This window comes from Populus trichocarpa, chromosome 3 (assembly GCF_000002775.5).
Source record: "Populus trichocarpa isolate Nisqually-1 chromosome 3, P.trichocarpa_v4.1, whole genome shotgun sequence".
In the NCBI taxonomy this organism is placed as follows: Eukaryota; Viridiplantae; Streptophyta; class Magnoliopsida; order Malpighiales; family Salicaceae; genus Populus; species Populus trichocarpa.
The window spans coordinates 12,223,616-12,280,500 of record NC_037287.2 but is presented as its reverse complement, the minus strand read 5'-3'; the positions used below and the strand labels follow the sequence as shown (position 1 = coordinate 12,280,500).

Here is a 56,885-nt window from a genome sequence, read left to right as displayed (position 1 = left end):
GACCTATTTAGAGGTATTATAAACCTCTAGTGAGACAAACTTTATTAGTTTTATTTTTAGATAAAAATTTGAAGTTACAGGAAATCTTTAAAACAACTAAAAATTCAAAAAAAAATCTAAATTAAACAATAAATTAAAAAAAAACCTAGAAAAAATAACAAAATTAACTTAAACAGTAATTTTTTGGTCTAATTTCGAGAGATCCAACATTAACATAATAGCTCCTCATAATATTTTTTTTTATGTTTTCATATTATTTTGATGTGCTGATGTCAAAAATAATTTTTAAAAAATAAAAAATATATATTATTTTAATGTATTTTGAAATGAAAAGCACTTTAAAAAGCAATTACTACCACACTCCCAAACACACTGAGAGGAACCGTTTGGATGTGCCAAAGACAGAAATAGGATCCACAGCAAAAAAAAAAATGCTGGAAAACACTGCGGCATGTCAATTCCGGTATTGCTATTAGGTTTGTTTGAGAACTAAATAGGTGGCCGGTTTAAAAAAAAAATTGATATAAAAAATATTATTCAAGCGACATCAATAATTTCAAATAAGTATGAAAAATATAAGATTTAGATAATTAATTGGGTTAATATACTCAATTAATTTAATGATATAATTTTAAAAATATATTGATAATAAATAAAACGATAAAAAACACAATAATTAACTATAAAAAATGAGACAACAATATTATCTTTGTGGAGAAAAAAAAAATAGCTCATAGACTCACTGTCTCTCCACCATGGACACCGCCATGCAACTAAAATAACTTACTAAGATAATTTTAATACCATTATAAAAGGCTATACAATAACTCTAAAAGAAATCGCACGAGTCATCAAAATCAAGAACTAGAAAGTAAACCAAATAAAATGTTATGAAGTAATCATTTTATGCTTATATTTAATCAAATAATATAATTTAATTCAAAAATATAATTTTTTTAAAAATACTAAATTTAAAAAAGAATAAAAAATAACAAAACCCAAGATAATTCAAGTCATTTTTAAAATCAATAAATAATCCTACAGAATGCAAATAAAAAAATAATGAAGCACAATTTATAATTAAATAAATATTAAAATGATGAAAATTAAAGAGATTTTGCTTTTAAATATAATTTAATCATTTTACTGTTTTTTAAAAAGCAAAAATACAAAAAAAAAGAACTCTTATTTGTTTAGTTCAAAATAATTTAAATAATTTGATAAAATCTGTCTTTAAAATAATTTAGTTATTTCAAATACCAATTCTCTGATTAACATAATAATGATAAATAAATACTATAGAAAAAACCATATTATCTCCAATAAGAAGTTAGTTGATTTTACTTGAGAACAGCAAAATAATCATATTACATCCTATTGCTATTCACTAATCCTTTTATTTTTTTAAAAAATAAAAATTAAAGGGGAACCCGTCTAGTACAAGAGAATATTTTATCTTGAGATTCGGGAGTATTGTTGCAATTTTGTAATAAAATCATACCTTCATGGTTACCTTGGATAAGAATTGAGAATGGGGAAACCTGTGGTGTACAACAAGTGCAGTTTGGTAATAAAATAATTCTTCCATGGTTATTTTCCCGTCGTGAATATTAACTGTAATTTCAATTTTCGATTCCAAAATTTACTGTGCTTCCAAGATCAGACACACAGACATGCAAGCTCTTGCTTCGTTTGGTCCACGTTTGTTGTAATGTCTCTTTGCTGTTCTCTGCTGAGCAAAATATAAAGTAGTGCCATTGACTGAACCAGCCTAAAGTACCGAGTAAAGCAAGCGCAGAATGGCATACGACTTCATCATGACTAGCTTGCAAATGATGAATTCCGCATGAATGTCATCTCATCAAATGTGAATACCTCGAGAAGTCGAGGAAACCAAAGGAGATTTCAACCCATGCGCCTCTGCAAGGGGCAAACTCAGAAATGTTCAACCCTCCTACACACTTTCATTTGGCCATTCTTGTTGAAAGAAGTTGCAGGTTTTATTTACTTGCTGATGGAGTTCATTGAAGGAATTCCTGCTCGCACAGCTCCCCTTTCCTCTATGCATAACCAACAGTTAAGGAGGCATATCGTGCTTTGATACTCAGCTAACACCAACCAACCAACAAGTTCATTGTCCCTCTTCTTTTCATGGGACTCTCAATTAGACAAGACTAGACGATTTCAAATAGGCAAGCAACAGCCTTAAAGTTTATTAACCAAGCTGTTCAAGATTTAGACAGTTTCTTCTAACACTTGCTTCTCTTGAGAAGTAGCTTCTAACCACCAATTAATAGACAAACGCTCAATGAAGCCTCAGGAACTCCACAGGTCAAACAATCCAAAAGTTTATTAACCAAGCTGGGGCATGATCATCAATACAGGACACATAAGTAGCAGAGTCAACTCACAGACAATTCCATCACTAATAAATAAGGCAACTAAGAAATAACCTAACAGTTTCAAGATAACTAAGACCTACAACTCTTGACAGGATATTCACTTCATGTCGACACATTCTACCAACAAGCATCAAACAAACTTCACCTCAGTTTCCAACAAACAGAAGCATTAAGGCGTTTTGGTCTCTCAAAGCCCAGCTGAGCCTTCTGCAGTTGGTTTAGACACAGGTACCTCACCCTTAGATGGCAACTGCATGGACCCAGAAAAGCTGTGTCAGGACAGTAAATTTTGACAAACAGCAGATTTTGGAAGAAAGATAGATCCAGCAAATAGGTATAACCAAAATTTATTTTCTGTATGAATTGCCAATATAATATTGCATGGCGAGGATAGCTTCTCATCCACATTCTTCTTCTTTAGTTTTTTAATCTACCTTCTGAGCTTCCACATTTTTTTTCTGCCATGAAATGGTACTGCAGACACTGGTCAGTATTATACACTTGGTATGCAACCTAAGGCAGTTTAAGTTACTGATTGAAGATGAAAGCAATTCTGTTTCACAACCCAAAACACAGCAACATAGAGAAACTGAAGATGAAGTATATAAACAGTGCTATACTCGTCATAGCAGTCTGTTTCAAAAAGACATGTAGGGGAAGAATAGCTTATAAAAAGACTTAGGTTCATGAACTCTGGTATGTTCCAATAATACCAAAACCACATTCAGACCATAAAACTAAAATTCTTACAGAAGCAGCAAAATCTAGACATTCCTATAACTAAAAAAAGAAAAGTGGCATTGGGACAAAATAAATAAAGGGAGTGGAATCAGTCTGTTGTATGTTCATCGGTTACAAAAGTACAATGAACCTATTGATGAATAAACTGCATCAATATAAATTCTATATTTTAGTGGTAAATAGTTATTAGGAGCACTCTTCAAATATATGCCCCTGGACAAACTATTAACGAATTTTCAGACAAGCAAGTTAAGGTGCACCCAAAATCATAACACTAGAAGACTACCACTGGATGTCCCAATTTAAGGCATAACACAAATCATAATATACCTTGCATTGAAGACTTGTAATTGTTGACTTCAGTAAAGCATCCCCAACAATCAACCTCAACTTCTTGACAAAATCCTCCCTGTTTACCTTCTTCTCCTGATAAAATAAACAAAAGGGTGATCAAATATATCATGAGAAACATTTGAATTAGAATGAAAGATAATAAAAGATCTTGCCATTTTACATACCCTGAACAGTTCATAATTGTTAGTTATGAGTTCCATGTCTTTGCTAGGAACTTTATTTGAAATTGCAGCAAACAACATAGGAAAAGGCATCCATGGAGATTTCGGAGCTCTGGTACTGCTTGAACTCAGACTTGGTGATTTTCCAAGAGATCTCCCAGAACCCAAAACTGGTTGAATTTTGCTTCCCTTGAAGATAACAAATGCTAACAGTTTAGTAGCTCAGGCACAGTTACGAACATCAGAAGCTAAACGAAACTAGTCAACAATACAAAATAGGCAATCTTGTCAAATGAGACATAATGACTTCCAGGCAACCATAACCATAAGCATATGCTCTAGGCACATGCCAGTGAAAGGAACTGTTCAATTGTCTTTTAATGTTTAAACAATCCATCTATTATTCTAGCTTGTACAGTTCAAAAGCAATGCTTGGCAACAGATGCTGTTTGTTTCAAAACTTTTCATTCTGCGGGCAGATCTATCTTTTAGACAGAATAAGACTCGTGAGTAATAAATCCAACAATTCAACTTTCATTTCATATTTTGTGCTTTCTTAAAGCACAAGTTGTCTTCAGTCTAAAAGGGACCATACTTCGCAGGCAAATGAAGAAACATGCATCTCCCCAAACAGTACAAGCAAAACCAACATTAATTTTTTCACCCGCTATATATTGCATGACAAACAACACACATAGCACAAGTAAAACCAACATTAAATTTTTCACCTGCTATATATTGCAGCACAAGCAAAACCAAACTTAAATTCTACATCCTGCTATATATTGCATAACAAACAATGGATAACAATCCTGACAAATATACAGAGAGAAAAATAGTTGCCATACCATATCAGCAGTTGGGGACTCATTAAGATCAACTGCAGAGGACTCAACTGGTAAGTTCAAATCAACTGCAGAGGACTCGACTGGTAAACGTCCCTGACCTCCATGAGAAGTGGTCACCCCTGAAACGGTATGCTTACTCTCACTAGCAACCAGAAACCCTGCAGAAAGAAAACAAAATACTACAGCAAAGTACAAAAGAAGTTCCAAAAAGAAAATTAGAGGTACTCATACAGCATCTGCAGAAGACACCGCTGACAAAGTCATTGAATCAATGGTTGAGGTGCTGATTGATCTCTTGAATGTAATAGAACACAACCAAAAGGAGATTTCCCCATCATGGATGAAACTTTTATCTTAAAACTACCATCCTTATAAATTTCAGCATCCAAGGAGGTTGGACTTTTGAATTGATACCTGTGCCCAACCATCAGAATTCATTGGCCGTGCTCCATCCAACAAATCACTAATGATCGAGGAGCACAAATCCAACACGAGCAAAGATTTCATTCCAATCCTAAAAGACAAATTCATACATGCACATATGTGTATATATATACATATATGTATGTGTGTATATATACATATATGTATGTGTATATATATATATGTCATACATGCATTTGTGTGCATGTTTAAATAATTCATGCCAAAACTAACACCTCTAGAAGAAGTAACATATCACCTTCAGTGGTGGAAGAAATCTTGAAACTAACAACGAACTCCGGATAAATGTGGGTGTTCATATTCATATTCCAGACTATATACTCTCTTGGACTTTCAAGATCATCCACTCCACTATCAAAATTTTCACTACTAGGATGGAACTGCCGACTCCCAGAGTGAAGAAGCTCCATGTTTCCCATTATTACACGACAAAATACCAGGTGTCGTTCTCCATTTTCGTCAACATCACAATACTTGACACTGTAAACAAACCAAAAGTTGAATCCTCCACAACAGCACAGTATTTAAAGGAAAAAGGAAAAAGAAAAAAGAAGAAAAACAAAGTTAAAACCAGTTATATAAGAAAACTATCACAGAAAACGCATCATATGCATTTCTGAAGGCAGGTGATCCGTGGCACAGGCAGCAAAACACGGAAAGCTTTTTTCAGTAATTCTTAATACAAAAGGTTGAAAGAAAATTTTCAAGGTTAACAAATCACATTGATCCAGATTAAATTGTTCAAAGACTTGAACTCTTCATTTGAGGATTTTTTAAGAGGACACAAACACAAACCAGGAAATCTCACACTAATATAATAGATGGTAGATATGTGAAAAAAAGAGCTGAAATAGCCGCCACCGTGACAGTGATATGAATAGTAAACAGATTGTTTCTGTGAAATAAATTAAGTTTTTTTAAAATAAATTAAGTTTTTTTAAAATAAAAATATCATGCAGATCTTCATGAGAAGCCTCAAAAGTGTAGCTTATCAGTCAATTGCTCATGTTACCAAATTCAACAGTGAGAATTGATAGGCAGCTCCTGAGAACAGACCTATAAGTAATTTTGCTAAATCTAACAAGACAACCAAATTGAAAATAATAGGATTACACACAACTTCATAGTATTATTAGACAAGCATGGCATAGAAAGATTAGCAATCTCCAAATTAACTTTTCAAAACCAGACTGACAAGAAAAGGGGATTCTTCTTTAAAGACGAGGATGACAATTTTCTAGCCAGTCTAGGGCTACTGTCTTAGAGTAAATGAACATTTTACCTTGAGAAAAACATGATATACTGCAGTTATTGCTAGACTATGACTGACAATTTCCACTTTAGACAAAACAGGAAAAACATCCAACCTGGTGTGACAACAGTTCGCTGCAGAAAGATGAACACCAATGCCATGTTTGGAATTTGTTGTGCATGGACCACAATGTCCAAGTCCATACGACATGATTGTGGAGAGTGCTCCTTTGGAAGAAGCAAGCCAGGCATATCGAACATTTGCATCTCCACGATATTTCTCTGTTAGTGCAATCTGCTTCAGGAAAAGCTCAAATCGAGCTTGCATCGAAGTACTAGAGCAGCGATAAATATCTACAATGTCTGCACCACCAAAAGGTTTCATAACTGTAACAAACAACTTCTTTACAGTATCAGAATCCAACATTTGCTTAAAAGACTCGGTGACTAAATTTGCTTCAATCTGTTGATTTTCCTCCATATCTTCATCAATTTTTTCACCAGGTTTCCTGTTGCAACTATCCTCCACTTCTACATGATAGTGGTCACTCATAGGCTTTTGACCAATTTGGATATGCTTGACAAGAGCATTTGACTCTCCACTATACTCCTTCAATTTTGATTGATTCCCTCCATTTATATCAATTTCAAGCTGCAGCTTGATCTCATGGGGCCCAAGAGGCTCCCTGAAAATGGGCCCTTGATCTTTCACACAATCATGCTGGCAGCAAAGATACGGTTCATCTTCATCAGCATAGCTTTCTGGAAAGAAGCAGCTACCTGCTTCATCAATCCAGGCAATTGGTTGCTGAATACCTGTCTTCATGTCCAGACGCAACATGTGCAAGAAGTCAATCACATAGCAGCGCCCCTCCAACTCAACCTCAACAAATGCCTTCTTCCCTTGAAAATCCTTCCTAATCAAAGCGACAAGATCCTTTGGGAAATCAATCCATTCCCCTTTCTGATAACACATCAGACGCTGTGGCATCCCAGTCCTCATAAAATTTGAATAGGACCGGAGTAAAGATCGTCTAGAATGATGCCCACAGCTCACAGGCTTGCTTTGGCTTCCATCCAATTTCCTGCGCTTCCCTAGCTTATGACTTGAAATCAGAGTGAGCCACTCAGGCAACACCATGCGGGACGCTCGCTTTCTCTTAACTCCAGGCATAACTCTACGACTACTATCCAACACCTTGGTGATCCTAGCTTCCATTTCTACCAACTAGATTAATCCTTATCAAGAAGTCTAAATCTAAAAGTTCAAAACTAAAAAGAAGTAACAAATCTAGCCTTTAACCATTTTCAAAGACACAGTGCCATTGAAGATGACTGGCAAATCCTGGATAACAAACACTTGTCAGGAAATTTGATCACATATAAAATGAATGCATATGGCATCAAAATATACACAAAAGGCTACAGATCAACAAATATATTCAAGCAGAAGGATGCAATCAACCCTGTGTGATACAGATATCAGAAAATGCTATATGTTTTTTTTATAAGCTTGTGGCAAATCATTGTGGTCCTCTTTACCTGAAATTTATATAATGTTGGTTCTTGAAACAGAAATACAGACTTAAAGTACCTCAAAATCATGGTCTAACTACATGGACAACCATAGCGATTGATGATATGAAGAGGAACGCATGGTAGGTTATCTGCCTTCAAAGGTCCAGTTAGCTTTGAGGAGCAATGATCAATTTATAAATATGAGAATGGTCTTCATTCAAGCAACATATGCCTACAAAATACCCCCCCTGCAGTCTCCAAACCAAAAACAATTTTCATTTCAAGAATAACCACAGTGAAGTTGAAATGACCACCCCTGACATGTATACATTAGTCATTTGACATGCGCTCCGCTACAGGTTGTATATTTTTTTCTGGCAAAAAAAATTAGAATTTTTGAAGATATTATTCTTATTCATCTATAATTTTTTTTTTCATGTTTTATATAGATGAAATTTATTTTTAAAAATAAAAAATATTTATTTTTAGATGATATTTCTGACATGTGCAACCTTGCATAATTTTTTTTCCCTTTTATTTTGTTCGCTCAATTTCACATGTGTGTCTATTTTTATTATTATATGATTGAATAAAAAATTATTTAAATAAACAAATTCAGTAAACACTATTTGGGTAAAAATTCCATCTTATATGATTAAATATCTTGATCAACATCCTATTGTTAATGATTTTTTTTTTCAATTTATTTACCTAAATGGTTCTCGATTTTTTTAATTAAATGCTTGCATAACCTTTTCGATTTACACTTGGAATTTTTTATGTTAAAAAACACATCGGAAAAGCCTAAATACAAAATAATTTAATAAAAGCCTCTATTCAAAAAAGACTAAATAATCAAAATAAAAAATCATAGAGGATTGAATTGATTGAAACATAATTAAAAAAACTATTAACAAAAAGAGAACTTAAAAAATATATCAACCAAAATAAAAACCAAAATTAGAATAAAAAAATAAAAATAAGGTAATGATAGTCTAAGTGTCGCAAACGCATTTAAAAGAAATAAGAAAAACAAATGACTCGGGTTATAGCCCCGATCGAGTTTAATAAGTTGGTTTTATTTTAATTAGACTATAAAAAATAGACAACAATTGTAAACGAACAATTTAAAAAAAAATCACGATAACTTGGAAAAATACCTTTGGAAACGCAAAATTAGATAAAAAGGAGAGAAAATAAATCGGCTTGAGTTAACTCAAGAAAGAGTGATAAACATGTAACTTGGATAATAAAAGACAATCCAACTTGGGTTAACTGGCAAAACTCGTGGTTCAAGTCATGAGATTACGATAACCCGAGAGAAAAGAAATTGAATTAAATCACAAAGCCAATCTTTTTAAAAAACAAATACCTAATATCAAACAATGAAATCAGAAAAGAAAATAAGCCGAAAAAAGGATGTTGGTCAAAGTTAAATTTTCAAACTCGTGAAAAGGTCATTAGACAAGAATCACCATACATGGAAAAACCATGAAACCCAATGCCCAACAAATCAAGCAGAAGGATGAGATCGGGGGTAAATCAATTACATAAAAGAATATAAAATAAAAAATGGTAATTGAAAGAATAGGGGTGAAAATTGAAATAAAAAAATAAATTAGAGGTTAAATTGAAAAGAAAAACAACAAAAGAAAAAAAATCAAAAGAATAATGATCAAATCGAAAAAAATAAAACACCATAAAATTGGATTGAAAGATAAAATTGAAAACCAATAAAACTTTTACAAAAAGGCCAAAGAAAAAAATTAAAAAACAAAAGAATAAAGACCAAATTAGAAAAAAATAATACATGACAAATTGAAATTGAAGGACTAAACTGAAAACAAACAATTTTTTTATAAAAAGGACAGGAAAAAAAATTAGAAATAAAAAAAGGATTTAAATTGAAATATCAAAAACAGAGAGGACCAAGCTGTATTTTTTAAGGAAGGAGAGAGAAAAAAAAAGGCTTATCGACGACGAACCACCCAACCGCTGCCGACACATGCCACAACACGGCAAACAAGCATGTTTGTTAGGGGTGAGCAAAAAAACCGATTAAACCGAGAAAACCGGAAAAAACAATAACAGAAAAAACTGAATCGTTAAAAAAACCGATTAGAATTTTTAAAAAACCAACCGGTTCGGTTCGGTTTCAGTTTTATAAGCCTGAAACTGAAAAAACCGAACTGATCCCAAACTAAAAAAAAAAAACAAGCCAAACTGGAAAATAAACCAAGCCAAACGGAGAAAAAACCGAGTCAAACCGAAAAAATCGAGACAAACCGGAAAAAACCGGTTTTTGTTCAGTTTCGGTTTTTTTTAAAAAAAAAAAACCGGTTTGGTTACTTTTTTTTTTATAAAAACCAAAATAAACCGAAAATGATGACCCCTAATGTTTGTCCATCAGGTGGCGCCTGCCGCACGTGAGCAACTTTTTGAATTTTAAAATTAATTAATCATGTTAAAAGGACCAAATCACCCCTGATGGCTATGGAATTAACAAAAAAAAAACCAAAATGAAAAGGCCAAAAGAGCCTTGAACCCATGTTTTAATTTTTTTGGTTCTAAGAGCAAATATGTGTTTTCATTGTATTTTAAAAAATAAAAAGACTTAAACACCCTTGCCTAAAAGCTTAAAAAAACCTAATCAAAAGGGTAGTGAATTCATTTCATTATTCCTAAAAAAATAGAAAAGTCACATATACCCCTGGTCAAATCATTAATGACTAATGGGTCATGCGAAAAGACCAAAATATCCCCAACTTATAGGCCTCTTATTTTTTCTTGGAAGGGCACAAAAGTCATTCCACATGAATAGTAAATTTAGAACGTGCATAGTATCTTCTACTGTATTTCTTACACCTTTTAGTGTTTTTGTTAATATGTAAAAGAAAAGGTAACCCGCCATGATGCCTATAAACAAATAGGATATTCAACATGCAAAGTCTTCTACCTAAAAAATTTCACAAGAAGACTAACCTCATGGAAGTCAAATTAACCATTCACAGTATATATTGAAATATGGATCTGATGTTAACTCGCCTTGACACCTATAACAAATGAATTATCAATTTCAATCACTTTAAAGTTCTATATGACGATACAGCTAGAAGAAAGAAGAATTTTGGATACACTAATTCAATAAGGAATTAGTGCTGGCAACTTTATTCTTTTAGTCAATAACATCAGATATTGTAATTGGTACTACAGAGATGGAGGAAGATAGTGTTTCCAGGAACAGAACAAATACACAGCCACAGGCAGCAAAGAAGTTTTGGTCACGGAACTGAGAGGTTTAATTGAACAGCCAAACAGAGTCTTCTAAAACTGGAAACCTTTGGTTTTCACACTCCCAAATAGTTGACAGAAGCAAGTGAAACTAGGAGGAAAAGGTACATAAGTTTGAGTACAGAGAGTTACCCTTTCTTTATCACGACTCAAATCACATTCATTGATAGCTTTGAAAGTTCACCCTTTCTTTATCACGACTCAAATCACATACATTGATGGCTTTGAAAGTTCACCCTTTCTTCATCACAACAAAAATCACATGTATGACTTTCCATCAACAAAAGGTCCAGACAAAAGAACCAATGAGTTCTAAAAAAATGAGGAGCCAGATGTGTTGCAAATGCTTGAATAGCACAGCTGGTGGAGCAGAGGACTGAAAATGTTAAGAGTAGACTGGTTCTCTAACATTCATTGGTCCAAGGAACAGCATATGTTAATATTTCTGTAAGAAAATGTCACATAAACCTTTCAATTGACAATGCGACTTACTCAATTAGTATTTCCAAGGCCACTATTTTGAACGATGTCAGAATAATTCATTTCCATTCATGGTCAGTAAATGAACCCCTTCCAGCTTTTTCAGGCATCATTATAGATTCTCAATTATATATGCAAAGCTACACGCGAAATGTTTCTATTCAAGAGACATATTGAATGAAGAATAAGCCATAGAAGTACAGAACACAAAGTTCCCTGAAAGCAGCATAACATGCCTGCAGAAGTGCTTACATAATAGAGTAAAAAAAAAAACATGCATAGTAAATACTGTGAGAGCCGAGAACTTTTCCATCCAAATATTGCCACTACTCCAACAAGAAATTTACTTCCAAAAACAAGCTTGTGAAAAAAGAAAAGAAAAGAAAGAGAGAAAGAAAGTTCAATAACAAAGGGTAGACAAAGAACCAAGTGGAGAATTAGATAGACATGAAAAATCAAAAAAGAAAGACATACCTCATGATAGTGCTACTGTTAGCGTTCATTTTGTACATGTTCCCTTTTTTATACAACCGTTACAAAATTACAGACGTAGAGCCACTTGGTTATTTATTTTACAGCCTTGAGTAGCTCCGCTCCTATACAAGGGAAATCACAACACACAAAACCCTTACTTCAAATTCCAATAACTAAATTGATTTCAAAAGGACATACATGCGCACGCCAGATATTTGGAGTATTAATTCAAGCTAAGCAGATAATCATGTATTTAATTCAGTATATTTGCTTGCTCAACCAAAAAATTCACTTTTCCAGTTATTTCAAATCGAAGTCAAACCAATTCTTAGGAACATAATTTCAATTCATCTTCTTGTAACCAAACAAATCAGAACCCCAAATCATTCATATACCTCAACTATAGCTACTATTTTTTTTACAAAATTTTGTCAATTTTACTCTTAATTTTAAGGTTATTATGAATTAAAAACTAAATCAAAAACAAAAGGGGAGAGATTTTTAAAGGATTAATAATTCAATCCTCACTCCTGTCAAACAAACAGATCATAACCCAAAATTATCTCTCTTTTTTTCAAAGATAAAAGTATTGCCATTTTTTAAATATATTGTCCTTAATTTCACCACAATCGCACATTTTTTTCACGAAAAATAAAACACAAAATAAAACTTTGAACCTTCAAATAACCAAACGCGATCTAATGAATTCTCTCACAAAATAAACAGCCATAACAGAAACAAAGGAAAAGGACGAGATAAGGAAAAAAGAAACAACAGTACCTGTAAACGATACATAGAGATTAATTAGTATAATCTAGCGAGGTTTGATTTTCTAAATTTCTATAAGAACAAAAGAAGGAGATCGATGTGCTTATTAGAAAGAGAGAAAACCCTAACTCGCAAGAAGAGGAACAGTGCTAGTATGCGACACCGTTGATAGTTCTAAAAAGATATACCCATCGGCGTTGACGGTGTATTATTATGAAGTCGGCGGTCTTTTTGTTTATGTGTGTCTCTCTCTCTCTAAACTAATAGAATCATCTCATACTCCTCGGCGCGTGTTTTCAATTTTCTTTTGCGAAAAGCAAGAAAGACCAATCAAAATTGCCCACCAACGTTACTTGGAGATAATGTTAGGCTTACGTGGTGTTTGACAGTTGTTGTGTGACGGGTTGTTTCGATTGGGTTTAGTTTGGGGTGTCCTAGGAAAGAGTGAGTCGTGATTGGTAGGTGTGGGGTGTGGAATTATTTTACGGGTGAAAGAGAAGTTAAATTATTGATAGGGGTGGTTCGGGTATTACAAGATAAAGGTAAGGGTAGTGTTGGGATATTAATAAGTACTAAGTGGGTCCCACGGGAGAAGAAGATAATTTTGGTCAAAATTTGTCATGTCAATCACTCTTCACTCTTTTCTTTCTTGATGCGAAAAGAATAATAAATAATAAATGTATCAGAATATTTTATTTCGGTGTTATTTTATTGGTTTCAAGCGAAGCCTGAAAATATATATTTTAAAAAATAGACTCAGTCACCTTCAAATTTCAATGGACAATTTTTGAACAAGTAAACAAATCTTCATCATGATATCTTCAGGGATAAGATTTATGTTTTTGATAATGGTTAATTTTGTAGTTTCGATAATTTAATTTATTTTTTTAGTCAATGTAATTAAAGGTGGGTATTTGATTTCTACAAAAGATACCATTTGGTAAATTTGGTAATTCTTTAATTATTAAATTAGTAATTTTTTGAGAAAAAATACAATAATATTATAGAAAGATATTCTGAAAATAAATAGAGATTTTGAACTTTTTTAATGAGGAAGAATATCTCTGATATATATATATTAATATTGATGGATATGCATAAAAACAGGAAATAAGCAAAAGGAAAAAAAAAACTAAAGGCATCAACCGATAACTAAATAGATAAAAAATTAATATTAATGAACTAAATTAAATAAAAAAATATTAATTAAAAATAAAAAAACATATAGGAAGAAAAAAACTAATGAAGAAAAAGAAAAGAAAAACTAAATTAATTGGGTTAACCAGTCAAACCTGAGATCCGTGACATAAAGTCTGATAACTAAATAGAAAAAAAATATTAACAAACTAAATTAAACAAAAAAATTAATTAAAAAGAAAAAAACAAAGGAAAAAAACTAATAAAGAAAAAAAAACTGAATTAACTGGGTTAACCGTCAAACCAGGTTAACCCGTCAAACCTGAGATCTGTGTCATGAAAGTCTGATAAAAAAAATTAATATTAACAAACTAAATTACAAAAAAAATAATTAAAAATAAAAAAACAAAAGGCATAAAAACGAGAAAATAAAACTAAAGGCATCAACCTTTGCACCGTGGAACCCACTGGGCAATCAACAGTAAAAAGCTGATGCTTTTTAGTTATAGTTAATATTAAAAGATGAAAGTGGAAGAAAAAAACAAATGAAGAAAAAGAAAAAATTCTAAATCAACTGAGTTAATCCGTCATATCATGTTAACTCGTCAAACCTGAGATTCGTGTCTTGAGAGTGAGATAACTAAATAGAAAAAAAATAATATTAATGAACCAAATTAAAAAAAATTAATTAAAAAGAAAAAAAAACCTATAGGAAGAAAAAAACTAATAAAGAAAAAGAAAAAAATATGAACTAATTGGGTTAACCTGTCAAACCAGGGATCCGTGTCATGAAAGTCTGATAACTAGATAGAAAAAAAATTAATATTAACAAACTAAATTTAAAAAAAAAATTAAAAAGAAAAAAAAAAAGACATCAACCTTTTCACAGTGGACTGCACTGTGCAGTCCACAGTGAAATGCATAAAAAGAAAAAGAAAAGGAAAAAGAAACTAAAGACATCAGCTTTTTCACTGTGGACTGCATACAATATTAAAAGATAAAATTGAAAGAAAAAAAATCTGAATCAACTGGTTTAACCTGTCAAACCTGGAATTCGTGTCATGAGAGTGTGATAACAAAAGAGAAAAAAATTAATATTAATGAACTAAATTAAAAAAAAAATTAATTAAAAAGGAAAAAAACAAAGAGAAAAAAACCTACAGAAAGAAAAAAACTAATGAAGAAAAGGTAAAAAATCTAAATCAACTGGGTTAACCCGTCAAACCTGGGATCCGTGTCATGAAAGTTTGATAATTAAATAGAAAAATTTTAATATTAACAAACTAAATTAAAAAAATAATCAAAAACAACAAAGCAAAGAAAAAAGCCAAAAAAACTAAAGACATCAGCTTTTTCATTGTGGATTGCATTGTGCAGTTCACAGTAAAAGGCTTAAAAAGAAATAAATAAAGAAAAAAGAAAAAAACAAAGGCATACGCGGAGGGTTATTGTTATTTTTTTTTTGCATCAAAAATATCAAAAAGGCTAAGATCTAAGAGTGTTAGGTCTTTCTGCAATGATATACCAAAGAGCTTTAGGTCTAGCTGCAACGCTTGATCCAAGAATAATATTATTAATATTAATAATAATAATAATATTAAACTTACATTACTTAAGTTTAAGTGAGTCTGGCTGCAACACCAGACTCAAGAGCCTTGGATGTGAGTCTGGCTGTAAGGTCGTGTCATTAAAGTGTGATAATTAAATAAATTAATTAAAAAGAAAAAAGAAAAAAAAACTAATGAAGAAAAAGAAAAAACATATAAATTAACTGAGTTAACCCATCAAACCTGAGATTCGTGTCATGAAAGTTTGATAACTAAATAGAAAAAAAAAACTTGACAGGTTAACCCAGAATTAACTAGGTTAACCTGTCAAACCTGAGATCCGTGTCATGAAAGTTTGATAACTAAATAAAAATAAATTTAACATTAACAAACTAAATTAAACGAAAAAAATTAATTAAAAAGAAAAAAAACACAATTTTTTTTTATTAACCCATTAAACCAGGTTAACCCGCCAAACCCGGGATCCGTGTCATCAAAGTTTGATAACTAAATATAAAAAAATTAACATTAAAAAATTAAATTAAACAAAAAAATTTCTTAAAAAAAAAAGGAAAAAAAAAACCAAAACACAACAGCCTTTTTATCATGGACTTTACAGTACATAGTGAAAAGCATAAAAAAATATAAAAACTTGCTCAATGTTTCACAGTGAACTACACTGTACAGTCCACGGTAAAACACTAAACCGTCTTAGTTATAATATAGTTAATTGATTGATTGGAGGCCAGACCTCCCATGCCCATATATCCCAGAATGTGAAAGTCGATATGACCCCCCCAACCTTTTTGCATCCTAGTTCTAGGCTGTGTTTGTTTTTCAGAAACTGGTTTTCGGAAAACCACTTTTCAGACTTTTATATGTTTGTTTGCTATTAAAAAAGTTGGTCAATGGAAAACACTTTCGAGTCAAAGAAAAATTTGGCTTGGTTTCCAGGAAAGTGTTTTCCTCTTATTTTGGGCGGAAAACATTTTCCGAAAGTTGTGAAAAATTTAGAAATGTCATATTATTTACTGATTATATCAAATTTGGTCCTCAAACTTTTGATTGTTATATATATTTTGTTTTGAATATTTGTTTTTCAATTTCATCCCTTAGAATTTAATTTTTATATTAATTTTGGTCCTTGTTTTTATAATTTTTATTTGTTTTTCCCTTATCATTTTTTAATTGAAATTTTTTATCTATCAAATTTGATCCTTATTCTTTTGATTGTTACTTATTTTATTTGAAATAATTTAAGAAATATTAATTTTATTATTTTAATTTCTTCATCTTTCAATTTCTTTATTTTTTAAATTTGATCTCTATTATTTTGATTATTATTTATTTTATTTAATATATTTTATAAAATTATATTTTTTTTTAATTTCATTCTCATTCAACCTTTTATTTGTAAGATTTGTTCCTTATTATTTTAATAAACTTGAAAAAAATAAAATATTAATAAATTATTTTTCAATTTATTTTTCATAACATAACCAAAACACTGGAAAATGTTTTTAAACTTATTTTTCATTACACTAGTAAACATCAAAAAATAATTTATTTTTCTAAAATTTATTTTTTAAAAAATATTACTTTCCAACAAACAGGCTAACTATCTTTTTGTTTTTTTTTTAATTGCAGGACCCATCAATCTCTGAGTTTTAAGGCCGTCGTGGAAAATTTGCTGAGGCTTTTATCATACAGAGACAAAAAAGTGGCATGGGTGGTCCGGTGGAGAGAGACTCCGTTTTACCTAGATTACCACGAACATGTTGATATTTGTGCATACACTGATTATGATTGCTGGATTATCTTCATGGCGGAGAAGATAAGCAAGAATGCAGCATAATGATACGGCTTTTCCCAACCATTAGATCTTATTTTAATGACATGTCACCGATCTATCATATTCTGGTAAAATTAAAGGCTTTTTGATACTTGAGGGGAGCCGGACCAAGCTCTATGCGACGGGAGGAAGCTTGGATCAAACAACCAAATAATTACCATGATACCTTTTATTTATTTATTATTATTATTGTTAATTACGCACCTGCCAAACAGAGTATATGAAGGAGCTCCATGCGTGCAAGCCGTAGGAGAGTGGATAAAAAGACTTCTGAGTTTTAGCCCATTGAAATTCAAAATGTCAATCTCCAACCGATCACTGTATTAGACTTCTAGAAATAATATCAGCCCATATGTGCTTGGAGGAGTCCCCGAAAAAGAAGAAGGAAAAGATGCTCTGCTCCCGTCCGCCATATTACGGAGAACGCAGCAAGGATTAGTAGAATTACCCCGTTTAATTTCACTTGTAAAGCTTTTGTTGACAGTCTATCAAGCACAGCGCAAGCCAGGAATGAAGCTGTGTCTTGGAATCATAAGAGAACCCCGAGACAATTCAAACCAGTCTACAAGAGGCCTTTTGGTTCTCAAGAAGCTCCAGTACTCATCATTTACTGGAAAGATTCCATTAGGAGTACTTAGCTTCTGCGTCACCACGTCCTCTTTATCATGATCGGGACGAGCACCATTACTGAGGGGTGATTGGATCATTACCAAGTCTTCTAATCTTCCCGGGGGCGGGGGAGCAACTCCAGTACTTATCATTCAGAATCACAGCTGAAACTTTGGACGGAAAAGGAAGGGTAGCATCTTAGGTATTAATTTCTAGAACTAAAACTCTGAAGGAGAAGACCCAAAGGATGCCAATAAAAAGGTTTCTAGCCATTGCCAATTATAACATGTTGAATCAAACCCCAAGCAACATTCCTGAGGTGCAAAATTTTCCTCTGGCTCCATGAACATTAATCACCTGGAACTTATTCGATTGTCCAAATACTTCTTCCCTTAAGATAGTAGTGATGGATCCGCGACCGAAAGAGAACCAGATTTGAGAAAAAGACCCCAAAGGTTATCTCACGGAAGAGAACCAGTACCCAAAGACTGTTTTCCCTTAGCTTTTGGAGTGTACTTTCTGAGTTCACGAACTTCTAGTTTATTTCTCTTAGGCTCTTGCGTAGGCAAAGACGAGTTCCTCGGTCCTGACCACAATAATGTTAAGTTTCATGTAGTCTACTCGAGCAGCAAATTCTTTAAAAATCTCAGGTTTAATTCCTTGAAAAATACAAGGCAGTACTCAATGCATCAATATACATGTCTAAAAGATGAAGTTTCGGTGAGTCAGTCTTTACAGTTGAGGTTAATGTTTCTTCATCGATGACAGGTTTATCTGTCTATTAATACGCATTAATAAGTTCAAAGATGTTCATCACACGACCAGTGTTGTATAACCAATTAAAAAAATTATTTTTTAATTGCTCTTAATTATTAATTAAGCCAGATTTCAAGTTAATACACCAATAAGGAGGTGGAAAGAAAAATTCTTTTTTAGAAATTCTTTTTCCTGGCATCCTTACTTGCCCTCAAGTTTTTTAAACACGTATGTTTGAAAGATTTTAATCAATAAAAAAGAAAAATACTTATACTATATAGATATTACCTTTATTTTTCTAGGATTGTACGAGAATGTTACCCTAGCTAGATCATCATGAGAGAAGAATGCTTTTAGACAATGCTTGTGGCTTTTATTAATTTCTTCATGTAAATCTTTACTAATGTTTTTGCAAGAAAAAGAAGAAATTGTTTTTTTTGCTTGTGCAGATAAATAGTACAGAAATAAGAAATATGTGTAAAAATAAGGTGGTCTATATATGCATTTAGGATGCATTTTTAGAGGAAAATGTTAATGGTTGATCATAAAGATTGAGAAGGATCACTGATTTTTTTTTTTTGGAGAGAAATGGTCATGGAGACCTAAGAATTTAAATGAAGACTTTGACATAGAGATTTTATAGAGACATAAAGATTTTTATGGAGGCATGGAGAAGCACTGAAAAATTATCTTATCTTAGGCAGCACATCATGAGGATTTTTTTTTTTTTTTCAGGTTACAACCTTCACAAATTGTTGAGGTATCCTATAGAGATCAATTTTTCTATCCCTTTTTTTAGTGCATGAAGCTTTTATATGTCATGCCTATGATAATAGTAAAAGAGATAAAACTTATTGGGGTTTTTTGTGTTTCATTGGAGGTGGTTATTGCACGAAGTCTTTTCCTTTTATAGCAGCCAACACCTCAGCTTGTGTGATAGTGAGAGGTGTGTGTGGTCAGAGTCCAAGGAATATCAAAAGATCATAAATGTGCCCTTTGGTGTTCATTTTTTATGCTTGGGTAGGAGATTGGTGATGTTATGGAGATTCCACCATTTGGAATCGATGGTGATCATGTTTAGTCACACTGACTTTCTCTACTTGAATATGGTTCTTCATCACTTGTTTCATGTTGATAAGTGTTTTGTCATGGAAAATGTATAAGTTCTCATAACAAGTAGTTATAGATTTCATTGATCAGGGCTTGAATATTGATGAGTTCGAGCAAATTCCCAAAGCTTAGCATTTTCTTGTTGAATCTTTTGAGATATGCTTTTGTACTTTTACCTTCTAGTTGTGTGATTGAAAAAAAAAAGTTTAGTTGTGCTCATTTTATTTGGAATAATAGTGCTGAAATGAGAGATGAGTTTCACATAGAGACCATGACGACCTATGATAGAGCTATGATTAAGATTATAATACCAGACCCTAACATAACCATAAAAAGTTGGAGGAAAAATCTTGCACACGACATCACTCTTTGTTATCACTAGTTTGATGTCACCTTTGACATTTTATATATGCTCTATAAGATTTGTAAGATCTTCATAGTCAGGCTGGCCTTCGCATCAAAATCTTTGGAGATATGAGTGTGTGACACTCTATGTTAAAGTAAAGGTGAGTGTGTAATACTTTTTGTTAAAGTAGAGATTCTCCTACAATGTAGGAATGATGTTTAGGAGCTGATGCAATATTATGTTTATCATATCTATGTTTTTTTGTAATAGGAGGCACATGAACGAGATTGAGACTCAAAAGAAGATTGATGGAGATAGCTATGTTTATGGCTAAGGTATGTTGACGAGTGTTGGTTCCTTTATAGAGTTTGAGAATTGTGTTTACTTGACATGTTATTTTGTCTTGTTTATTAATGAAAATGAAGTTGTGTTGGGGAGCTTAATTTTGACTTTCATGTTAATAGAATGATATAATACGAAGAAGTTCTTGTATAGTTAAAACAATATTATTAAGAACTTGTACTTGTTGGGGACTTGGAAGAATTGAAGACTGTATGGTAGGAAAATCAATTAATCTCTTTTGTCCTGAAATTTTGTTAACCATGAACAATATTTCTATGAAAAATAAAAGGGAATGAATTAACTTTTTGTTCTATTTTCCACTTCAAAAACTTCACATATGAATTAGAGTTTTCATGGCTCGGTTGATGACTTATACAAAGAAAAAAATATATAGAAAGAGAACAAATAAAGTGAGGGCTGTATAGTGTATATCTTGCCTGACTTTCAATGGTTTTACCTGACTTTCATGAGCTTTGACTGACTTTCATGAGCTTTGGCTGATTTTTCTTGCTAAAAATTGCTATCGTGTCAATGACGATATTATGGATAGCTCAAATTGTTTTTTTTTTTTTTTTGCATGGGTGACCGACTGAATTCATATATTCAAGCCGTGGATGGAAAAAATTGTGTTATTGCTGAAAAAAATGGTTGGCTAACCATGATAAATTTTGGTTGATGTAATATGCCATCATTATTGTATCACACATGCTATTAATAAAACTTATTAGTCATGATCTGCCACTATCGTAGAAAAAGATATTTGCTTTGCATTGCGTGTTTGGATTGGACTTCAGCTAGAAAATTTCCAGCCGCGTGGGCATGGCCCAGGCGGCTTGGAAACAAATATATATATAGAAATTTTTTTTTCTTGCATCGTGAAACGGGTTTTGAATGAATGAATGAAAGAAAAGATTGTGTACATGCACAGAACGAATACGCGTGTCAAGGTCCCAGCTAGGTTTTGTAAAGGGATAAAATTTAAAATACTTTACTAGTTTTACTTCCTTGCACTCTGTTCACCAATTTCTCTACTTGTGATGACACAATGAACAGGAAGTTGCTTGCTGCAACAACGGCTACTGAAAAAATTCCTTAAAAAAATTGTGTGAAGAGAACTTGGTAATTACCAGCCATGAAATGGTGCCAAAAAGATTGGCATTCAACAATCCTCTCACTCTACAACATCGGATCTGCCACATACTAGGAGATCGATTCAGCTTCATTTGATGGATCCCAACCAGGAGGCTTGATGTTTGGCCAATCCCCACGACATCCTAGCCTTATATAAAGGCTCTTCTTACCTTCCAAACACATAGCATCAAGAATTATCAATGAGAGAATAGCTAAACTTCTCCACTTAAATTTGATTAAATAACTGAAATGCGATGAATGATAAATCTAAAGCATTAATCTAGGCCTATACATCAATGGATGACAACGTGATAATTCGGCATTCCCGCCTCCACCTTTTCAGGTCATCTCAGGTCATCAATGGATGCTCTTCTAAATCCCACTAAACAAGCTCTCATCATTTCTTATCAAGCAGCAAGTGGCTTTGGTGGCCAAGGTAAAGCATTTCTTTTTTGCTATCATTGATAGATAAACATCCTGTCCAATCTTTAATTTAGACTCCAATGAGCTCAAACATCAACTAGAATTACATGAATGATGCTCTGAAAATTTATAACTATCAAATAAAATGACTGTTCAGGTCTTCTGGTGAATTGTTAATGCAGGTTTTCCGTTTTACTTTCCATAAATATTGTCAGGTCATATAAAGTTCAAACTTCACATAACTTCTTCATCCTATTTCAGGTCTCTCTCTTTTTTTTCAAACAATTTTTAGAAACCATAAGCTCATTCATTTTCTGATTAGAAATGAAAAAAACAAGCTGCAGTTACAAAAAGTGGTTGACGAGCACCTGGAAGTTTCTTGTCAGACAGAATCAACTGCTTGAGAGCACTCAAGGATGCCTGAGCAACACTTTTGGCATGATCAGAATCCCAACCCTGGAGCTTGACAACCACATCAGCATTTGAGTATGCTACACTGCGATCTTTAACATTCTTTCTAGCCTCCTCTTTAGCTGAATCCTCATCTGTGTTGAATGTGAGCAGACTTTGCAAGTTACTCAAATTTATTTAGGAAGACGCAGGCAAAACTGGTGACTATGGAGTTGTAATTCCCTACCTCTCATCCTTGTCATTGTAGCAATTCTAAAAATAATAGAAGTAGTAAAATACTGGTGTCTCAAAGATGTATGACATACAGTAAGATTTTGATTTGACCAAGATGTATGACTTTAGGTATATTTACACACCAAGACATATTGCTTGAGGTGACTCTAGTCATAAAAACTGACTAGAGGTTTAGAACTTTGTAAGAATGTGATGTGTTATGTAGTGCGATCCACATCAATATGACTTTCCAATCCAAAATCTAGCAACGAGCAGAATATCAAGAAAAGGATACCTAAGGCTTCGGTCTGTGACAACCAGACAGTGAACCCTGCATAAAGATGCTGCCATTTATAAGCCTTTCCAGCAGCTCCCTGCTTCCCTCCTAATGTTGAAACAACAGCACGTACATGACTGCAAGACCAACCAAACCAAGAATAGGGTTTTAACTATCCTAGAAAAAAAGAAGAAGTTAAAAAATTAATTACTCCAGATACCGTACCTACTTAAGCTTTCTAATATAGCACATTCTGCTTCAGCTACAGAGTCAGAGCCTTCAGCAAGCACCCCTGGAATTGATTACATTCGTTAATGCACTGCAAGATGGGTAATATAAGTCATTTCAAGTAAGGATACTGCAGTCTAGAAAGTCATTTGATCACATTAACTCAACAGTATGAAGTACATTGTAGCGCTGAAAAATGTTTGCTTTGCAAAGTGTAGTGTGTAGCTTAGAAAGATTATTCACAAGGAAACCACAGAAACAAATGATAGCAAACTATCAAGTAACGGATGTGAAAAAGCTCTGTCAGAAGAGTTTTTTTTTTGTAAGTTATAAAGATCTCATTCGCAATAGAAGCAACTGCAACAATGTGGTTGACAATTATGCCATCCTTTTCAATGTCTATGTTAAGCTAAATATCTGAATATCTACACAAAGCAATTCAGCGATACTGTAAATGTTTAGTCACTATCAGCTCCTGGGATAGGGAGGTAGAGAGCTATTTTACGCTGTATACATGTGTATGTGTTGATCTTTAGACACGAGAACTAGAGAGATAGCTCTGAAGGCTATCAACCAGTTCCAGTAGCAAGAGAACTAAATTAATAACTATACTCACATGAATCAATTGTTTGCTTAGCAAATGTTTCTAGCAACTCCTGTGTATCAAGTAGCGTGTACCTGAAACATATTAAATCAATAAACTTTACAACAGAGAGAAAGTGTGGAACTCAAAGAGTTCTACAAGACATATGAGAGCTAGCTTTCCTTGATTATTGATTAGGAATGGAATTTGGTCCAATGTAATATCATTAAGTAACGAAGACCAAAAGAAAATTAAGGTCCTTGATGATGATTTACAGAACAGAAAGAGCTGGTAGTCTAGTAGACAGCACACCATTACAAAACCAAGGACAGTCGCTAAAGTGATGCTCTGTGAAGAATGCAAAGTGTTTTAACCACTGTCTAGGTACATCATGAAAGATGACGGACATTGACATTAGCAATGGATCAGAAAAAAGGAATTATCAAGCCAACTAAATAAGCTACAGAAGGAGAAAAAAAAGGAGAAAAAAGATTAATACCCAAGAGGAGTAACATGATTGTTGAAATCAATATGTCAAACCATTACAACACAATTTGTAATTTTAGAAGCTAAAGATAGATTAATACCCAAGACCAACAGCAAGTTCTCGAGCCACTTTTTGGTTAATTTCAGTTGAATCACCAACAAGGAAGATTGATGCCCCTTTCAGGAGTTGCATAGATCCTGCTGTCAAGGATTCCCATGACTCCACAATGTCAGGCCATTTCAAATCTGGGTCTTGCTTCTTCATGTTGATAACAAGTTGATCATCATCTATGAACCTGCTCAATACAATAAGCATCAGACCAACTATTGAAGAGACTTCTTCTAGCTAATCGAATCCATGTATTTTCTGTGCCACAAACCATATTGTTTCAGCAGGCTTTATTTTCTCGAACATCTTATTAGTTTCTATAAGTGTGATATGCGACCCAGAGTGCTGTACTTGGACTACTAAGGAGGTGCCATCTGCATCCACGAATATATCTCTGGAACTTTGAATGTCTAGTCCCACAAGAGATAATCTCAATTCCACTTCTGAAGAACTATCAGAAAACTGCATTGCATTTACACATTTGAAATATGATGTTAGCCAACCTCGATGATTAAAAAGCATGCAGAGAATTAACAAGTTGGAGAGAAAAATAGAAATCAAGAAAATCCCTTTGTTTTCTAAGAAGAGTTTAGCCACTTGGTTTATCAATAGTAGTATCCTAGTCCAATCTACCCGAAGGACAGCACATTTGGTTTCTCGTTCTACAGACGTCCTATTTCCACCCAAACCACACTGCCAACAAGAAAATCTCATCTCAATGACCAAATTTCTTATAGACAAATTAAATTTCCTAACTTTGTAATACAAATGATCAACTTTGGTTCCTAGCAAAGTAATCAATACTCACTCTAACAACTTCTCACAATCTGAACTCTCTCACACAACCATACTCCTAAGCACACAGATAAAAAGATCAATTTCATGTCTTCCATTAATTCAAGTTCGATCTGTCCATTAAAGAAACCAAAAGGAATAACTCTGTGAAATGAAACAAATTAGCCAAGAAAAACGATCAAGTCATCAAGATTTCCTTCATTTTTCGAAGAAACCAAACAAAAGGGTATTGATGAATTAAAGAGGGTGGGTACGTACCTCGTAATTTGTGTTGGGGGTGGCTGTGGAGATGCAGTTGCAAGAGAAGCGACTGTATCTGTTGAGAGGGCTGCTCGCATTGTTTGATTTAGAGGCAGGAATTGAAAGAGAAAAATTGGCGACGGAAGTAAAATTGGTTTTGGAAATGGAAAAGGGGATATTTGAGAGAGAGAATGATGGTAGAGTTTTAATGGGGTTTTGGGAGTGGAAGGAAAGAGTCGCCGTAGTGGTGATGGTGGCCATTCTTTTGGATTCCGAGAAAGAGAGGCCAAGGGGATAACGAGGGAAGCTAGTGGTTTATCCGTTAATTCAGTTTTTTTCCTTTTATTTTTCCTTAACAAAAAGATTGTTATAAAAAGTTCAGATGCATTATAGGTTAATTTCTGTGGCAGAAATGATTTTTTAAGAAAATTATTTTTATTTAAATATTTTTTAAGATTATTTTGATGTGCTGATACAAAAATAAATTTTAAAAAAATAAAAAAATATTATTTTAATGTATTTTCAAATAAAAAATATTTTAAAAAAAAACCATTATAACAATATCAAACATACATATAAATAACATTCTAGCCAAGCTACCTAAGATTTTAAATTAATTTTTAATACATGAAAAATAAATTTATATGCTATATATTTTTTTTCGAGTATTATAACTGTTTTAATTGATAAGCAAAAAATGTATTGTTTATATTTAAAAAAAATAAAAAAAAATGTTAAAGCTAATCAAATAATAAAGTGAGAAACTAAATATTCATTGTAAAAGAGAAAAGTAAATGCAAAAATACAAATATTGTATATTGGTTGTCCATTTTATTTTATATATGTTAGAGGTTATTTTCCATTACTAATAGCAAATGATTTTATTTTTATAAGTGCATTGTGAAAATGCAGCTCATTTATATAAAATATAAGAAAAAAAAGTACAAATAAATTATAATAATTTCAACGAAACATTATAGCTAGAATAAAAAATATATATTTAAAAAGATGAATTACTATTTTAGAAAAAGTTTAACTAACAATTTTAAAATAAAATACAGAGTATTAAGCAATATTTAAATAGAAACAATTAATAAAAAAAAATGAGTTCACCTCACATGATTGGCCAAGAGCACCTTAAAATTACGATAATAATAAATTCAATTTTAATTTTTTCAGTGATTTTAAATGTAATTTTTCTAAAACTGATAAAAAAGCACAAGATCAACCGGAAAAAAATCTCTCTTGACTTATATCTAGTTTTTCGGGCAAGTTAAAGGTCTAAAAATATTTTTATAAAACTTTTTTTATTGAATGAAACATGTTGACATTAAAAACATCATGTTTTGTTGCCAAAAAGCGGTCTAACCAACAATTTCCCCTCTCCTTGTTGTTTTTAGGTGACTTTCGCTCTCCTTTCTTAATTTCACTCTCACGTATTGAAATGTTAAGAAAATAATTTTTTGGACCAAAATTAAAATCAGAAAAAATTAAAGAAACTGAAGAGTAAGAAAAAAGAAAATTAGATGGACTAAAAAGAACATTTTCTAAAGAACAGAACTTGAGATTGGACATGAGATTTCTCTTTAATTTACACTTTGGTTTTTTTTTATTGATTTTTCTTTGTTAACAAAATTTCATAAACTGACAATTAATTTGGGCGTAAAAGGCCGCAATAAAAAAAATTAGGATAAAATTGAAAAAAAAAAATAAAATTACTATGGATTATAATGATTAAATACCTAGGCTTTTTAGTATATTTTTTACTAGGTTACTTCACATGCTATGCTGTGGATTGAATTAAAAATTTTTTGAATGTAAATTAAGAATGTTTAGGCCATGGGAAACTTTTTATCATTATCATCAAACACGGTTTAGCGAGTCAAACTTAAAAAATCTCAATTTGACTCATTTCCTAGCACATGTTTCTAATTAAATTATGTTGGAGTTGTCAAAGATTAAAAAAAAAAATCAAAGGAGAAAAACAAATGAAAAAAAAAACCCAGGCACGCTAGGCCAAAGACAACCTGAATGATCGATAAAATCATGATTTGACTTAAAAAAATAATCTCAAGATGACATTTGAAAAAGAAAAAGGATTTGAAGCAAGACTTATTTGATCGACTTAGTTAACCCGTCAAACTCGTGACCTGGATCATGGACTCCACTAGGCTCAATAATTTTTTTATTTAATTATATGATAAAAAATATAAAAATTAATTTAAAATCAACCAAATATTAAAAGATAAAATTGAAAAATAAATTATTTTAACAAAAACTCAATGCTGAAGGATAGTTTATATGAAAGGCTTTTACTGAATCTGACAGTTTTGAAGTGCAGAAGCAACCCTGGCTACTCGTGGAGAACACCACCTGGGCTTGCTTTCATCTTCTAGTTAGACTATCCGATCAAGGAAGTCATTTTTATCAATTTTAACTCAATTTCGTGAGCAATTTAATATCTTTTTATGATAGAATCAATGATACATACCTAAAAGAAAAAATAACCAGTCTCTTAAAGACCAACAAGGAGAGGATTGATAATGTTCCTTTCAAGAGTTTCATATATCCTGCAGTCAAGGATTCCCATGACTGCACAATGCCAGGCCATTTCGAGGCTGGATCCTGCTTCATAGCGATCACCAGTTGACAAGCATGGCCTCCTCTGTAAACCTGCTCAAAACATGTGTTTGCAAAAGGAATACTACTGCTACTTCCTCACGAACACAAATAAAAACACCTAAACTGGTGGCGTAAGGAAGCAAGTGATTGTGCAAGAAATTAGAAGGAATAAGAAATTAAAAAAAAAAACAATGATGGAGATAGAGTACGACAATAAAAATTATATATAAAAAAGCTACTCAATATGAAATTTAGTAAAGAAAAGGATTAGCAGCCTTGCTTTTTTAGCATAAGAAAACTAGGAGGAAACGTTATTTAAATTTAAATTTAAATTATATATTTGTGATGATGCTATTTAATGAGTTTAGAATATGTTTTATTTGAGCACTTAATTCTCTCTATATATATTTTGTTCTTAAATAAACTAAAAAGGTGTTCCAGACAATGAAAAAAATAACAAATAAAGTATGTTTTTTTTTTTTATTAACGTGGGTGTCCGAGCCAGTTTGCGTACATCTCGACTAATCCCATATGCCCTGAAGTTAACGATCATGTAAGCCTCCAGTGGATCTCATATTAGCAACCACAAGACTCGAACTTGAGACCATAGGTGGAGCAAACTCCTTAATCCCGAACTCTTACCATTGGGCCACCTACTTGATGGTTCAAATAAAGTATGTTATCACATATTGATCTGGTGGAATATCCATGTAAAAAATAAAAAATAAAATAAAAACTAGCTTCAGGCTATGTGGGTGAATATTTGATTTAGATTTCAATAAATTTAATTCAATTTTTTATTAGCTAAATACTTAAAAATCAAAATCGAAATAGAATCAAAACGTGATTTAATTTTCTGGTTTTTAAAATTAATTTTTCTGTTTTTTAATGAAAATACAATTTTTTTATTTAAAAAAAACAGAAAATGATTTTATGATTTTTGGTTCCTTAAACATTTTTTTTAATCATATGGTATTAATATGTTGAAAGATACATTTTTAGATTTTTTTTGCATCAATTTACTATGTAAATTATTCAATCAACCCAAAAGAAAAATAAATAAATAAATAAATAAAAGGCTTGACTAATAATGAGATGGTATTCTTATTGTTTATTAATATGTGTGTATATACTATTCGGTTTTCTATTGAAACCAAATTAAAAAAAAAAAATTAAAACTGAAAAATAAAATAAAATTATGTTTATATCTGGAAAAAAAGAACACAAAACCCAAACCAAATCTTTAATTCGATTTAAACCAAACGGGGATCACCTCTGAATAATTGAAGACCCAACACTGCACAGCACAGGTTCTTTATAGAGAGGACCCAGCCCAAGTTCAGAATACTGAAAAATAAATAAAATAACAAGAAACCGTCCCTCGCTTCACGCTTCGCATTTCAAGCAACCATCGCTACAAGTTTCGGCAAAGATCTCTCTTCTCCTCGTTTGAGCCCATGATTTATCTCGTATTAAGTAGAGAAATGGCTGTAAGTTTCGTTTCCATATGCTCTCATGATACGTGATTCCCTGTTCCGCTATTCGGTTTCCTTTCTTTCCTTGTATTTTCTTTGTCTTGATTTTCTTTACTTTAGTTTAGTTTGAATGTTCATATACAATATTAGGATTCTGGGGATTTTAGTTTCAGATTTATGCTCAAGGCCAGTAGTTATTTGAAGTTCAAGGGCTCTTCATCAAGCTTGGTTGTGTTGTGTGCATCTTAAGCTTGTTGTCTATAAGTTGTCTTCTTGTAACCCTTCTTTTTTCAGTTCAATAGGAGACATTTGTCTGTGGAGTTTAGATTTTGATAATGAAGAGAAAGCTAACATTTCCCCGAGGTAAAATTGAAATAGATACACCAGTTATGTTGGTGATCCGGTATGGCTGAGCTATTTTGGTTCTAAACCAAAGCGGTTGTAACTTTCTCCCACTATGAGAGCCCCAGGGATAGCTATTTCTAAGGGGCCAACTCTGCTCCATTACATCGTTATTATCATTGTAACCTATTTTACCGGCTGCAGCTTGAGTTTCACTGCCAATTCATTGAAATGCAACAACACTTCTTAGAGTTGATTTCTCTGAGTCAATAACTTCTGATGAAGTGTGGCCTTGAGAAGTTTTCAAATGAGACCTTGTATTCTTGTCTTTGCTACTGTAAGATATTCCAGGCGTATTTTATTCCCTGGCATTTGTTCTGTATACTTAGTAAACGTACGTGTGATAGCGAATATGTCCCCTGTACATTAAAAAATTGTTTCAAACTGCAATGTCTTTTGCAGCACAGCTTATATTTGGGATGGAAGCCGCCACATCTTCACACTGAGGTCTGCTATTTTCTATGTGAATGGCTGGGAGACATATCTTCTTGAAAAAGCCATGTTTTCCTCCCTTGGGTTCGAGAAATTTAGAGTTGTGCCTTGTTTTCTTGGAAAAAACTCAAAAACAGGGGGGGGGGGGGGGGATGGTTGTTTCTTGGTTTCAGAGGGATGTACTTTATCTTGACCAATTCTTAACTTTATCAGTTATTGCTAGGATTAACTAATGTCATCTCTGTTATTCCTCACTTCTGATCATGGCCTGAATGTCCTGCTGCACTCTTACAGCAGCAAAGGACTTTCATACAGATGAGGACTCTTCTCGAGGTCATGGATAACTCGGGGGCAAAAAGGTTGATGTGCCTGCAACCTTTGAAGGGGAAGAAAGGGGCAAGGTTGGGGGACACGATAATTGTACCTTGGAATGCTATAGCATGCAGTCCGAGCAATTATTTATTGCAGCAGAAGCCATATTTTGCCCCTGGATTCAGGCATGTCGTCCATATAGTTCCTCTGTTTTCCATGCTTCAACGGGCACATCCGCCCTTTGCAAGTCCAACCCTACCAATGAATCTAATATATGGATCCAACAACTTACTTCAATGGATGAGAATTCTCTTAAATTATTTATGATAAAATTAGCATTATTCTTCTTTCTAGCAACTTACATTTATATATATATATATATATATATATATATTAACCTGGGAATATGGACTGGGCCAAGCTTAACTATCATGATGTCTTCCGGTTCATAGATCGGGCTATTTTTTTTTTTCTAACTTAGCCAGGATCTAGGGTACGGCAGAACTTTTTCTTTTTTCTTTATTTTGTTGCAGAACTCATGTTTGCCATATAGTAAGTTGATAACCACTATCTAGAATAATAATAAATCTTGCTGGCCCAAGGTCATGACTCCCCAACTGAAATTCGGTAACTGAAGAACAATTCGGAACAGACTGCATGATAATCCACCAAAAACCTGTCTCAAATTAATTATGAGTACTGACCTATTAACGACTCTTCTCATGGTTGTCTTCATTGAACAGCAAACATGTTTCTCACTCTATGTCCCATGCCATCACCATGCATTAAAGGCTAGAGTGTTTGTCTCAATATATATTATCAAATAATTACACGTTTTAATCTTATTTTCTATTCTAATTTTAAGTACAAAATAGTATGAACTTGTACAAATTTCAAATTTAAAAATTTTTTACTTGAAAATATGTATTATAGAATAATATAAATCACATATTGAGATCTGATAATTTAAATTATTGGGTTGAGTTAATTTTTTAACAATATATATAAATTTGTAATGTACAACGCTTTTATGTTTTAAAGGAATTTCTGAACAATCTCTTTGATGATATTGTGCTATAATATTGATGTTGACTATATCCTTAGTTCTTCACTAATAAATTCAACTCTTGATATTGGATCTTGAACCAATAATAAAAGATGTACTGCCATACAATTACTTCACATAAAAGTCTGCCATATAATGTATCGGAAAAGTCTAGATCCCCGCTATATATGCTTTGCAAACATCACCCATTAATTTAGAAAATACTATATTAATGAATTAGTTACATAAATGACTAATTATTATCACAACAAAATGTAGACTCTTTAGTAACATATTTAAATATTTTTGTATAGTTTTTCGTCTCGTGGTAATTGCCCCACCAAAGCACAAATTAATGAATTCTCTAATCATTAATGAATTCTCTAGTTAGCACCAAGGCTTGTGGCCCAGCGGTCTTGGCAGGTTTTCCTGTCTCTGCATCCTGGGTTCAAGCCTCAGCGTATACGTCTGTTACCCCCGCGGTGCCTTACTTGCCTATTGGGTTTGCAGGGTATTTACTGGGTCCGGGGATTAGTCGTGGTGCGTGTAAGCTGGCCCGGACACCTCGGGTTATCAAAAATAAAAAAAGAATTCTCTAATCATTTTTTTTTCCTGTTCAATTCCTATAATATATTCACTTGCTTAATAACAAATTAAGGGTAAGTAAGATTGCTTAAAATTTTACTGTATCAATGAAAATTATGCCATGCAAGTATGAAATTAATTTTTATAGCTTAATTTGTTAATTAGTAGTCATACTGAAAAGTCGTAAAAAATAGTAATTCGTCTCAAAGTACACCAAACATACTCTCATTATTCTTGCTATTAGTGTAAGACTGATCCAGTACCATACATTTTCATCAATTTTAAGAATATTTAAATTACAAAAATAATATAAAAATAACAGCATAATTTAATCTTGGTACTAAAACTTGCAAGAAAATATTTTTGTGGGTCGATCTTCATCCTCATCAAGAGACTCTCTTACCTGAGCCTAGCAGGAGATGAAGATGATAGCACCATGTACATGGAGCTAGGTCTCGTTGGTATTCCCTTTAAAGTTTTGTAGACACATGAAAAAAAAAAGTTTTCTCCTTTTAAGCCTAAGAATTCCTCTCCACCTGTTTGGTTCATGCATGGACAATACGTTGTTCCTTTCATCACATGGACAATATATTCTCCTCAAAAAATTCCTGAAATGTGCATCTTTATTAGCTCACTCATGCTTTTTTCTCTCTTCCCCTTTGGTGTTTGTGGCCGGGCTTCCATGTTGGGTTTAGAAAACTATGATCAAGACTGGCCTCTTGGCTACTCAGGGCCCATTTGAAGGAGCTCTATCATGTAATGGGCTTGGAGAGTCACAAAGTTATTATAGATAAATACTCCCCCGGCAGCCATTTTGATAAGAGAAGAGCTACCCACACACACACGCACTATAATGTCACAAATGGTAAATAAATATTCATAATTATACCAACATCTTATTTAAATTCTTTGAATTTGAGCTGTAAGAAGTGGTGGTAAAGAGGTAAAATGGGCACCCTCCTCCCAATCTATTATCCCTACGTACGCATAGTGACAGATAAAAAAACAATACGAGACATGCACCGTCTTGTGTCTTGTGATGAATAAAAATCAGACGTCACATAGTAGCCCGTCTTGATTGCCGGGCAGACAAAGACAGGACTGCCCTCAAAACGGGTCACTTCAGAGAAACTGAGGGAGGGCAAAGGTAAAAGGTATGGTCTCTATCAACCCCACATTCACTGGACCCTGCCCGTGGTGCCCGTAAAAGATAGTGAAAGGACAAAGCTGCCATCACGGCCTCCTGCAAGCTATGCTGACAGCGCTGTCAGCGAGGCATCAATCATAAAGCAATGGATTGCAAAATGATTTGCCTCGTTTCCTGGGCACCCATCCCCATCTCCATCTCCATCTCCATCTCCATCTCCATCTCTTTCTCTCCCCCCGCTCGAGCCCCTATTAGCCATGATGCTGACCCTGTGTCTTTGACCGTGTCTCTAGCCTTCGATCTGTGAATTCCTCTTGACACGTCTGCTCTGTCGAGAAATTTTGCTCTCCTTTACATGCTCTTTGTTGTTGTTTTCTTGCTAACAAAATACTACTTTAATGAAAAAAGAAAAAAATTAAAAAAGAAAAAAAAGAAGAAGAAGAAGTAGAAAGAAAGGATGACACCAGTTGGTTCCCGCGAGAATCTCGCTTTATCATGTGTGGTATCTTAAAGAACTAAGAGTAGGGTAGTTCTTCTAGTTCATGGTGTGATCAGTGAATAAGAGATTTTTGGCGGTTTCCTCTCTCTTTTTGTTTTTTTTTTTCTTTTTCTGTGTCATATACACACAACTTTCTAATCCCTGTTTGTACCCATGCGCAATCTGCCTTTATTTCTTCTTCTTATTACATTTTATATAACCGGATTAATGATATAAAAAAAATCCACCCGGAAGAAACAATTATTATTAAAATTTGAGAATTAATTAAATCTGAGTTTTATTTATTTAAGTGATTTAAGCCTTCAAATAAGGGACCCTTTTTAGACTTATAAGTTATAATCTCTTATTATTTATTTATTTTATGCGAGGATGATAGTTCTGATGGTTATTAATGCTAGACCAAAGGGTCCATAATTCGGGCATATAATATGGTGTTAAAAATGGTAATTACTGTCTCGTGTAAGTAAGGCATGGCTCAGCTTCTTACATGATTTTTCACAAATTTATGAAGGACTGACTCTTTAGTCGACTTTACTGAATCTCTCCCTTCAGCATAAAGCTTGATAAGAACGCGAATCTTTCGTCACCTCTCCAAAAGTTCCAGATTACAGCAATGGCAGAAGCAAGCCCCTTTAGCTTTTTTGTTTTTACAATGGACAGGAAAGCCGTATCCTTTTCCTTCTCCTGTGGTAACCCAACCAAGAGAAGCACATGTCACCAATTTGCACACATTTGTCTGTCTAACATGAGTGAAGCAGAGATCGATGACCACTGCCTTATGTCTTATAAAACAAGTTCTTTCTAGTCTTTTGCAAGTGGTTTTACAACAATCCCAAAAGCAGTTCTTAGTAGATATATCACGCGACCAGGAGCAGAACACATATAGAGAGAAAACAAGGAAAACACCTCACAATTCAAGTGGAATACTGCACATATATGTATTTCTTGAAGGATTTGACTTGTTATTCAATCTCAAGTACGACTGACAATTCATTTATATATCTTCTTTTTCTTGACTCGTCAACATATTTCTTGTGCTTTATTTATGGATTAATATCCTGGGGCTCAATGGCAGTAAACTCGTGCTGCATGAGTTGTACGTGTACATAGCACTAATATACATACATACATACATACATACACACACCACTTACCAGTGAACATGGTTTACAACTGAATAATAACAGTGGGATTCTCATCGAAAGGTGTTGTTCGATCCATGCATGCTACTGTAAAACGACAAACAAATTAGCCAAGTTTTGATTTGTGTACTTGGTACTGCATTTCCTTAAAGCTCTTTTTTTTTTTCCAGAAAACAAAAGTGACGATTGTGATAGATCGATCCTACACGCATGAGTCTTAATTCCTTGTTGGATGTATTTGGAGGACTGATGAATATGAGACAAGAATGAATACCGATCATTAACCCTTATAATCAACACATTATATGGGCGTTGATATAAATTAATGTAGAATCTTCAAATTAAGCTGAGTCTTAAATGTATACAAACTAGCTAGAGAGGTTGATGAAATTGGTACGTAGTTTTTGTTTCTCCCTCTCGCTCTCTCTAAAATAAGCTTTCAAATTATATTTTCCCGAAAAAGCTTATATATATGTCTCGTTTTATACATCCAGATAAAAGATAAATACAGAAACTTTACAAATTGGTCCTACAAAACTCTTTCCACATCAGCAGCCCATCTAGGAAGGCAAGCAACAAGGCCACAATTGAATGAATATACCGAAATGAAAAGCAATATTTGCAGAAATTGGAGTGTTTGGAAAGCATGAAATTAATCAAGGATGTGGTAAAATTAAATTACTGTGAAAAATAATATTTTCTTGTACATTTAAAAAGCCTCTTCAAGGACAAATGTTTGCAGGTCCTATGGAGCTGCATCTGCATGCATGACCAGCGCATTAAATTTGTTGCATGAACATACCACCCTTCATGCTGTCACATTATGACACAACATGGACCCTCCCTCCAACTTTTTCATGCACAACAACAACTACAATAAAGCTTCTCGAGCTACTCAATAAACGCTGCAAATTTTATGAAAAGACATTGGTGGATGGAAGCAATAGAGAAAAAATAAAAATTACATCATCCTTGCGTGCCACCTTTCATTCTTTGAGCGGGTGACCAGATCTGACGGTTGACAGGACCCTCGAGTATCCATAACAGCGAGACGTGATCTTAACACGTGTAAAGATCGTGGGCCAAGGATGAATAAATGATAGTGTAATGATGATTTAATAATTTTATTTGACATTCTATGTTCGTCAATTAGTGCAGTAGATTAACACTAATGAGGCTGCTCTAGAAACAGTACGGCCTACAAGGAGCTCAAGGGCCCTTCACAGGTAGTCTCTCTGTCCAGTGTCCACTGCCACCCCTGCGACGCGACGCTAGGTACTGCTTTTGTTTCCTCTGCTTCTTTTGCACACAAACCGTCCCCCTCTTCTTCTTCTTCTTCTTCTTCTTCAATTAATTGACAGCATTAAAAAATTAGAACCCACGTCTACCTTTTTCATGTGCAATAGTTTCTTAATTGTGCTAATTATGGAATTATACCTATAGATTCAACAGGACCAGGGAATACAAGCTTGGTAATGGTTATAATTAAAAAAGAAATGGGTAATCGCATTTCTCATGAGCGCGCAACCCTTACCGTAAAAAAAGAAATACTTCACTATTCTCTTTATAAAATTAGCATTGTAATAAAAGTATGCAAGCGTTCAATTCCAAGACATAAAATTGCAACTCATTACTTAATCACTCAATTTCTCACCAGAGTGACAGTACAGTGAAAAACAAAATTCATGTAAATGCTAATATATTTAAGCGTTTTCTTTCTTTTTGTTATTTCTTTTGCAATTGTTTTAGATTAACTTCATCTATCTTTCCATTTTTTAATCAATAAAAAAATATAATATTACAATATTTCTATTTAGAATAACTTTATCTTGATTTTAATATTTCTTCGTTGAATATCTGGAGATAAGCTCTGATGCTTTTATCTTCTCATTAGGTGATGGTAAAAAGCTCATTCATGTTTTTTTTAGACGAAATACTAATGCTGAAATGAAAAATAAGCTTAAAGCAGAGATCAACTTACATATAAAATCTCAACCATGTGTTGCTCATTTCTTAGATAAGATTTTTTCCATTGTGAGATGACTTCATTGAGAAGCTGTTATCCTTTACGAGATGATTTCTTTGAGAAGCTTCTATCATATAGGAGATCCACCTACAACCCAGATCTCAATTGAATTTTCCACACTTCCTTTAGAAGCTTGCATAGACTATAAGACAAATATATACCCCACTCTCTAGAAAAATAAACAAACAGGTTAGTTGCCCCCATTAACATAGTGGATGACTAGAGAATCCCATTAAAAATTATTTACAAACATAAGAGTTACATTCATACAGAAACGAAGCCATTCAGATGACAGGACGTGTATCACGGTATTGCATAATTGACGATGTTTTATACAGAAGATCTATCCCAGCTCTATTATTGAAATAAATGTCCTCATAAGAGAGCTCCTATGTCTTACAAGAAATACATAAAGGCATATATAACTTACATACAGGCTCTTAAGCTCTTGCAGCTCAGGCGACACGAGCAAGATTTTATTGGCCAACCATACTTCAAGATATCATGGACTTAGTGAAGAGGTGTGATAAATGTCAGAGTTTTAGGTTAGTCCCCCGAAAACCATTTGCAGAAATGACCACTATAACTTCCTCTTGGTTGTTTGCACAATGAGGAATGAATATCCTGGGTCCATTTCCCAATAGCAAATGCAAAAGGCAATTTGTCCTAGTACTTGTGGATTATTTTATCAAATGGGTTGAAGCAGAAGTTTTAGTATAAATAACCACCAACAAAATACTCTTATTCTTTTGGAAAAACATCATATGCCATTTTGGGCTTTCTAAAGTTTTGATCATAGATAATGACACGCAATTCAACAATCATAAGATGAGAGAACATTGCCAGAGACTTCACATTGATCATCGTTTCTTCTCAGTAACACATCCCTAGATAATGATCAAGCTGAGCTGACTAATAAAGTTCTACTAAATGGATTGAAGAAAAAAGATAAAGGAAGACAAGTCAGAATGGGCAGAGTTGTTGAATGAAGTTTTATGGGCCTATAGAAGAACTCAAAACTTCCATTGTAAGCCTGAAGTTCTTTAAATTAAAAAGAAAAAGTCAAAGTACATAAACATATTGATTAATCACTATTTCAAACACTAAATAACATTTTTTATATATCTTAAATTTTGAAACATCATCATGTTGAAAATAGAATAACAGACCACCCGTATTTGAACTTAGCAAATCTTTAGAGCATGTATTAAGAAGCTAAAATAATTGAAATAACACCAGAGAATAACAAAAACCAGAGAACCTAAAGCTATGGGTTAGCAAATACTTTGATCCAATAAAGACTGCATGTATAACCAAGACACCACAAAAGCATAGGATGTAATTTCATGACCATGCTATAAATTATTCTGTACGAGACTCATCGCTGTTATTATTATTATGTAAGCCAACAACCTAACAAGCATCAGTACTGGTAGCATCCCAAGACGAGAAAAGGAGGAATTGAAATCTATTTTGGTAGAAATTTAAGATAGCAACAATAAACAACCGACAGTTTACTGCATCATAAATACCAAATATATATATAAATAAATTAAATAGGAAGATTTTCCCGTTAGATTAACACCACGCACATATTTTATTGCTACATAATGTTGAAAATTCTTCTAAACAAAGGGTGCGTTGGTGAAAAGTGAAGGGTCCGGTATCGTTCCTTTAATTATAACCCAATTAAAATACTCCAGTTTTTAAAAATAATCATATAGTAGCAATTAGCAATCCAAAGCCAATCCCGAGGAGTGCATTTAAGTGATAGCAAGGCACACAATACATTAATTAGTGCATAAACCATGATGAATTGAGACTAAGTTTGTTTCGATTCATGAAGAGGTGAATGAGCCTTGACTTGGATAATGATAATACAATTTCATCACTCTATTATTATAATTCAAGAAATCTCAGTTATCTTTACTTGAATTTACATATGGGAGGTTAATCCTGCTTCTAGGTTTTAGTTTTCCCAATTATCAAATACTTCCTTACTTGGTTTATACACACACAAACTCTAATACACTCTAAAAAGAGTGTTTGGAAATGTATTATCAATTATTTTTTATAAAAATTATTTTTTATATCAGCATATTAAAATGGCTCAAAAATATATAAAAAATTATTTTAAATAATTTATTTTTAAAAAATTATAAAACACTAATTGCATCACAAATCCCAGTTATCAAATCGTCTCTCTTTTATTTATATTTAAATTTAAGTTTTTGTTAACCTGAAAAGTGAATATTCTGGTCATCAACCACGAAAAGTTCTACGTATCCGTCCAAATCTTCACACCGATTATTTTATCACTCGTTATGGAGTGCTGCTTGCTATCAAGTACTGCTAGTCAAGTGTCTCGGACCAATTACAAATTTATTACTGTCAAGATGGTAATCTCACGTGACGGTCACGTGTCTCCTGCCACCAATATGGCTTCATACGCTCCAGCTTAGCCTTAGGCTTGAAAGCTGAGAGAAGCTCGAGCTCATCCACATCTTTCTCTATCACTGATTTGTAAACCTATGAATGGATTAGATATACAGAGAGAGAGAGAGGGGGGGGGGGGGGGAGGATAGTAATGATGACAGCAATAATTACTAAAAAGTCACCATGCAGACAAGACTTGTCAAAATATATATAAAAAAACGTGGCAAGATCAGAATCTTGATAAGGTTAATATGAAAGAAATACGGCAGCCCCAGCGCTTGTCTGCTTCTTTCATTCTGTCCACCACCCTCTCTCTACAGTAGCCTCCGCTCATAGGTCATTTAAAGTGGCCTTTCCAATTTCAAACATTTTTGTCCCTCAATGGACTTTGCTGACTCACGATTGACCCGTATTTAATTACTTTTGTGAATTAATATATACTCCCTCCGTTAATCCAAAATTACACCGAAGTTTTTAAATTAAAACAAATATTTTAATTTTGACACAATGAAGTAAGTTACGGGAATACGAAATTCAAACTTTCGGAATAGTTTCTAGATAATCAAATATAATCTGAAGTCTTTTTTTATGGTCAAAGATATTATCAAAATAATTTGTTTGTTGCGGAATAGTTTCTAGATAATAAAAGATAATCTAAGTCTCTTTTTTTATGGTCAAAGATATTATCAAAATAATTTGTTTGTTGCGGAATAGTTTCTAGATAATAAAAGACAATCTAAGTCTCTTTTTTTATGATCGAAGATATTATCAAAATAATTTGTTTGTTGATTAAGATTATTTTTTTCTAATATGACCTTATGATAATATTTAATTACTAATCTAAGATAAAAAAGATGTCACGATATGTTTTTTTTTGTTTTTTTTATTTTAAAAAATAAAAAAATTCATTGATACTAATTCTAAAGTTTCAATCTAAATAATTAATGATTTGTGAAGCTATGAGTTATTCTAGATATGAAAAACTAAAATTATTCTATTTTCATCTAAAGATAAAAGAGATAAAAACAATACAGGTAAAAAGAACATGTTGTATTACATCTCTTGTTTATAAAGGTTAATATTCATTCCAAAAATAGATAGATTTATTTTATATCGTTGTTTTTGTTTCTCTAGCAAAATACATTTATTTCCTTTCTATATCTATCATGTATGTTATATGATACTAACCAAACACAATATAAAAGATGCATTCCTCACATTGACCTTGTGTGTTTAAAGAAATTTATTAAAATTTTCTTGATGTTAATTCTAAAGTTTGAATTAAAAAAATAATAGTTTGTGGATAGACATGTAAAATTTAAAATTAAAATATGTGTGCTTGTATATTACTCATGAAATATTATTGAATATAGAACAACATTCTATTCATATAATTTTTAATTAATTACATAATCCAAAAGGATAAGAAAAAGCAACCTCATTATTGATAATTGGCTTCCATTATAGAGTTGTCCTATCTATAATTATCACCAAGCCATGCATATACTTTAAAACTTATTGGTAGTGTTTGATATGCTGGATAATATTGATGGGTTGGACAAGACATAATTGGACATGATTGGATAAATAAATGTTTTGTTGTGTTTAGTGTGATTTGAACTGGACTGAATAATTTGTTTTATTTTATATTTGGTAGACACTGAACAAGACTTGGCCAAACAGGGGCCTAAACTAGTCCAAGTTTTTTTAAATAAAAAATAGAGGAAGGGTTGATCAGATTTGGCTTTGGCAAAACTTCGGGTTGAGTTGTAACATAGTCGACCCGAGATAAAACATGAGTTAAAAAATTCAAGCTGAGTTTTAAAACTATGATAATTACTATTTTTTTATTAATATTGACCTGGCCTTACCCCTGGTCGACCCCAAGTCAGGATTTAAAATTATGATAATAACCATTTTTATTCTTATGTAGCTTGGGGTCAATCAGGGTTGACCATCCCAACCTGTGACTTGAGCTTTGTCATAGTTTGACCCTCTAGTCGGGTTTTAAAACTGTAATAATTATTATTTTTTATGTTGACTCGAGTCAATGATCAACCTGACTTGTGACCCAAGTCTTGTCTCAGTTAACTCCTGAGTTAAGTTTAAAACTATGATAATAACTTCTTTTTTTTCCTTATGTTGACCTAGTCAATGGTCAAACTGACCCATGACCTTAGCCTTAGCCCGGGTTTAGTTTTAAAATTATGATAATAACTATTTTTATCATTACATTGACTCGAATAAATCCGGGTTAATCATTGTGTAAAGAATTGGACAAGCTTGCCTTATCTCTTTTAATAAGATAAAAATTTCTCCACTAGAATAACTTTAAACATGATAAAAATTAATTTTTTTACTATTTAAAAATACACCAAGCAACTTCACAATGAAATTGTCTAGTCAAGTCTATTTTTGTTCAACATATTAAACACTACATTTTGTATTTGTTTTTTTTTTTCTATTCTTTTCACCCATTGCAAAGTACCCCGTGTGAAGCTAAATCATTCCTTCAAATGTGAAACTAAAAAAGAAAGTTATTCCTCAACCTGCCTTTTCTCATGGGATTATCACCTTTCTCTTTTTATCTTAAACTTTCTTTGACCAGAAATGCAAAAACACAACCATCCTATCAGCAAGTGTAAACAATTATTCCAAATTTCCTAGACTTCTACCATGTTCCCTTTCTCTTTCATTTGTCTCCTAAAGAGAGGTTGAAAAGGATTTCACTTGCAAAAGTTTTCTTGAGAAAAAAGAAGAAGAATAAAGTCATATTTGCATCTTTCCACCAATTCATTAAAAAAAAAGAAGCTTTTGCTATCAATTTAAACATTTTTATTTTTAATTTCAGCCAATTTAATATAATTTTTTCAATATTGAAAATTTATCTTAACCAATTGAGCACTCCTTTTCACTACATGAGTCGTCATTATCAACCTTTTTTTTTCATTCATGTTAACATCTTTTTTCCATCCCATCCTCTTTACTGAGTAGTTTCTTTTTCCAATTTACATAAATTCTACTTAATTAGTTGAAATTGAAAATATTGAATAATAATTTGTCGGAAAAAAAACCCATAAAACTTGAAAAATTGAAATTGAAAAATTGAAATTATAATAAAAATAAGGAATTAAGTTGATTAATACAAATTAATCAAACTTTTACGAGAAAATTTGAGACGTGCCATTTTCTAGAGAGAAAATGAAAATTTTATGATATATATAAACTCCTAGCTAGCTAGCTAGTTTCGAATACAGAAGACTCGGTATTAGAATCACTAACTATTATGCAACTTTACTGTGAGAGTAGAATTCAGTTTTGGTTCTTTCTGAATGAAAAAAGAAAAGGAGAGATAAAGAACGCGTTTTTCTTTGCCTGGACACCACAAATCAACAACATGCAAAGTACTGTGATTATTTCTTGAAACTGTATAATTCAAATATATATAGGTGCTTCAGCAATTGTGCAAGCAGAGATTCGAGATTGGACAACAAACAGTTGGACCCATTAGTGTTACCCGGTGATTTAACGCCTTCGTGTAGGGCTTGAAAGTTTTTCACAAACTGTCCATTGCTTGGCTTAATATGTGCCAAAAAGCATAAAATTCTGCACTTATAGAATGAAACATCTGACTAGAGAACAAAATTTTGGTAGGAATCTAGCTGTACACAAAGACTCCATGTTCTTGCCTGCTCTATTCAATCTCTAGACTTTTTGCTTATAACTATTTCAATCATTATCTTGAAATCTCCGCTCATGAAGGACTAGTGTTGAGGCATTTTCTTCGACATTATTGCTCTCAACATTTTCAGCCATAACTTGCCAACTCAGTGATCGATCAATCATCAAGAATACAGTATACATGTAGTGTCAAACAATCAGCAGTCCTGCTTGAGAATGTTGAGATGGAATTAAACATTGGTCCCTTAAGGTATGTCATAGATAGCTTTGTCTCAAAACAGTTTGATCAAGAGGCATTTTTCTAAATTACCAGCCAAAATACTAGTGATGATTCAGTTTCATCATAACTTAGTTTGAACTTGAAAGTGTTTGGACACAAAAGCCGGCTGACTAAAACTATAGAAAAAAAAACCCAATGGTAACGCTGATGGAAAATACTTCATTAATTGTTGTTTACTAACGAAATTTGCATAGAAAATTTTCCATAGTAATTTCCAATGAAAAAGGTGATAGAATAAAAAAAACCAAATTAAAATATTTTGTTGGTAATTCCATCAATATTGTTGACATGTTCAATTACCGACATAATTATTGATGGAATTTCCATCATTGATTTTAAAATGAGTTAAAACCTGGTTGTTATATCATATCCCTGTTTTTTTTCTTCATTTTAGCTTAGGGTTTTCTACAACATTTCTTCTTCTTCTTCTCCAATAGCCCCCCTCATAAATCCGGTGTTGACAACTCTCTTCTCCCTATCTAAAGTTTGATTTCTTGTTCAATAAGTTTAGGGTTTGATTTTTTGGCTAATTAATTGGTTACTAATTCTTTTCTTTTATGCTATTTAATGCTAATCATTGTATAGTTGATGGTAATTTATGGTTTTTTGAGTGAGTGAGTGATTTAGTTATAAAAAAGGTTGGATTTAGTTTCAATTTCATCCCACATTTCACTACTAAAAAATGTAGTAATTAGCAACCGATCACTCCGTTACAAATAATACTAAAATCCGTTGCTAAAATAATTTAGCAACGGAATCAGCAACGGCAAATATCGGATGCAAATTTGTCGTTGCTGATTTTTTAGCAACGGATTTATCCGTTGCTGATTTCTCAGCAACGGAAATTCCGTTGCTTACAATTAGCAACGGATTTTCCGTTGCTAATTTTAGCAACGGATAATCCGTTGCTATTTTTGTGAATCAGCAACGGATTGTCCGTTGCTGATTGATGAATTATTTACAATCAGCAACGGAAAATCCGTTGCTGAGTATATTATTTTTAATAAATTAATTTTTATTTATTTATTTAAATGGCTTTTAATTTATTTATTTAATTATTTATGGATATTTTAAAAGTTGTAGAATATATAACCAACATAAATTAATATTAAAAATAATTGCATCACTAATACAAAATGGAATAAAAATAATATTCATATTATAAAAATTCAACAATTTCCAATTACATCCAAGTCAATAATACATGCACAAGAAGGATTCGATGTAAAGAGATGGCCTTAATTTGAGCCTGGACTGATAGCAAATACAAAACGACCATGAAGGTTAAAGGCTTGTAGAGAATCATCCAATGGCATGCATAATGATTAATGACCAATAAGATCTTCAAAGATGTTAGAACAAATTCACTGATATGAGGATTGCTCCAACCAATTTCCAACTGGATTGTATTTATGCTTTTGGAACATTCTCAACCATGAACAATACAAGCTGTTTCTGCGAAATTTTCAAACCATATTCACTGCTCTTTTATCCTCTTCTTCTGGAAAAAAAAATTTCCACAGGTTTATTAGAAAGAGAATCAACAATTTCCAATAATTTCCAATAACACAGAAAGAAACATAATTGAAAACAAAATGTTAAATGGCAATGGGCAAACTCAACTCTCACGGGTTTATTAGAAATAGAATCAACAATTTCTTATTACACAGACTTATCAGAAAGAGAATCTGATTTCGTTTATCTTATTGCGTAGCTAGCCTTTGAAAGCAAATAGAATTGCAAAACCACTAGAAAAATGTTGAAAAAACTCACACAAACTTCCCTATCAGCAGGTTCTAAAGTCACAGTCCTTCCCGGATACTCTGTTGTGCCTCTATGGTCAGTGTTGTGCTGCCTATTACCAGAACAAAAAACATCCACTAATACATTTCACTAACAAATACTCCCTCCAATATATTTGTATTTACGAGTAAGAGAAAGAAACCTTGGTAAAATACACGGCGATATCCTTTGATGAAGCCAACGATACCATCATCGTAGGTTAAAACCTGCTTTCCATATTAGAGACCCATATACAAATACCCACAACGACCCATTTTTCCATGTTTCTCCTGCATAACACAAAGCAAAATAAAAGGTGGATTATTGCAACGAAAATGATCTGATTGGGTGGTGGCAATGGTGCTGGAGGTTGTTCCCAGATTGAGACTTTGTTTAGAAATTTAGTTGAAATGGTATTTTTAAAAAAATTTAAAAATAAAATTATTAAACCGTAACATCTACTGTATTTTCAAACACCTTCTGAATAAATGGTTGTTGCCCTTTGTGATTGGTGAAGACAACAGGATTTGCTCATCGATATCATCAAACAAAAGATAGATCTAATGTTGCAGGCGATGCAAGAAGTAGAGCGGTGGGAAAGCGGGGACACAGGACATGCAAATACTTGAGAAAGAGTAGCATCCAGTGTGGTCAAAACTCCAGCACTAATCGGTTAATATTGAAATTAACTTAACTTTCAAGCACAAAACAGAGAACTCACACCAAACAAGTATCAACGCTATGATGGAAACTTCTCTTCTTTCTTTCTTTCCCGAAGGGGAGAGAAGGAAAAAAAAGAATCCCAAAAGAAGAATGAATTGAACTGAAGGGGCGATGATAGATCTGGTGCGATGTTGCCATGGGTCTCTGTTTTTGGTGGTTTACAGAGAAAGATTTAAACTGTTAAGATGAAGGAGAAGAAGATGAAGAAAAAAAATTAGGGATGTTGAAGACGAATGAGAAAAAATGAAAAGTTTGGGACAAAGGAAAATCAAATCGATGAAGAGATGGTGGTTTTTCTACAGCTATGCATGTTATTAGGGACGAAGAAGATGGGAAGTTAATTAATTTTCGGTTGCTGGTTTTGTTGTTCTTTGTTTATGTTTCTAAGGGTGTGGGGTTATTAGGGACGAAGAAGATGGGAAGTTAATTAATTTTCTTTGTTTTGTTGTCCTGTAGGTTTAGAAAGCAATGGAGAGAAATTCAATGGTTGAGATTTTATTTTATCATAAGTAATCAACGGTTTCTATAATTTTGATTTTATATTAAAATTTAATTAATTATTTTTTTAATTAGCAACGGATTATCTGTTGCAAACTTTATGTTGTCTTTAGCAACGGATTTTCCGTTGCTAAAATCTGTTGCTAATATTAAAAAAATAATATATGTTTAATCCGTTGCGAATCAGTTACTGAATTTAGCAACGGATATTTCCGTTGCTAAATTCATATGCTAATAGCCCTTTTTTTAGTAGTGTTTTTTTAGTGGTGGTTATTGTTATTGAGAATTTATTAGAATTTAGTTACAATTCTTTCTTTCCAACTCATTCTATACAATCATGGGGTTTTGACATAGTATCTGGAGAAACAAGGCTAAAAGGGTATGTTCTCTTTGCCTCTTGAATATCAACTTTAAATCATCCTTCTTCTTCTTTTTTGCTCACGATTTGAGCTTTGACATAGATTTAAGGCATAAAATATTATTAATCTAATGCATCTTGAAGTTGATTTCTCTCTTGTTTATAGTCTATATGATAGTTTAGAGTTTATGCCTCGCGGAATTGGGCAATTAGCTTATCGACAGACGTTGTCATGTTTTGTGGTTGCAAAAACTAGCTAGTCCTAAATCCAAGATGGTTTGTGAATTGAATGAGTTGAGTAGGTTAAATGAATTTAGAGTGAACCTTGATATAATAGCGAAGGGATATGAGAGGAATTTCCTAGTCTGAAATGATGGTGGGAAAAAAAGTAATGATGAGATTAATGATGATAGTGATGAGCCAACGGAAGAATAAGAGTTAATAATGCTTTAATAGGTTATCATGATATTTCTCTTTATAACTATGACATATGTATGTATACATACATGTCCATGTATAAGATCCCTTAAATATGTGTCAAAACTGTAAATTAATTGAAAAGTGCAATTTCTTAAAGTATTAGTCATCTACCAAGTAAACCATATACACCCCTAAATTTGGCTATGTAATTTCCACCTTTGAATAAATTTTGCGTTTATATTCTTGAATCACTGTATAAATTAATTGAGACTTATTTTTTTTAATGATCATAAAGGGCACACTTCCATATCAATTTAGTGTATTCCTGAAAATTTAATAAATTCTATTAAATATTAATTTGATACCTTTTTATTTTCTTTTGTTTATTTTAGGTACTATGTATTCAAAGAAATATGCCCAAATCTAACAAAAGTGTTACTGCTTTATCAAGTAATAATCTCGTTGATCAGACCATGAATCTAAGTGATGATTATAAAGAGACTACTAATATATAAGTTTCTAACCAAGACTCAACTACTGAGGACAATAAGATAGACTTCACTTTTTTTATAGAGCCAATTTCAAGCAAAAATATATCAGAATACAAGTGTGACTTATCTCAATAATAAGTTTTTATCTATAAGTATTTTAGCCAACAAAAATATCTATTATATAGAAAAAAAATATTCTGTTGACAACCTTTATTTTGCACATAAAAAAAAGGTTAAAAAAGTGTTTGCTAACGCTCTAAGTGTTTGTCAATAAAAGCAAGATTTAATTTGTATACTAAAACTTGTTTGTGAAGATTAATTTACAAATGTATTCTTAAATTTTATATAGTCTCAAAACATTGAAGACAATGTATATCATTCGCAAAGAAAATATAAAAGAAGACTCTTTTAAGTTGGAATTGTTTGTGAAACTCAAAATTAAGATTACTTTGTGTTTACACATAAAAAACTTTTTTTTAAAAGAGATTCCTTTGTTGTTAAACTAAATGTTTACAAATAACAACGCAAAATTTAACAAAATTAATGATTTTTTAGTGAAATATGCAAAGAGGATGAAAGAGATAAAATTGAATAAAAATTTATTAACAAAATTAGTGATTTTTTAGAGTTGTTGAGATGGAAAAGAATGATGACGTGACATATTAATTAATGACACCAAACTTTAATTTATGTGTGCTACTAGTTTTAGTTTGAATATTTGTATTTGCGCGCGCGCACAAATTCAAAAGCATATGAAAAACAAAAAGGACTAAAAAATAATGTCGTGAACAACCATAAAAAAAAAATAGAGCACTAAATAAGAGCAAATCTAGATTACATTAATTCGATAACCTGAATTGGTACGTCGAGATTATTGTTGGTATAATTTAACAAAACTTGAATTGAATTTTCTAAATATATAATCTCACGTGCAAGGGCTTGCTCGGTTTAGCAAGTGGAGGATAAAAGTACCGGTCAAAAGTTGCACATATCAAAGAGCTTAAAGTTCATTTATATTCAAAGGACTACTACAAATTTTTCAGCACTTTCACAGAAGCTTTCCGTTGTGTGGTAAAATGTCATTTACGAATTGCAAGGTGCAATCTTCTTTTGTAAAGCTACATTATCATGGCAGTTCCATGCTTTAACCATACTAAATTTAAAGTGCAATGATAAAGTTAATGATTACATGAACAATCTTGTTCCTAGAATGACCAAAAAAACAGAAAAAGCTTAGAGTTTCGGCATTATCTGGGTGAATCGGCATGTAATGTGCTAAAAGCATGTTGCATGGTGGAGAGGAAATTACTATAGAAACAAAAATCCCATGGATGATGCAATTTGTGCAACTTTTGGGAACTAACAATGCCCAGTTGATTGATCTGAGATGTACGTACTGATGAAATATATGGATTTGTTCAAAGATAATACTGTTTCATTTATATATCTTTTCCAAAATGGCTAACAATCGTACTGGGATAATACTCCGAGTGAGTGATCTGGGATTATGATGATTCAAAATTTCTCAATTTAAATAAAAAAAAAACATTTCCAACAAAAAAACAGTTTGCTTAGTTTTGAAAAAACAAGAGATGCTGAGTGTTTAGTAGAGTATTTAGTACGTATGATGGACAAAAATGGATTAGATATTACAATTTTTTAAAAGTTGTTTACGTATACTTTGACCGTATACAAATCAATTTTTATCTTGAATAAATCTATTTCAGATCTTAAATTCTTTATACAATTGTTGTTATTTATAAAATACTATACTGCCCTTCATGTAAATATAACTCAACACTCTGAAACCACCTCCTCTGCTTCCTCTACCGTCCTGGAGTCATGGCTCCCCGATGCTCCATTGCCGCAATTGCTGGGATGCTCTCCATCATCACGTCGTATCCTCTGGATCCTCCTTTGGAAGTGGTGGCGGTAGCGGTAGCGGAATTGGAGCCCCTGACGGCAACATGCATCAATTCTACATCAACGATGCACCAAGCTTGAAGATCGATCGCGCCCATTAATTTATGGGTTTGATTTTGTTTATTAATTTTTTCTGACAATTAATTTAAATTCACGGATAATGTTTTTTTTTTTCCTTCGGATATTATTGTTACTTTTAAAGTAATGTTTTTTGCTTAATGTTTTATTCATGGGTTTGATTTTGTTGATTAATTTTTTTTTGACAATTAATTTAATATAAGATGTTAGAGAGGTGATTAGCATAAAAATTACATGTTAATTAACATAACAAATCATGAATTTTGTTTATAATAAGATAATATTTAAATAAATACTAATAATGATTTTTTAAAAAATATATTTATTCATTAGATTAAAAAAAATAATTTTGTTTGTTAAAATATATGTTATAATCTATACTTTAAATATTAGACAAGATAACCCTGAGGGCTATACGTAGCTCAACTAGTCAAATTCTAGATTTGCTCCCTAGAGGCCACCAGTTCGAGTCCCACAAATCTCAGGGTCACTGGAGACTTACATGGTCGTTAACTTCAGGGCCCGTTGGATTAGTTGAGGTGCGTGCAAACTGACCCGGACAATAATATTAAAAAAAATAAAAATTATTAGACAAGACAAGAAAATTATTGACATTACAGATCTTAAATTCTTAAGTGATATCCTAAGATATGATTTAAATAATTTTATAATACACGCCTTAAGTAAAAACTCTTTGAACTTGAAGGCACACACTACTCTGTATTTGATTTTTTATCAAATAAAATGGAGATGATGAAATTCAAATTTATGACCGCTTAATCAACAAGATTGTTATATCATATTAAAGAATCATCTTAACACAGTTGTTTAAATTGTTACGTGACGTCTTCAAATATAATTTATATATTTCTCTCACAATTTCAACCACCAATAATTGATAAATGGTTGTAAAAAGGCGTTGTGGAAAAATTATTTTTCTTCTGGATATTGCAATTTCAGTTTTCCCATGCCTTTATTTCGAATGCTTTCCTGGCTTATATTCTCAAAGTGTTTCTTTTCCTTTGTTCGTAGAGTATAAAGCATGTGACAATGCCTAGGAATGAAAATAGAGCCCCAACTCTTTGGTAAAAATATGAAAATATTTTATATTAATGTAAAGTGCTCCGTTACAATTACCAAGGATCGCTTTATACTTTGAGATGGTTAAAGTTCTCTCTCTCCATCTCTCTCTAAAGGTCTCTCTCTCTCTCTCGTTCTCTTTTTCTCCGAGAGTGCAATAACATACAAAATCAATTAGATTTCATATTTACGTAGGAATATAATATGTTGATTTGGATTTCACTGCTTGATATGAAGGACATGCCTTTTCCACTCTTCACCTTTTGTTGCTTTCTGTCTTTGCTGTCCCTTTGTCATTCTTTAGCTCTCCTTTTCTTTTCTTTTTTTCTTCCTTTTCTTTTCTTTTTCTTTAGCTCTGATTTTCTCACCTGGGTACCTGATTCTCTTCACCAGCATCCCCTCAGAGATAATAATGATTCAAAATGAGTAGTACACAGTGGATAACTTCAATGTGGCCTGCCCAAAGTGAACTCCAAATTAGGCTTCTTGGGGCTTGTCCCTGAAACGGTCGATGAGCTTACATCTGATATTTTCTCATAGCTCAAGCACTTTGGATCCATGCCCTTCTGCTGTAAGAGAAAACAAAAGAGTTGTTCAAAATTGAAATGAGAAACCATAAAAAGAAAGCAAAAGGTAGCTGTAGCTAGGACAATAAATCACATAGAGCAGAGTAGCACAAGGGAAGTGTGTGAAGGTGGGAATCAAAGGACATTTGACTCAGGGAATAATAGAATATTTATCAAAGAAAAAGAAGTATGGCTAGGAGTACATTTTGAAAGACTGCCAAAGTGTGACCACTGTGCATTTCCCAATACGAGTACCTAATAGTACACTTATTTACTAGCTTTATTTTATGAATATGCATAATCTTACCTGTGTAATTATATATTTGACTCCACCTACTTACTCTCTTGTGTGTGTGTATATATATATATATAGATATGAACCATATATATCCAGGTCAACAAAATGGGGTTGGTAATTCAAGGAGTGCTCAGGTTTAAGGTGTGTTTAGGGTTTTGTTTAATCATGAGCATGGAAATGCCCTTCCTTCCTTTTTTTTTTAAAAAAAAGTTTTCCATATTATATATATATATAAAACTATTCTCCCCTGTGATAAAAGAAAAAAACTATTCTTCATCCCTTAAATAATCTTTTAAAATTACTTAGTTCCTCTTCAACAAGTGGATAACCTAAGCAAAGAATATGGAAAGCCCTTGCCTTTCTTGTATCTTTCCAATGGGTAGGGCTTGGGGAAGAGAGAAAAGAACAAATCTGCTTTTCTTCACCAGTTCCAGCAACAGAACATTTATGTGTTGGATACAACATCTTGAAACTCATGGACATTATAGGAAAGAAAGATTTGAAATTTTGGTACCTCAAGTGGTGGTAAGTTTCCGTCAGAATCCTTTAATTTCCCATGCAACCAAGCTTCCCTGCTAAAAACCAACAGATTGAGAGAATATTTCCTATCAGTGGAAGCCATGCAGAGAATAAAAAGCAAAACTAAGAAAAGAAAGCTATCTTTTACTGTCTTGTTTATAGTTCCCTTCGCTTTACATTTTATCTTTGTGCTGATTGAAGATAAAGTTGAGCTCACCCATGTGATAGCCCATGACACATAGCAACAGATAGCAAGGAAGTCTCAAAGGGCATATCACTTTGGCACCACGATTTTCCAATAATGGGGCCATCACAGGGTTTATCTTTGACACTAAGTATTCTAACTGTAGGCCCCATTTAATAGTTCTCTCTATCAGAGCCCACAAAATCCGAAGGAAAGAGATATCTTCATTTTTTAGGTGGATTTGTCAAATGGGATTCTCATGTCTTGGAATAATGGTAGGAGAGTGGGTGGATTCTTTAACTTCCTTTTTACCCACTGCTACAAGGAAGAGTATAATTACCCCATCATGGTGTTCCAGTCTTCATGATGGTCGTGGACGGACAGAACAATGCAGTGAAATCATTTCTTCCTCTTTTTGTGTTTTCTTGCATGTGGTTACGGTATTTGATATATAATCTTGTGATGAAGAGTAGAGAGAGAGGCGGGATATGGTAGTAGAACCAGTACTTGAGTGATCTTTTTATTTTTTAAACTCGTGTCTAACATGCATAATCCCATTTTTACATTAATCATCCCTAATGAATCTAGATTAAGGAACACAGCGTCAAGGCCAAAAAGATCCAGAGAAGCTAGCTAGATTAATTGGACCCCCCCTCGCCCCAGAGAGAAAAAGAAAGGAAAGGAGTGACTAGAACATGAAAGATGGGATACCTAGTATAACGAGCCATGCAATTTTCATCTGTTTTGTCCTTGCCACAAGGAAGTAATCCAAACTTTTCTTTATAAATCATAATTGTCTTAATTTAAGTGCTCTTGGGCCTTCCTTACTTCTAGAAAGAGAAATAATCGTTGACCAAGACGGCAAGTTGATTACTTATAGGCAAATGGACAGTCGGTGTTACGAAATACCCTTAGCAATTAAAACAATTGTAAGAGGGGAAGAATTCAGGTTTAAATCTTGCCTTTGTTAATTACCTTAAAAGATCGATCTGAAAAAAGAAAAGAAAAAATTAGAAACTGGGAACTACATCACAAATTCCTTATGCTTGTTCTACATTCCATTTGTTTGTTATTTTTTTTTAATTATTATTATTATTATTTGTCCTTTTATTCTCCACTAAAGCATGCATTCTGTAACTAACCCATGGCATCAAAGGGTAGACAAGAGATTAATAAGCATGGTACAGCAGTGGTACCTTGAAGAGTTGCTCCAGAGAGCCTGATAGTCCTTGTCCTGGTGAGCATTTGGTCTTCCCTGTTGCATTGACATTTCTGACCTTCTAGGATTTTCAATGTCAAATACCAAATCTTCTGAAGTATCTCCAGATGATCCATTATCGAACACGTCCGATAGCGCTGTACGTACACGATATTAAACAAACAAAAAAGAAGAAGAGGGATTGGGCCAGTAATTAATTAAGACCAACGTAATTAAGGAACATTGATTAACACAACGCTCATTAATAATATTGTTGCCTATGAATATATATAATCACTGAAAACTTTCATGAAGCAAAGACATGAAAGAAAGCATATATAGGGAAAAGCACTAACCCGAAGGAGCTGCTGCTCTATCAGTGGTCTTCACAGTTCGATACATCTGCATCCATCACAATTTCAGAAACAATATTATTAGACTAATTTTGTGATGAAGCATAGAAATTAAGCTTAAATGGGCATTGATTAACAGAGCAAGAAGAATATCGAAAACTTTAAACAGAAAAGGATAAAACGAGAAAAAGAGACCAATATGCTGTGTAGGACACACACACAAGAGATGGTTTGATTCAAGTGCAAGTACAAACTGTAAAAAGTGAGATTAATTGAACTCTGAACAGAATCATTTGTTTGCCCATACAAATGCATGTATGCAGATATGTGATGTGGCATGCATGAATGAGATTCAGCATGGTTAAAAAAGTGGGGTTGATGAGCCCATGTATGTATATAGGTGATGTGGCATGCATGGATGAGATTCACCATGGTTAAAAAAGTGGTGTTGATAAACCCATCTGCGAAACATATCATTGAACAATGATGGGTTTTTTTTCTTTTTTCTCTTCAATGTAAGAGAAAATGTTTTTAAAATGAAAAATAATGGACTGAGTGCAAACTTGTCGCGGCTTGGCTATGACTCGTTTTGAATTCCTTGGGCTTTGTCTTACTTGATTCCTGAAATCGATAATATACCCCCCCCCCCTTCCTGGTTCATTCTTCCAAGCAAAAAGCTGTTTATTAGCTAGCAGCACCATCAGATCTAATAGAAAAATAAGTGCTTAAAGGATTAGAGAGACCCTCTGCAGGGAAACATTGGAATTTGTGACATGTGTAATAAAACACCCTTCCTGTAATGTATGCTATCGAAAGGCAAATTCTGCTTAGAAGTACAATTAACACTGCATCAATTTAACACTATTAACTCGAGCTAATAAGTTTTAGTTAGAAAGTTAGAGAGAAAACAAAGAACAATTTTTCCAACATATCTTTTTTATTTAACAAAAAGGAGTTTGAACACTACACGCAGGAAGGAAAAACAGTTGAGAATATGCTTTCATTACCTGCAAATGTGATTTAACATGTGCCAAGGTGAGATCTTTCACATCCATAAGCTCAAGAACTGACTTGGGTGTAGCCCCTAAACCCCAACAAAGAAAAGAGAAGAACAAGGAAAGAGGAAAGGAAAATATGAGTCAAATTTTCTTTTCCAAGTTCCTTTTTTTTGTTTTTTCAGTGTTATTGAAGATGGTAAAAAAAAATGAACAGGAAAGGTGAAAGAAGGGAAAACTTCGGAAACGATAAAAATGAGAATCTAGAAAAGAAGAAAGCCAGAGGAGAAAAAAGAAACAAAATGAAGCATACTTTCATGGCCACCCAATAGCTCAACAGCGTGAACAAAGCGAGCATGAAGAGTGGTAGTCCAACGCATCCTTGGTGCTCTCATACTTCTTTTAGCTGGAAACCTAGACATGAATCTTGATCTCATCGACCCTTGAGACTGATAGGGACTTATACTTGTGGCACTAGAGTTATTAGCAGCCAGAGAAGAAGCTTGGGAGCAAGTATTATCAAAAGTTTGTTGAGAGAATGGAAAAGGAGAAGGAGGGTTTTGGTAGACAGGAATCCCTCTAATGGGTCTCAAGAAACCAAGCTCTTGGCTCAGTCCTTGTTGTTGTTGCTGTTGAAAGAGCACTGGATGATGATTATGCAGGTGGTTTTGTTGGTGATGGTGGTGTGTGTATTGGTTTTGTTGAAAGGAATGGAAGAGATTGTTACCATTACAGTTGTTAGAATTTTGGAGGATATTGTGGAAATGGTTGGAGTTAGGCTCTGAAACCTTTGGATTAGATAGCGAGAGCTCAAAACAGGTATCAGGTTTTGCCATTGAAGAAATAGAGTTTCTCGAGTCCAAAGCTCTCGTCCAAAACCCCAAATCCATCTCTTCTTCTGTTCTCCTCCATGTTGATGTGGGTTTGCTGTTTGGGGGGCTAATCTGAAGAGACAAATCTGGTTGTGCTGGGAATAGCTCCATCTTTAAGCAGCCAAATGAGGCCTCTTAATTAGGTCTCCTAATTATCTCCTCTGTCTTTCTTCTTGTTGTTTTTCTTGTAGGTACAGTGCAATTGGGAAGTGTATGTTGTTAAGGATCAAGAAATTAAGATGAAGCTATAGGGGTTTGTTCTGGACAATCTAAGCAAAAAGAGTTGAGAATTTTTCAGGTGAGATTTTTGGGGTTTCTTTCTTTGGATCAAATTGAGGGGAGTAGTTGCAGAGATTTGAGATTGGGAGGGGAGAGAGAGAGAGAGAGAGAGAGAGAGAAGAAATGACAAGGTATGAAGTGAATGGTTGTTTCTTTTGTGTGAAGTATATGTGAGAAAATGACACTTGAGGGACTATACGAAGAGAAGGAGAGGGAGAAAGTAGAGGAGGGTGTGTTTATTTTGTGGACGTGGGGGAGGTAGGGAACTAGGGTGAGAAAGGGAGAAAAAGAGAAAAGTAAGCAAGTTTGGGACTTGATTCCTTTTTACTACTACTACTACTTTTTTTCCCCTCGTTCTTTAGGGGAAAATATATATTTTAGTGTAAACTTTAACGTGTGCGTGCATTTGTTCCTCAACAACTCGTACTAAACTTTTTAATCCACACACTCTCACTGCAACCTTTTAACAAAACCCTAAAACTGCAATCAATTTTTAATCACCATTGTTGGTTTAATCACTAGGGTTTGTTAATTTCCTAATTATTAAACCACTCATTGTGAACACAATCTAAACATAATTTTCACAGCCAAATAGTTCAATACGCTGTTTAAGTTCTTAATTACTACCATGTTATTTTCTCGTGAGAGATTTATTCTCTTTCTATATGGCGCCTATGCTAATTACATGGTTGGTCCTTCAACATTATTAGACGACCAGTGCTGTACATATAGCTTTGTACTAATGGCGGTAGATCGATGGTTCCTTTCCTGTAATTGAGATTTGAGAGCACACACTAGACTCCGCCCGCCCGCCCGCCCGCATATTTATATGTATGTGTTCCATAAGAAGGGAAATT

The 56,885-nt window shown here is 33.1% G+C and overlaps 3 protein-coding genes and 1 long non-coding RNA gene across 14 annotated transcripts; 1 reads left to right on the top strand and 3 right to left on the bottom strand.

The window, feature by feature from the left end:
• Nucleotides 1-2,332: 2,332 nt before the first annotated feature.
• On the bottom strand, nt 2,333-13,034 carry LOC7456095 (inactive poly [ADP-ribose] polymerase RCD1). Of its 6 annotated transcripts, none has more exons than XM_052450984.1 (10): nt 12,745-13,034; nt 11,965-12,086; nt 10,702-10,772; nt 6,318-7,546; nt 5,189-5,430; nt 4,507-4,664; nt 3,662-3,847; nt 3,474-3,569; nt 2,837-2,860; nt 2,333-2,652 (listed from the first exon to the last, which is right to left on the bottom strand). In XM_052450984.1, the coding sequence occupies exons 4-10, from the start codon at nt 7,418-7,420 to the stop codon at nt 2,590-2,592; spliced, it is 1,872 nt and encodes a 623-aa protein (XP_052306944.1). In that variant the 5' UTR covers nt 7,421-7,546; nt 10,702-10,772; nt 11,965-12,086; nt 12,745-13,034; the 3' UTR covers nt 2,333-2,589. The 6 variants fall into 6 exon arrangements, with proteins under 6 accessions (XP_052306944.1, XP_052306946.1, XP_024454024.2 ...); XM_052450986.1 differs by having other exon boundaries at nt 12,862-13,033; XM_024598256.2 differs by lacking the exon at nt 10,702-10,772 and having other exon boundaries at nt 2,837-2,876.
• An 8,331-nt stretch (nt 13,035-21,365) lies between these two features.
• LOC7456094 (probable inactive shikimate kinase like 2, chloroplastic) lies at nt 21,366-25,670 on the bottom strand. 2 transcript variants are annotated; one of them, XR_002980770.2, is made up of 8 exons: nt 25,346-25,670; nt 24,564-24,754; nt 24,285-24,479; nt 23,731-23,792; nt 23,112-23,178; nt 22,905-23,023; nt 22,354-22,562; nt 21,366-21,732 (listed from the first exon to the last, which is right to left on the bottom strand). XR_002980770.2 is itself a non-coding variant. In XM_002303402.4 (8 exons), the coding sequence occupies exons 1-8, from the start codon at nt 25,586-25,588 to the stop codon at nt 21,632-21,634; spliced, it is 1,155 nt and encodes a 384-aa protein (XP_002303438.1). In that variant the 5' UTR covers nt 25,589-25,667; the 3' UTR covers nt 21,366-21,631. The 2 variants fall into 2 exon arrangements, 1 of the variants encoding a protein (XP_002303438.1); XM_002303402.4 differs by having other exon boundaries at nt 22,354-22,530; nt 25,346-25,667.
• A 3,616-nt stretch (nt 25,671-29,286) lies between these two features.
• LOC112326765 (uncharacterized) lies at nt 29,287-30,871 on the top strand. The gene is made up of 2 exons (XR_002980657.2): nt 29,287-29,439; nt 30,229-30,871. It is a non-coding gene; the product is annotated as an uncharacterized LOC112326765 (long non-coding RNA).
• A 19,894-nt stretch (nt 30,872-50,765) lies between these two features.
• Nucleotides 50,766-56,299, bottom strand: LOC7456091 (probable transcription factor KAN2). Of its 5 annotated transcripts, none has more exons than XM_002303400.4 (6): nt 55,191-56,299; nt 54,890-54,966; nt 53,886-53,931; nt 53,528-53,687; nt 52,143-52,200; nt 50,766-51,330 (listed from the first exon to the last, which is right to left on the bottom strand). In XM_002303400.4, exons 1-6 carry the CDS (start codon nt 55,858-55,860, stop codon nt 51,211-51,213), a joined length of 1,131 nt encoding a protein of 376 aa, XP_002303436.2. In that variant the 5' UTR covers nt 55,861-56,299; the 3' UTR covers nt 50,766-51,210. The 5 variants fall into 5 exon arrangements, with proteins under 5 accessions (XP_002303436.2, XP_024452362.1, XP_002303435.2 ...); XM_024596594.2 differs by having other exon boundaries at nt 52,143-52,203; nt 55,191-56,297; XM_002303399.4 differs by having other exon boundaries at nt 50,766-51,333; nt 55,191-56,297.
• Between the last annotated feature and the right edge of the window lie 586 nt (nt 56,300-56,885).

Excerpts from the sequence above, each read along its gene's own strand:
- LOC7456095 (XM_052450984.1), bottom strand. The coding sequence starts at position 7,420 with ATGGAAGCTAGGATCACCAAGGTGTTGGATAGTAGTCGTAGAGTTATG. Across the intron at positions 5,431-6,317 it reads GCGAACTGTTGTCACACCAG|TGTCAAGTATTGTGATGTTG; the intron begins GTTGGATGTTTT and ends GTTTGTTTACAG. Across the intron at positions 3,848-4,506 it reads AGTCCCCAACTGCTGATATG|GGAAGCAAAATTCAACCAGT; the intron begins GTATGGCAACTA and ends GTTATCTTCAAG.
- LOC7456094 (XM_002303402.4), bottom strand. The coding sequence starts at position 25,588 with ATGGCCACCATCACCACTACGGCGACTCTTTCCTTCCACTCCCAAAAC. Across the intron at positions 24,755-25,345 it reads CCCCCAACACAAATTACGAG|TTTTCTGATAGTTCTTCAGA; the intron begins GTACGTACCCAC and ends AATGCAATGCAG. Across the intron at positions 23,024-23,111 it reads ATATTAGAAAGCTTAAGTAG|TCATGTACGTGCTGTTGTTT; the intron begins GTACGGTATCTG and ends TTGGTCTTGCAG.
- LOC7456091 (XM_024596592.2), bottom strand. The coding sequence starts at position 55,860 with ATGGAGCTATTCCCAGCACAACCAGATTTGTCTCTTCAGATTAGCCCC. Across the intron at positions 53,688-53,885 it reads TAGAGCAGCAGCTCCTTCGG|CGCTATCGGACGTGTTCGAT; the intron begins GTTAGTGCTTTT and ends GTGTACGTACAG. Across the intron at positions 51,334-52,142 it reads GAAACTTACCACCACTTGAG|CAGAAGGGCATGGATCCAAA; the intron begins GTACCAAAATTT and ends TTTCTCTTACAG.